At 44.9% G+C, this 72,089-nt stretch overlaps 3 protein-coding genes across 3 annotated transcripts; all 3 read left to right on the forward strand.

The window, feature by feature from the left end:
• Positions 1-7,575: 7,575 nt before the first annotated feature.
• LOC109753930 (uncharacterized) lies at positions 7,576-10,325 on the forward strand. Its single transcript, XM_040389843.2, has 3 exons — positions 7,576-7,770; positions 8,554-9,090; positions 9,201-10,325. The coding sequence occupies exons 1-3, from the start codon at positions 7,690-7,692 to the stop codon at positions 10,170-10,172; spliced, it is 1,590 nt and encodes a 529-aa protein (XP_040245777.2). The 5' UTR covers positions 7,576-7,689; the 3' UTR covers positions 10,173-10,325.
• Positions 10,326-11,371: 1,046 nt separating this feature from the next.
• Positions 11,372-16,591, forward strand: LOC123494064 (uncharacterized). Its single transcript, XM_045228673.2, has 7 exons — positions 11,372-11,621; positions 11,719-11,935; positions 12,341-12,690; positions 12,844-13,089; positions 14,072-15,272; positions 15,686-15,736; positions 16,490-16,591. Exons 1-7 carry the CDS (start codon positions 11,491-11,493, stop codon positions 16,589-16,591), a joined length of 2,298 nt encoding a protein of 765 aa, XP_045084608.2. The 5' UTR covers positions 11,372-11,490.
• On the forward strand, positions 15,986-20,293 carry LOC109753942 (uncharacterized). Its single transcript, XM_020312865.4, has 4 exons — positions 15,986-16,231; positions 16,490-19,060; positions 19,159-19,310; positions 19,677-20,293. The coding sequence occupies exons 2-4, from the start codon at positions 18,026-18,028 to the stop codon at positions 19,855-19,857; spliced, it is 1,368 nt and encodes a 455-aa protein (XP_020168454.1). The 5' UTR covers positions 15,986-16,231; positions 16,490-18,025; the 3' UTR covers positions 19,858-20,293.
• The last annotated feature ends 51,796 nt before the right edge of the window (positions 20,294-72,089 follow it).

Genomic DNA, 72,089 nt, shown 5'->3' on the forward strand with positions numbered 1-72,089 from the left:
TGTTTTCCGGCAAGTTCAAGGAGTTGACTGCGATGAGACTTTCTCACTCGTAGCGATGCTAAGAGTCTGTTAGAATTATATTAGCAGTTACTGCATTATTTATGAAATCTTGCAGATAGGATGTCAAAACATTGTTTCCTCGACGATTTTCTTGAGGAAAGGTTGTATGTGATACAACCAGAAGGTTTTGTCAATCCTGAAAGATGCTAACAAGTATGCAAAGCTCCAGCAATCCTTCTAAGGATTGGAGTAAGCATCTCGGAGTTGGAATGAACGCTTTGATGAGATGATCAAACATTTTGGGTTTATACAAGGTTCATGAGAAACTTGTATTTCCAAAGAAGTGAGTGGGAGCACTATAGAATTTTTGATGAGTATATGTTGTTAACATATTGTTGATCAGAAATGATGTAGAATTTCTGGAAAGCATCCAGGGTTATTTGAAAAGTGTTTTTAATGGAAAACCTGGATTAAGCTACTTGAACATTGAGCATCAAGATCTATAAGGATAGATCAAAAAACGCTTAATAGTACTTTCAAATGAATACATACCGTGACAAGATTTTGAAGGAGTTCAAAATTGATCAGCAAAGAAGGAGTTCTTGGCTGTGTTACAAGGTGTGAGTATTGAGTAAGACTCAAGACCTGACCACGGCAGAAGAGAGAGAAAGGACGAAGGTCGTCCCCTATGCTTTAGACGCAGACTCTACAGTATGCTATGCTGTGTACCGCACCTGAAGTGTGCCTTGCCATGAGTTAGTCAAGGGGTACAATAGTGATCCGGGAATGGATCACATGACAGCGGTCGAACTTATCCTTAGTATCTAGTGGACTAAGGAATTTTCTCGATTATGGAGGTGGTAAAAGAGTTCGTCGTAAAGGGTTACGTCGATGCAAACTTTGACACTAATCCGGATGACTCTGAGTAGTAAACCGGATTCGTATAGTAGAGCAGTTATTTGGAATAGCTCCAAGTAGCGCGTGGTAGCTACATCTACAATATGACATAGAGATTTGTAAAGCACACACAGATCTGAATGTTGCAGACCCGTTGACTAAAATCTCTCTCGTAAGCATAACATGATCAAACCCTAGAACTCATTGAGTGTTAATCACATGGTGATGTGGACTAGATTATTGACTCTAGTAAACTTTGAGTGTTAATCACATGGTGATGTGAACTAGATTATTGACTCTAGTGCAAGTGGGAGACTGTTGGAAATATGCCCTAGAGGCAATAATAAAATGGTTATTATTGCATTTCCTTGTTCATGATAAATGTCTATTGTTCATGCTATAATTGTATTAACTGGAAACCGTAATACATGTGTGAATACATAGACCACAACAGGTCCCTAGTAAGCCTCTAGTTGACTAGCTCGTTGATCAATAGATGGTTATGGTTTCCTGACCATGGACATTGGATGTCATTGATAACGGGATCACATCATTAGGAGAATGATGTGATGGACAAGACCCAATCCTAAGCATAGCACAAGATCGTGTAGTTCGTTTGCTAAGAGCTTTTCTAATGTCAAGTATCGTTTCCTTAGACCATGAGATTGTGCAACTCCCGGATACCGTAGGAATGCTTTGGGTGTACCAAACGTCACAACGTAACTGGGTGGCTATAAAGGTGCACTACAGGTATCTCCGAAAGTGTCTGTTGGGTTGGCATGAATCGAGATTGGGATTTGTCACTCCGTATGACGGAGAGGTATCTCTGGGCCCACTCGGTAATGCATCATCATAATGAGCTCAATGTGACCAAGTGTTTGGTCACGGGATCATGCATTACGGTACGAGTAAACTGACTTGCCGGTAACGAGATTGAACAAGGTATTGGGATACCGGCGATCGAATCTCGGGCAAGTAACGTACCGATTGACAAAGGGAATTGTATACGGGATTGATTGAATCCTCAACATCGTGGTTCATCCGATGAGATCATCGTGGAACATGTGGGAGCCAACATGGGTATCCAGATCCCGCTGTTGGTTATTGACTGGAGAGTCGTCTCGGTCATGTCTACATGTCTCCCGAACCCGTAGGGTCTACACACTTAAGGTTCGGTGACGCTAGAGTTGTAGAGATATTAGTATGCGGTTAACCGAAAGTTGTTCCGAGTCCCGGATGAGATGCCAGACGTCACGAGGAGTTCCGGAATGGTCCGGAGGTAAATATTTATATATGGGAAGTCCTATTTTGGCCACCGGAAAATGTTCGGGATTTTTCGGTATTGTACCGGGAAGGTTCTAGAAGGTTCCGAAGTGGGGCCCACCTGCATGGGGGGACCCACATGAACGTGGGTAGTGGGGGCAAGGCCCCACACCCCTGGTCAAGGCGCACCAAGATCCCACCTTAGAAGGAATAAGATCATATCCCGAAGGGATAAGATCAAGATCCCTAAAAAAGGGGGATAACAATCGGTGGGGAAGGGAAATGATGGGATTTCTTTCCCCCACCTTTGCCAACGCCCCAATGGACTTGGAGGGCAAGAAACCAGCCCCCTCCACCCCTATATATAGTGGGGAGGCGCATGGGAGCAGCACCCCAAGCCCTGGCGCCTCCTCCCTCCCGTGACACCTCTTCCTCCCCGCTTGCGCTTGGCGAAGCCCTGCCGGGATCCCGCTACTTCCACCACCACGCCATCGTGCTGCTGGATCTCCATCAACTTCTCCTCCCCCCTTGCTGGATCAAGAAGGAGGAGACGTCCCCGCTCCGTACGTGTGTTGAACGCGGAGGTGCCGTCCGTTCGGCGCTAGGATCATCGGTGATTTGGATCACGACGAGTACGACTCCATCAACCCCGTTCTCTTGAACGCTTCCGCTCGCGATCTACAAGGGTATGTAGATGCACTCCTCCCCTCTCGTTGCTAGCATCTCCTAGATTGATCTTGGTGACACGTAGGAAATTTTTTGAATTTCTGCTACGTTCCCCAACATGTAAACCTCTTCTTCAAGCAATCCATGAAGAAAAGCGTTCTGCACATCAAGCTGGCGGAGAGACCATCCGCGAGAAACTGCCAGAGACAGAAGAAGTCGAATAGTGGTAGGTTTGACAACTGGGCTGAATGTATCCTCATAGTCCAGGCCCTGACGCTGTTTAAAGCCCTTAGCCACGAGGCGCGCTTTGTAGCGCTCAATGGAACCATCTGCATGTTTCTTCACCTTGAACACCCACTTCGAATCAATGATGTTGACGCGAGACGGAGGAGGAACAAGTGTCCAGGTCTTATTCTTCATAAGAGCATGATATTCTTGTTCCATAGCAGCCCTCCAGTGTGGAATACTCATAGCGGCTTGATAACTGCGTGGTTCGGCGGTTGGATCATCCACAGCATGAGCCAGGCAAGCAGCAAGATAGGTGACCGTGCCATCGGTGCGCTCCTTGGGACAAACAATGCCACTGCGGCTGCGAGTGTGTGGACGCCGCCGAGGAGCAAACACCGGGGCCGGCGGGATGTCCGGAGCAGGTGAGGCCGGTCCAGGGGACTCCGGCGAAGAAGGACCGGGTGACGGCGGGCCGGGCGACGGCGGACCAGGCGACGTAGGCCCCGGCGGCGTGTGGGCCACTACAGACCCAGGCGAAGTAGGCACCAGGGACGCCCGCGCGGATGGCGAGGGTGACGATGGAGGGGAGTCCGGGCGAGGAGGCGGCAACGGAGACTGCTCAGAGGAGGCCGTCGCAGGCTCTGGCCCGATCGCAGTAGCCAGCATGGGCTCCGGCCCAGGCGCGGTTTGAGACGGAGCGCCCGGTGCGGAGTCGAGAGCGGGAGGTGGTGCATGCACCGGCCGATCGACGTGCACCACATGCGACGTAGCGGGTCCGTCGGGGAGGAGTTCCAGGCGAGCTCCACGTCCAGTTCCTGCACCATGATTAGGTAACAACACAGGCGAATATCCAACATCTTCAAATTGGCCAGGCATAAGAGGAAATGAATGCATAGATGGTGCTGTGCTGGATGACTGAGGCATGACAGAAAAGGGGAAGACAGTCTCATCAAAAACAACATCCCGAGATATGTAGACTCGATTGGTTGGGACATGGAGACACTTGTAGCCTTTATGGAGAGAACTATACCCTAAGAACACACACTTTTTGGAGCGAAACTCAAGTTTGCGATCATTATAAGGACGAAGATGAGGCCAGCAGGCACACCCGAACACCTTAAAAAAGGTATAGTCAGGAGTTTCACCTAAGAGAAGCTCAATAGGAGTTTTCATATTAAGAACACGCGTAGGTAATCTGTTAATGAGAAAACACGCGGTAGCAAAAGCATCACTCAAAAAACGAAAGGGTACAGAAGCATGAGCAAGAAGTGTGAGGCCGGTCTCAACTATATGACGATGTTTGCGCTCAACAGCGCCATTCTGCTGATGTGTATGCGGGCATGATAAACGATGAGAGATCCCAAGCTTATTAAAGAAAGTGTTGAGGTTGCGATATTCGCCCCCCCAATCTGATTGAACATGGATAATTTTATGCTTGAGTAGACGTTCAACATGCAATTGAAACTGTATGAATATATCAAACACATCAGATTTGCGCTTAAGAAGATAAAGCCAAGTGAAGCGACTATAGGCATCAACAAAACTGACATAATAGTTGTGACCACTAACAGATGTTTGTGCCGGACCCCACACATCAGAAAACACAATTTCAAGAGGGTCCTTTACTTCTCTAGTAGATGAAACAAAAGGTAGTTGATGACTCTTGCATTGCTGACAGGCATCACACACGGACATCTCTTTATTGCTAGACACTAATGGCAGCTCATGACGGTGGATTATGTGGCGAACGATGGGTGTGGCGGGGTGACCAAAGCGAGAGTGCCACTGGGAAGGCGACACACGAACACCGCTGAAGACGCACGGGGCGGATGGATCCTCCAAACGGTACAAGCCTTGGCTCAACCGGCCACTAAGCAGAACATCCCGGGTTGCTCGATCCTTAACAAAAAGATTAAAAGGGTCACAGAGGACATGATTATCAAGGGTAAGCTTAGGGACAGATAAAAGATTACGAGTCACCGAGGGAACCCGTAAAACATTACGAAGATGGAGCTGCCTAGAGGGATGACTAGTTAAAAGATATGCTTGGCCAATATGAGAGATGGGCATACCTACACCATTGGCGGTGTGAACCTGATCGTGCCCGTAGTAGGGCTGGTAGGTGGAGAGTTTGTTAAGCTCGTTCGTCATGTGATCCGTGGCGCCGGTGTCCATGTACCAGGCTGGATCAACAGGGTAGGATGGTGTGTTTCCCTGCTCGACGCGTGGGTCCTTGCCCTTGGCGGCGATGTGGGCAGCCGGGGCGGCAGCGGGAGGACCAAAGTCTGCCATGGCAAACTGGCGCTCGTTGCCCTTGCCGTCGTTGCCGATGCCAAGGAAGCTCCTCTGAAAGCGGCGTTGACACTTGGAGGCGACATGGCGTTCACGACCACATAGCTGGCACACCACCCTAGTGTTAGGGCCCCCACCCAGGGTCGATGCAGGGGGCGGGGCTGCCTTGCCAGGTGACGGGGCAGGGGGGCGCTGGCCGCGAGAGGCCCAGAAGGCCGCCGGCTGGGCGGTGATGGTGGCGGAGGAGCGACGAGCCTCGACGCGTTGCTCGGTGAAGAGGAGGCGTGAGTAGAGCTTGAGGAGGCATCGCTGGCTTGGCGTTGTGAACGGCCTCGGCGAGATTGTCGTAGTCGGCGTCGAGGCCTTTGATGACGAAGCCGGCGAACTCCTCGTCGCTAAGCGGCCGACCAATAGAGGTGAGCGTGTCCGCCAGCACCTTCATCTTGTTGAAGTAGGTCGTAGCGGAGGAGTCCAGCTTCTTGATGTCGGCGAGCTCGCTGCGAAGGGCCATCGAGCTGGAGGTAGAGACCTGGGCAAAGGCGTGCTCCAGGGTCGTCCAGGCGTCCATGGAGGTGGCAGCGAAGAGACAAAGGCCAACGACCCCGTCGCCGAGGGAACCCTGGATGGCAGAGAGGATCGCCTGGTCCTGCTGCACCCACATACGGTGTTCCGGGTTGATGGGCGGGCCGTGGACGGTAGGGATGACCTGCGGAGGACACGGTAGCGAACCATCAACAAACCCTAGGAGAGACCGGCTGCGTAGCAGCGGTAGGACCTTGGCGCGCCAGAACAAGTAGTTGTCCGGCGTGAGGCGGATGGCGATCAAGTTGTCGAAGTGGAACGGCCCGGTGGACGTGATAGCGCCAGCAGCAGGGACGATTGGCGGCGGAGCCGCGACAGGATCCACGGCCGCGACCGATGCCGCGGGTGGCGCCGCGGGCAGGGGCGGGATCATGGCCGCAGGCAGAGTCGCGAGCGTGGCCGCGGGTGGCACCGCGGGCGGAACCTCCCCCGAGGCCGCCGGGAGGACGGCAAGTGATGAGGAAGAGGTCGCGGGTAGGATCGCCGTCGTGCCGGCGGAGGTTGCAGGCGACGGCGGCGGGATTGGAGCTGAGAACATGGAGCCCACAGCAGTGGTGCCGAAGAACTGAGGCACCGACGGAGCCAGGGGGTGAGGTGGGAGGTTGAGGAGGGCGGCAAGCGACGCGGGGATGGACCCGGAGCTGGCGGCGCCCGAAGCGGAAGCAGTCATGGCGGCGGCGGCCCTAGGGTTTAGGGTTTTTGGCGCGGCGGCGGCGGCGACAGCGGGTGGGGTGGAGGACCTAGGTTAGACTCGATACCATGTAAAACGTAGGTTTTGGGAGAACTGGCTCGACCCTCAAAGGGGTGGCCTATCACATATATATAATGATGACATACAAGTCCAATACCAATAAGATATGGTTTACACAGTAGGCCTACAATACGAAGTCTAACACGTTGCAACTCCGTCGTGCAATGAAGCTTCGCCGGGCTGCCTTGGAGTTTTTGCCGCACCGCCGGCACTGCGTTGGAACTTCGTCGGGGTTGCAATGGAGCACCACCGGGGCTGTGGAAGGTGTGACCGTTATGCAATGGAGATTCACGGGGCTGCACTGGAGCTTCACGAGATGTCCACGGTGCTGCGTTTGAAGTATGTGGCGCTGCTGACTTGTTGTGATCGAACGGCCACTGGCGTGCAGATCAGACGGCTGGCTAGGCGGATGATTTCCTATAGAAATCATGCGGTTGATTTGTAGCAGCCTTCTTTAATTAATTAATATATGAATAGGTGTTTTAAAAAAAAGAACACGTGGGCAGCGAGAGAGACACAAGGACTGTCTGCGACCAAACACAAGAGAGGAGAGACGGTCTACCCTACTAGCAGTACTTTTTACCATCGCATTTTACTGTAGCCGTAGCACCTCGGCCGGAGCTCCCCGTGCTAGCTCTGGCACTGTTCACCGCGGCTGGCTGCCACCCTCCTCTTTTTACCCGCCCCGTGAAAAAGGGCCCGATTCCCAAGACACCACCCCAAAAAGCATCCTGCTAGCCTCCTCCCTCTCCCTCTCCCACAAGCAAAAGATTTCGCGCAGTACCATACTGATCGTCTGATCCCCCTCCCCTCCCCTGCCATCCCATTGATCGCTCATCTGCTCTGCTTTTCCGCATTGACTGACCACAAGCGACCCCTCCCTCCTCGAAGGCCACAAACCAACCCCCCTTGCTTCCATTCCTCCTCCCTCTCCTCCCAAATGCCGCCTGCCTGCTCCGGTGCTCGCGCGTGAGCGGCTAGGACGACGCGCGAGGCCGAGGGGGGAAGCCATGGGGGAGACGGATTTGGAGGACGTGGTGCTCTCCTGGTCGCTCCAGGAGATCAACGACGACGACCTCTACAGGGGGAAGGTACGTGCCTTGCACGTGGTGCTCTCCGTGCGCCATCCATTCATCCCTCCCTCGCTCCGCCTCCGGATGATGATGATTTGTGCGGGCTCGACCCTTTTGTCGCCCGAATCTGTGTGTGTCTGGCACGGACTCCGGACAAGCTGGGTTTAAATCTGGTGTTTTTTTTATTAATAGCGTTTAGTGCGCTGCCTTTTTGTGTGTAATCGAAGCTGGGCCAGCCGTTGGATGCTCCAGATTGTGGTGTGTGTGATCCGTGCGCTAGGGTTTAGAGGGGGTTTCTGTCCACGTGTCATGGAACTGGAACTGCAATTAATTAGCATGTGCTGAGTGCCATTTCTGGACTGTCGTCTGATGGCAACGTACGTAATTGTTGGATTTCAGGAAATTGCAGGTTGCTGTTGCCTGTTGCTGCTAGTATTTCTGACTGATTCGGGCTAACTACTGTACATCATTCTAAAAAATGTTATGCATTTTTTCTTATGTTACATTGTTGCTGAATGGAGGTGCCCATTGCTGTTGAAAACGATAACACACCAATTTGCTATGCCTATCATGTGACCACCATTTGTGAACTGTCTCTAATAAGTTTCAAGGAACTGTTGAGTCCCTGTGATATGAGCAGCTTAAGCCCTGTATTGATCACTGCTTGTTCTTGCAGTAGATGAAATTGACCATATAGCTCTTCTGTTTACATGCCATTTGTGTGCTCAAGGAACTGTTGGAGAACCATCTTTTGCTAGCTATAATCATATTTCTTTTGGAAATGGCCTCTTTTGTTTTTAGGTTGAGACTATTCCCTGCAACTTCAAGTCACTTGATCACTATCTCGCATCGTACCGTGTGCCTCTGATTGAAGAAACAAGGTCAGATCTGTGCTCATGCCTTGAACTCATCAGTCAAGCACCCTCGTCCAAAATACTTTCCATGGAGGTAGCAGGAAAGTCGGGATCATACTTCATGGATGTGGACTTTTGGGACAATGATGCTGGTTTCTCTACTGGGGCTTATTCTGCCAGGAATGGTGACATCTTTATTTTGTCTAGCATAAAACCTGAAGCTGCAGAGGACTTAAACCGCCATGGTGTCACATATTGCTTGGCAATGGTTACTGAGGTTTCAATGGATGATGAATACCAGAAGGGCTTCAGAGTCAAAGTTGAAAAGAATATTGATTTGGAAGAAGACTTGAACAAACTCAAACATGCAATATTTCTCAATAATATCACCACAAACATACGTATATGGAAAGCACCTACCTTCGATGCACACATGAATGGCAATTTCACAATAATCAAGTTGCTCTTAGCCCCCACAAATCTGGTAATATGACATGCATACTCGTGTTTTAGTTTTACTTGCCATTTTCATTACCAGTATAAATTAGTATGGGACCTAACCTTTTGAGCTCCTCTTTGCCTGCTCTGTTGCAGGGTGAGGATATTTGCGGTATGTGTGTTAAGCAGGATGGGGGCTCTTTGGCTTCTTTCACAGAGCAATTGCTGTCGGTTATGCTTAATCAATCACAAGTGGATGCTATTGAATCTGTCATCTCAGCTGTACAATGTGGGCATGTGAACCTCATGAAGCTTATATGGGGTCCACCAGGCACTGGAAAAACCAAGACGGTTAGCGCTTTACTGTGGGTCTTGGCGTGTTTGAAATGCAGAACTCTTGCTTGTGCTCCCACAAATGTTGCTGTTGTTGGAGTTTGCACTCGTTTCCTTCAAAACTTGAAGGATTTCAATCAGCACACTGACAACATTGGTCTACCTACTTCTCTTGGAGATATCTTGTTATTTGGAAGCAGGTCTAACATGGACATCACCAAGGATCTTCAGGAGGTTTTCTTGGATTTTCGTGTCGACGAACTTGTGGAATGCTTTTCATCGTTGTCTGGATGGAACAGCAGAATAGCTTCAATGATATCCTTTTTTGAAGACTCTGCTTCACGGTATGATATGCTTCTTGAGGATGATGGCAAAACTGATCCAGTGTGCTTTCTTGACTTCATAAAGAAGCAATTTGACGCTACAGCAATAGCTCTGAAAAGATGCATAATGAATTTGTGGGTTCACCTTCCTGGAAGGTGCTTTTCTTGTGATAGCATCATAAATATATCTACATTGCTTCATATGCTGGAAAATTTTGGCGCCCTTCTGTGCGACGTAGACTTGACTGACGAGGGCTTGAAAAGGGGCCTTGGTTGTCTGTCAGCTGAAAACTCTGTTTGTACACAGCCTATATCTTCTATTGAGAAGGAACTGGATGGAGCAAGGTCTACATGCCTCAAATTGCTTAAAGATCTGCTACACTCACTTAATTTACCCACTGGAGTAGACAAAAGCTGGGTTCAGAACTACTGCATATGCAATGCAACACTTCTTTTTCTGTACTACCTCTAGCTCTTATCAGTTGCATCACATGGAGATTGCACCCCTCGATGTATTGATTGTTGATGAGGCTGCTCAAGTGCGGGAGTGTGAATTGGTGATCCCGCTACGTCTGCATTGGTTAAAACATGTTGTTTTGGTAGGAGATAACTGTCAGCTGAGTGCAATGGTTAAAAGCAAAGTAAGGTTTTGCCTAACCCTCTTTATACCGTCTGAGTTCATTTCTTAGTCATTGGTGCATTTACTAACAAGATAAACTTTTGATACTGAAATGCTATTTTTTTTCTTCCAAAAAAATGTAACGGCCATATCTTTCTTTTATGCTGCATTGTTATTGATCTGTTTTTTATATTCTTAAATCTTACTTTTCATTGTTTATCTCTAGGTATGCAAAGAAGCTGGTTTTGCGACAAGTTTATTTGGGAGATTGGTTATGCTCAAATTTGACAAACATTTGCTGAATATACAGTATCGCATGAATCCTTGTACCAGCTTATTTCCAAATGCTCAGTTTTATGAGAGGAAGATTTTAGATGGTTTCGACGTCCTGTCTCCTAGTTATAATAAGGATTACACATGCCTCCCTTTTGGAAGCTACACGTTTATAAATCTCACCGATGGAAGGGAAGACAAAGAGGGCACGGGAAACAGTCGCAGAAACATGGTTGAAGTTGCTGTTGTTTTGCACCTAATCCATACCATCTTCAAATGTATGTCTAAGCTGAACTCTATCCTTTCTTTAACCTTAATATCCTTTCTAGTTATTTTTTATCACACTACTTGGCTAATATAACATGAGATCTTTAGAAGCTTATGTGGTCTGCCATTCTTGTATTGCATAGTGCATAACCTCCAATTGTAGAAAGGTATTTACTACAATAGTGTACATTCGAGAGTCCAGTTTTCTATGTGTATGTCATGATATGGTTAATTGCATCAATCCGGCTCTATGAAATTTCTATTCTACTGCCCCTGTTTGTAGACAGTGTTACATTTTTATTTAGAAAAAAGAGAACATTAGGTAGATGACATGAAAGATAAAACATTATACCCTATCTTGGGACTTTGTAATTGAAAAGCAATGATATGTCAATGATTTGGTGATACAGAATCAACTTAAATTTGCTGAAGAAAATTCTTTCAGTTGCCTTGTCCAAAAATGTGCCTAAAGATCAGTAAGCATACCACTTGAGTTTTCTCTGCAGCTTGGAAAAGGACAGACCAAGGGCTCAGCGTCGGCGTGGTCTCTCCATATAATGCTCAAGTTGATGCAATTAAAAGCTGACTTGGCAAAAAATATGATACATGTGATGGATTTCATGTGCGGGTGATGTCCATTGATGGTTTTCAAGGAGAAGAGGATGATATAATAATACTATCAACTGTTAGATCCAACGGGAGAGGAGTTGTTGGATTTCTTGCTGATAACCAAAGAACAAATGTTGCTCTTACTAGAGCAAGGTGTGCATCAATTTTTTTGCGGTCCCTTGTTTTGTTGCTGTTCAAAGTATGTCAGACTGGTGATATAAATTATCTGATGTATGCTTTATTCATACAGGCACTGTCTTTGGATTGTTGGGAATGCTCATACACTTTATAAAAGTGGGACCGAATGGACAGACCTTGTTGCTGATGCGGAGAGACGTAAATGTATTTTCAGTGCCACTAATGACGCAACCATCTGTAAGTTGGTTTTGCAAGTAAAACAAGAGCTTGATGAACTTGAGGATCTTCTTAGTGCTGATTCAGCGGTTTTCAGCAATACCAGAAGGAAGGTAAGTACCATGGTTTCAGCCAGTTTGGCTTTGAACTACTTTCTTGTTTTCTAATATATCGCTGCACTTAAATTACCCAGAATGCAAGCCACATGTATGTGCATTTGTCTTATGAGACTCATGCTTGTTGTCAGGTAGTTAGGGTTTACTGAATATACACTTCATTTATAGTGTGATTTTGTTTGTGTTCACAAATAGATCTGTTTTTACTTTTTGGAATCATGTATGTGGTTCACTTGTCTCTGCTAGGCTGTTTGCTCTGTAATTGGATCGTGAGAGGTTTGTAAATAAGGTTTTCAGGACATGTGCTACTTGAACCTCTAGTTTTCTTGGAAGTACACACTGTTCATTTTCTCGTATACACTCTTTCTCACGTTCCATTTTTTGTATTCATATATTCAACAGGTCATTCTTAGCGACGAGTTTAGAAAGTCTTTCACCAAACTAAAATCACCACAGCTCAGGAAGGAAGTACTCCAAAAGCTTATCAAACTTGGAGATGGTTGGAGGACAACAGTTAAGAACCTTGATATGCCTGGTGTTTCTCATCTTGTAAAAGTATACAAGGTCTGGGACTTGTATCTTGTTTGGAGTATTGACGTGGAGAAAACCGAAAGAATGTATTCCCAGATAATAAGAATTTGGGACCTACTGTCACAGAAAAATGTTGCAAGAACTGTTCAACGTCTCGAGAATTTGTTCTCCTTGTACACGGATGATTACCTGGATCTTTGCAGGAGAGTGCAGACACAGGGGTATGAGTTTTTTTATTGTTAATCTAGTTCCTTAGATATTTTATACCTCTGATACTTACAGAGATGAACTGTTTGTACATAGGTTATGCATACAAATGAACTGCCTGAAGACATTCTTCTAATTTTTGCCCTCCTTTTTGTTGTGGATAACAGGAAAATGGAGGTTCCTATGGTTTGGAATATTGTGCATGATGTTGTCCGCTATAACAAGGATTGCAAAGTTGATGCTCATGAAGAGCATGATCTCGTCGATACATCATATGCCTTGGAGAACTCAAAAGTCAGTGAAAGCTTCTTGCTGATGAAATTCTACTCTTTATCATCTGGAATGGCAAAGCATTTGCTGACAGCTACTGATGGGTCCGAAATCAACATCCCCTTTGAACTGACTGATGAAGAGTAGGTGATAATCCAATTCCCGCTCACTAGTTTTATACTTGGGAGGTCAGGCACTGGAAAAACCACTATATTGACAATGAAACTGATTCAAAAAGAGCAACAGTCATTGATTGCATCCCAAGGTCTAAATTTGGATGGAGCTGATTTATCTGGGGTAGATGACAGTAATATTATGCCACCAAAGAATGGAGGAGAAAGTTCTGTGAGACAAGTATTTATCACTGTAAGCCCAAAGCTATGTTCAGCCATAAAAGATCACATCTGCAGACTTAAAAGGCAAGTCTGTTGAATTGGACCCCTATTTAAAAGTATTACATATGTCTACACCATTTTGGAAATGATTTTCATATAACTATTTAAAGTGGACAGCAATGTGTGCACGGGTTGGCTCAGTTTTTTTTCACTGTACTTCTTTCTCTAACCTCATATTCTTTAGGCCCTTTGCATACCCTTATGAAGGGTTGATATTTCATCCATATGAGGTGCATTTTCTCTTTAAGATGTGATTTTTGGGAATTAGAAAAAGAAAGTACACATATGGGGACTGTGCCAGTAGCTTTTTATAAAAGGGTTAGACAAATCATGAGCACTACTTTGCAGGCCAGGACTTGAATGCGGCTGGGCTGGGCGTGCACTCAGCCACTCACATGACTAGCCAACTGAGCCACGCTTGGTTCTCTTTTGTGAAATTATACTCCCTCTGTAAAGAAATATAAGAGCGTTTAGATCACTAAATTAGTGACCTAAACACTGTTATACTCCCTCCGTTCCAAAATAGATGACTCGACTTTGTACTAACTTTAGTACAAAGTTAGTACAAAGTTGAGTCATCTATTTTGGAACGGAGGGAGTATTTCTTTACAGAGGGAGTACATCGCAAGCTGGTTCATTGATTTCTTAGAAGATACTCGCTTTGCTTCTTTTATGATTTGTACCAACAATAATTCTTGTATTAATTCCAATTTATTTCAACCCTTTATAGATTTGGCACCAGTGATGTCTCTGACCAGCCTAGCATTCTTCACATGCATGACATCATGGATGACCTGGAAGAGTTTACAGAAATTCCTGACAGTTTTTGTGATCTACCTCACGGGCACTATCCTCTTACTATAACATATCACAAGTTTTTGATGATGCTTGATGGAACATGCCAGACATCTTTTTTCGATGCGTTTTATGGTGAAATGAAGTCTAGCTTTGAGAGAGGCCATTCAAGATCTCGTGCAGTGCAAACTTTTATTGAATTGAAGGAAGTTACCTATGAAAAATTTGTTACCTTCTACTGGCCTCGTTTTAATGCAGACCTGACAAAGAAATTTGCTGCGTCTACTGTCTTCACTGAAATAATTTCTCATATAAAGGGCGCGTATCAAGCAAGCAGGCCTTATACTGGCAAACTGGGAAGACAAGGTTATGTGATGCTCGCAGACAAAAGATTTTCATCTTTGAACAATGAGAAGAGAGATATAATTTATGATATATTCCTTGAATATGAGAGTATGAAATGCACTGCCAGGGAGTTTGATTTGTCAGATTTCGTCAATAGTCTTCACAGCAGTCTTGTATCCGAGGGCTACAATGGAGATATGGTGGATTTTGTTTACATAGATGAGGTGCAGGATCTCACCATGACACAAATAGCACTTATTAAGTATGTCTGTGTGAACATCAAGGAAGGCTTCCTTTTTGCTGGTGACACTGCACAGACTATAGCAAGGGGTATTGATTTCAGGTTTGAAGATATCCGTTCACTTTTTTATACTGCATTCCTCCCAGAAACTGAAGCGTCTAATGAAGGACTTAAACATCGGAAAAGAGTACATCTCTCAGATATGTTCCAACTATCTCAGAATTTCCGCACACACTCTGGCATCCTCCGTATGGCACAAAGTATCATGAGCCTTCTTTACTTCTTTTTCCCGTCAAGTGTTGACAAGCTTAATCCAGAGACTGGACTTGTACATGGAGAAGCTCCTGTGCTGCTGGAGTCTGATAACGATGAGAATGCAATTATGACTATTTTTGGAGAAAGCAAAAGTAAACATGGTAACCTGCATGGGTTTGGTGCTGAGCAAGTCATATTAGTTCGTGATGATGCTACCAAAAAACAAATTATTGATATTGTTGGTAAACAAGCTCTTGTTTTGACTATTGTTGAATGTAAGGGCCTTGAGTTTCAGGTATGGGCCTATAAATTCAGTTTCATCTTTATTTATTTTGCAAAATATTTTAACTGTAAAACACGTTGTTTCAAAATGTCAAATATACTTACTTCAAAGATATTTTATAGGATGTGCTGTTGTACAACTTCTTTGGTTTGTCGCCTTTAAGAAACAAATGGAGAGTTCTCTATGGCTACATGGAGGATAAAGATATCATAGCACACTCTGAGGAGATTTCTCATCCGGGTTTTGACACAAGCAAGCATTATCTTCTCTGTTCAGAGCTGAAGCAATTATATGTTGCAATCACACGCACTAGGCAAAGACTGTGGATGTGTGAAAATACAGATGATTACTGTCGACCAATGTTTGACTACTGGAAAAAGTTGTGTCTTGTAGAAGTTAGATTACTTGATTCTTCCCTCATTCAGGCAATGCAGACAGGGAGCAGCAGTGATGATTGGAGGCTACGGGGAATCAAGGTTGGTGATCTTTACTTGTTTGGTCTGGAAAGCAATTTTAGTTTATCATGCTATGCATTATTTTGCCCTACTCAGTGGTTTTTTGTGTGTTTTTAATCCTGTGAAATTCATGTTTTTTTCTCACGATTGTTCTATGCACACAAATTCTTTGTTAGGTCTTAGGTGGGTCATGGCGCATACCTACTTACACTTCTTCTGTGCTTCTCTTTTACCATTGTTATTCCATGTCACAAGTTCTCTCTCTTTTCCTTCTGTAGTTGTTCAATGAGGGGCAATTCGAGATGGCTACTATGTGTTTCGAAAAGGCCGGTGATGCATACAGAGAGAAGTAGGCAAGAGCTTCCGGACTTGTAGCTACCGCTGACCGTGTCATTTCAACAAATTTGGAGTTGGGCAAGGCTTCATTGCAAACAGCATCAGAAATTTACGAGTCCATAGGCATGCATGAGAAAGCTGCTACTTGCTATATCAAATTAGGTGACTACAGAAAAGCAGGTCTGCCAACTCTCCATAATTCTCAAGCTATATCCGTACTTTGAGATTTCATCATTCCTTAACGTTTTACAAATGAATAGGTGCTGTTAAAGAGTTGCTATATAAGTAAATGTCATCAAATTTCAAATCATTTTTTTCGAAATGATATCCCTATATAAATTGCAGACATGCTATTTTTTAGCTTTCATATGGGTAATTTTACCTTACACTCCACGAAGCTCTGTCTGACTAAACATTGTGCTCCTTGCATTGACATAGGTATGGTCTATATGCAAAAGTGTGGTACTTCTAGACTTGAGGAAGCTGGTGACTGTTTTGCTAAGGCTGAATGCTGGTCGGAGGCGGCTGAAATGTTCTTGAAAGCTAAATGTTACACCAAGTGTTTCTCCATGTGCTCGAAAGGAAAACAATTATACAATCTGGGCTTGCAGTTTCTGCAACAGTTAGAGGAGGAACATTCACTTGAGAATTCAAAATCCTTGGAGGTTTCTGCAATTAGAACGAAGTATCTGGATAATTGCGCTCAACATTATTTTGAGCGTGCTGACATAAAGCATATGATGCCCTTTGTTAAAGCATTCAGCTCTATGGATCACGTACGGACGTTCCTAAATTCTAGAAATCTTGTTGATGAACTGTTGAGTTTAGAGATGGAAATGGGTAATTTCCTAGAAGCTGCAGGAATAGCAAAGCATAAGGGAGATGTATTACTGGAGGTAGACATCCTCGAGAAGGCAGATTTGTTTGAGGATGCAACACGCCTTCTACTCCTCCATATCATTGTGGAATCCTTGTGGTCTTCAAATAGTAGAGGGTGGCCTCCCAAAAGTTATGCAGAGAAGGCAAAGTTGCTTGCAAAAGCCAAAGAGATGGCAAAAAAGGTCTCTGAGTGCTTCTACTGCTTTGTTTGCGTCGAAGCTGATGCATTGTCAGATGTGAATAAGTCTCTTTCCAGTTTGAATTGCACTTTGCTTGAGGGCAGAAAATGTGCAAACTTACTAGTTGAACTTGTTGCTTCCCGTTCAATCCTTGATGTTCATCTTCAGTCTCGAGCCTCTGGATACAAGATAGAATTAGGGCCAGGATCTGAAGATGAAAATAGCTGCAATGATATACTGGCCTCTAACCAGATGTCACCCTAAACTCTGTTTTATGCCTGGAATCACTGGAAGTCGATCATAATCGAAGTACTATCTCATCTTTTCGCCACACTGATGGTCCAGAATTAAATGATTATGCTTTTGTGTATGAAGATCTTTGCGCCAAGTACTTTGGATCGAGAAAAGATGGTGAAGTTGACAGATATGTTGTGCTGAACATGAATGCAAGTTGGCTTTCCAATGCTGACAGGAATTCATTGCAGCAAGACGGCAACAGATGTTTATTGGGTGCCCCTCAGTGTCATTCATGTGCTCAGTGTTTCTGGATGAATGAACTGTCTTCTGTTGGTTTCAGTGTACTTAAGAAGTTGGAGTCGATTGTTCAAATTTCTCCAAAGCCGACATCTTCATATACCCTGTTGAGAACTATCCTTATCATGCATGAGATAGGAAAGCTTCTGGAAGAACCACAGTTCAGTATGCCAAAAGGTTCCATGAAGTTAAGAAGCTTTTTTGTTCTCTGTGAGCGTCGCTTCTTTGAGTTAGTTTTTCTTGTGTGGAGATATGGACAAAGGGGAGCCTCTTGCATCTACTTGACTCACCAGCTGCATATGGGTTGATTGCTGATTCTCTTAGTGCAAATCTTCGCCCAGCAAATAAAAATTTGACTCATGGGCATCTTGGGAGAACGACCATGCTTCTGCTTCATGCAGCACAATTGGATGAAGCGCTACTTTCAAGACTACTACAGTACCTGGGCAATAATTCTGAGTGGGCAGATTTTTTCCGATTTTTGAAGAGATTTCTTGACAGTGGTTGTGATAGATCCTCCTTGATCTTGAACTTTAAGCTTGCTCTTGAGTTTACCTTCAGTGTAAACTGGAAGGATGAATTAGACTACATATCCCCAATATGCTATGTGAGCCTTATGGAGTGCCTTGGTTTCTTGGCTTCATCATACTTGGTACAGAATGAATTTATATGCTGCACGAAATCTCTGTTGGTCAATATGCTGGAGTGCCGTACCAGCAAGGTTTACATTGAAAGCTGCCTGGTATCTAAGTCGAGCCCAGATTCTGATCTAGATCGTTGGACAAAGTCATCAGGCCGTTTCATATATGACACAATTATGACTATCTTGACGACCAAACATATGCTCCAGGAATGGGTGCACAAGACTTCATGTCCTTCTAGTACTTCATACACAACAGTTTTCCTGAGACTAGTTGTTACACTTTATCCTCTGATCATCACTCTTTCTCTAGGGAATTGCTATGAGGTCACACGTATCCTTGTGAGGAATGAAGTCTTCAAGGATTTACCTTTGGAGTTCTCTAAGAAGATTGAAGATGCTTTGAAAATGAGGCCTCGCACACGGAGCGACTTCACAAGAGTGCTTGCTGATGCACTTGCCACAATCGGGGATCATATGGTATTTATTAGTTCACCCAAAGGCCCAGCAATCTGTCAAAATTTGAATGCTTATATGATTAGCAAGGAGGATTTGCATGATGTTCCGAAGATAATGGCACTTCTGTGTCTTGAAGAACCAAATTCTGTAAAGCAAGAGACTCCATTGCCAGAAAAATCTGATGGTACCAAGTTTGGAAATCCTGTGCCTGTAGAGGTATTAACGATAGAGAGTTCGAGACAGACAGATTCATCAAATGATATGTTTGAGACTCTCTGGAAGAAGTTTGAGACTTTTCGACTCGACGAGGAAGGCCATGTGAGTTTCACATGTTATAAATATTGCTTGTATTGTTATTCTCCAGTTTGTCCCATTATCGGCAGCTGCCAACTAATTCTAAAAGCTAATTTCTGCAGAAAGACTCAAGGGTTGTTATTCAATTTCTTAGAGATGCCCTTCCATGGCTGGAGCAATCAGGCGTTCTAGCAGTGATTGATAAACAGATTGATGAACACAATCTGGAAGAGATCAAGCACATCTGCAGTGAGTTTGAAAAACTTTCTGACAGGTAAGAAAGGGTTAATTTAGGGCCAGCTCTATCTAAATTTCATAATATGCTGTATTGCAATTGCAGTTCTAGGATATTATTAACATTTTAAAGCTTGAGCAAGTCTGTAGAAAAATCCGCAAGGATCTACGATAGCGAATATGTACAATATGAAAATAGATTTCTTAATGAATCTAAAGAAGTAAATTTGGTTTTGTAGATGTTGATATATTTTTACATAGACATTGTCAAAGTTTATGAAGTTTGACTTAGGACAATCCTAGAACTTCAGTTATTTTGGAACAGAGGTAGTACAGTACCTTCTAGTCTAGTGTAAAACATGTCTTGTGAAAATTGACCTTAGCACTTGCACGTGAAAATTCACAGGACGGCGAAAAACGCCGTGGATGATCTATTCTCAAAGTGGCAAGGTTCTAAGAAGGCACTGGAGCAGGTCATCCGCCTTGTGTATGGTACAAGGCATGTCATGGATGATTGTTTCGCGAATCACAAAAGTAAGGATGGCTGTTGCAAGGGAAGGGGAAATTCCCGGGCTTCAGCATCATGAAGGTGCCCACAGCGAGTATATCGAACACTCGCCCAGATGATGAACGAGCTGACACGGGAGAAGCTGCCTCGACTTCAACAAAGGCGGCGCAGAAGCAGAAGGGCAAGAAGAAATCCAAGAGGACGAAGAAGCCCGACAAGGGGCGTGGCAAGAAGTGAGCTTCTGTAGTTAGTTTCCTGCCTGCAAGAAAATACTCCCTCCGTTCCAAATTACTTGACCCATATTTATCTAGACACGGATGTATCTGGACACTAAACAAGTATCGATACATCCGTATTTAGACAAATTCAAGTCAACTAATTTGGAACGGAGGGAGTACGTATTTGTGTGCATTGGAGAAGCTTGTATCGTAAAACCGTTGCTAGAGACGGCAGAATGTAACTTTGAAACCGGCACAAGACAGATGTCTGTGAAGTTGCAGCCAGGGGGGACGAGCAGGGGCCTGCCCCCCCCCCCCCCCCCCCCCCCAACAATCGACAGTTTTAGTATGAGCGACGAGTAATTACCAACGAGATTAGATCAATATACGTACTCGGCCCCCCTATACTCGAATCCTGGCTCCACCACTGGTTGTAGCTAAATTATTTATACTGAACGAACGTGCTTGCAAAAGTGTTATGACACTGCTTTTGAATGGCAACCCATTTTTTATGCCACATCAACCGGGTGACTAGTGTTTTTTGCAAAAAGTTAGTCTTGGAATTAGTGGTTTCTGACACAAAACCGAAGCGTGGTTCTGCAACCCTAGCCTTCAATGTTAATGCTTTTTGCAATTCACTCCTTCAGAAACCCACATATTGTATAGATCAGATAGCTACACTCGTACTGACAACCTCACAGCTACAAGTTCAAATCACCTTCAGTCCCAAAGCCCCTAGAACCATGATAGTGGACTTGGATGACGGGCGGTGAAGAAATAAAAAAGGGATAGGCTGCTCCAGCTGAGATCACATCTTAATTGTCCAGGTAGCCAGCAGGTCGACAGGATAGTCAGCAACACAAATTGGATACATATTATGCACAACTGCCCAAGCCACGGAAAACCTAATAGCTTACCTTGGTTTGAGATAAAAAAAAGGCTGTCACATAACAAATCGATGGTGAACGGTATTACATGCGTAAAACCAAGAATCGCCGCAACCCCTTCATATAAATGCGGTGACACACTCTGGAGTCTGGACACAAATCAATGGAGCCGGGAACCTTGGCACCATGAGGAAACATGCATTTCTTATCTAACACCAAAATGCGCAAACGCAAAAAGGAGCTCAGACATCAGCCGCTGCAAGAACCTGAAATCCAGGATCTGCTACAATCAATCGACACGCGGCAAACCCATTTGTGCACACACAATTACTCTAAATGATAGGGAAAAGTGATCCGACAGAACGAAAAAACAGAGCAAGTCGCTGTTACAGTATGACCACGGATAGCAAAGTTCCGGCTCAATGCGAAAAACATAGTCAGCAATGTATTTATTTCAACAAAGGGGAAAACAGAGCACTTACCTAAGCCAAGTTTGTAGTGGTAATTATAGTTCTCAGAACACCGTTACGGCAGACTTGGCACTAACTTCCTACACGGCACTCTTCTGGCAGAGTTCTCTGTTGGTAATGCCTCCCTGGCCCGTTGTTGTAGTTACCGCTGCCTTGGTACGATCCCTAGCTGCACCTACAGCTGGGCCTGCTGGGGTACCTGTCCACTTCCTTCAGTACAAGTTGTACATCAGTGATCAATGACAGTGCATCCACTATAGATCCCTGCAGCCATTGGGCAACTCTGGTAATATGGAGAAGATAACTCCGAGCGGTTTTATTGTAATTCTTACTTGTAGGAATTACTTTGTACTCCCTCCATTCACAAATATAAGATGTTTTGGACATTTCAATATGGATTACATAAATGAGTGAGCAAACACACTAAAATGTGTCTATATATATACATCCGAATCAGAATTTTTTTAAAAAACATCTTATAACAGTGAATGGAGGGAGTAGTTTCTTGGATCTTGGGTCCAAAGGATCGTACTTATAATGGTTACGAGTATGAATCTTACATGTGTTTCTCAAAAGAAAATAAAAACAGAAGCAGCAAAGCCTAGCACAGCTACGACTACACAAATGAATATTTGGTAATGTATGATAATTCGACCTCTAGATTTCACAAAGCATGACACCGGCTGCAAGGCCCCAGAACATGTAACCGAGTTGTAGATGGAACTACTCCTTCAATGTATGTCTTTATAGCCACAATCGATTCGCACGCCTCCTTGATATACGCCTTGTCCAGGGTAGAGCATTTCCTAGATATGTTTCCAAAGCACCGACGATTCACCCTAATAGTGTCTAATATAAGGCACTTAATTGACATTGAACTCTCTAGAATATGGCGTGTTAGCTCAACCAAGCTCCTTTGGGGGCAAAAACCAGTGATCCGGAAACTCTTGAGCTTGTCATGGTGGTGTTCTGGCATTTGCCTCAGGGTTGATGGATCTCCAACCAACAAGTCATACTTCGCCTCCACTGATAGCTGAAGATAAATGGCCAATTTTTTGGGTTAATGATGTTAGAGCTATAATATAGGTCATGTACCCCTTTGTATTTATCCCGTTGTATAAGGGGTTTCCTGCATATGTTCCACACCTGTACATGTATATATATCGGCCTATGGCCTCATGGGAATACAAGTTGCTTATTCCTAACATGGTATTAGAGCTTTAGGTTTTTTTTTCGCACGCGCAACTCGTGCTTCGATCCACTCCTGCCGTCGCCGCGTTCTCCCTTCGCTCGGCGTCGCTGCTACATCTCCTCCCGCCAGGCGCCTCTCCTCCTCGATCGCCGCAGGGAGGCCCCCGATCGATCTCCAGGCGCCCAGCTGGTCCCGCTCAGCGGTCGTCTGCCTCTCCCGCCAGGACTCCGGGTCGCTCCTGCCGCTCCCGCGCTCAGGCGCTCCCGCCGCTCCCGCGCTCAGGCGCCGCTCCCGCCCGCCAGCTCCCGCGCTCAGGCGCCGCTCCCGCCCGCCAGCTCCCGCCGCCCCCGCGCTCAGGCGCCGCTCCCGCCTGCCAGCTCCCGCCGCCCGCCAGGTGCCCGCTGCTCCCGCCGCTCCCGCGCTCAGGTGCCTGGACTCCGCCCCTCCCGCCTGGACTTCGCATCCCCTTCCCGCGGCCGCCGTTCGCTCGTGGTCTTCCGCCTGCCGTCCGGTGTTCTACTGCTTTCGGATCTCTTTCAAAAAAAATGTCTGCTGCATCGGGCTATGTTGCTGTCCCTCGCTGTCCGGTGATCTTCGATGGTACTAACTACACCGAGTTCGCTGGCTTCATGCGCATTCACATGCGTGGCATCCGTCTCTGGGGTGTTCTTTCTGGCGAGGTCTGCTGTCCGCCACGTCCGGTTCCTCCGGTGGCCCCTACTCCGCCGACTCCACTGGTTCTTCCTCCGGATGCTAATCAGGCCGCCAAGGATGCGGCTAAGGTTGCTGATGAGGCTGCTGATCGTGCCTATGATGAGAGGGCTTTGGCTTATGAGGAGGCTCTTCAGACGTATCATGGTGCTTTGTCTGTTTACACCCAGTGGCTTGATGATGATGCTCGTGCTGCAGCTGTTCTCACTGCTAGTGTTCTGCCTCAGTTTGCTTCTGAGTTTCTGGGTCTTCCTACTGTTTTCCAGATGTGGACCTGTCTTCGTCAGCGCTATGAGCCCTCTGGTGATGCCTTATACCTTTCTGTGGTTCGTCGGGAGCATGCTCTTCAGCAGGGTGACTCTACTGTTGATGACTTTTATGCACAGAGTTCTGCTATCTGGCGCCAGCTTGATTCTCTCCGCAGTGCTGGTTGTCGTGCTTGCCCCTGCTGCCAGGCTGTCCAGGCCGATTTGGAGTTTCATCGCGTCTACGAGTTCCTGTCTCGGCTCCGTAAGGAGTTTGAGCCCCGGCGTGCTCAGTTGCTTGCTCGTGGCCGTATTTCTCTCATGGAGGCGCTTTCAGAGATTCGTGCTGAGGAGACTCGCCTACGTGGTGCTGGTTTGCTGGAGGTTCCCTCTGTGCTCGCTACTCGGGTTTCTTCCACTCCACCTGCTGCACCGCCCCATTCTCGCTCGAGTGCTCCGCCGCTCTTGCCCACTCCTTCTGGAGGCTCAGGTCGCCCCTGTTCACATTGTGACTACTGCAACAATGATGGTCATATTGAGTCCCAGTGCTACACAAAGCGGAAACATCTGCGCAAGGCGCGTTCATCCTCCTCAGGGACTTCGTCATCTCCCTCGCCAGCTTCAGCCATTGCTTTGACTGAGCAGGATATTCTAAGACTTAAGCGTCTGCTCGCGGCTTCAGGTTCTTCCTCGACGGGTACTGCTGGTTCTGTGACTGATGCTTCCCGCACTGAGCACCCGCCCTCTACACAGTCAGGTACATTCCCATGGGTTCTGGACTCTGGAGCTTCTTTTCATATGTCTTCTCATTCTTCTGCTTTGTCCTCTCTTCGATCGCTGGCTTCTCCTGTTCATGTCTTAACTGCTGATGGTACTCCACTTTCTGTTGCTAGTCGAGGCCATCTTTCCACTCCTTCTTATTCTGTTCCTGATGTTGCTCATGTTCCTCGCCTTACCATGAATCTGTTTTCTGCTGGTCAACTTACTGATTCTGGTTGTCGTGTCATCCTTGATGTTGACTCTTGTTCTGTCCAGGATCGTCGCACGCACACTCTGGTTGGGGCTGGCCCTCGCCGTCGTGATTCTCAGGGTCTTTGGGAGTTGGACTGGCTTCATGTTCCTTCCGCTGCCACCACCACTGCCAGTCTCTCCGCTGCTGTCGCCTCTGTTACTGGTTCCTTCAAGCAGTGGCATCATCAACTTGGTCATCTGTGTGGTTCTCGGTTATCGTCTTTAGTTCGTCGAGGTCTTCTGGGGTCTGTCTCAGGAGATGTCTCTTTAGAGTGTCAGGGTTGTCGTCTTGGCAAGCAGATTCAGCTACCATATTCACATAGTGAGTCAGTATCTAAGCGTCCTTTCGATTTAGTCCATTCTGATGTATGGGGTCCGGCTCCTTTCGCTTCGAAAGGTGGTCATAAATACTATATTATTTTCATCGATGATTTTTCTCGTTACACATGGCTTTATTTCATGACTTCACGTAGTGAGGTGTTGCCTATTTATAAGCGTTTTGCTGCCATGGTTCATACTCAGTTCTCTTCACCCATTCGTGTTTTCCGTGCTGACTCCGCTGGTGAGTATATCTCTAAGATGTTGCGTGGTGTTCTTGCTGAGCAGGGTACTCTTGCCCAGTTCTCTTGTCCTGGTGCTCATGCTCAGAATGGCGTGTCTGAGTGCAAGCATCGTCACCTTCTTGAGACGGCTCATGCTATGATGATTGCTGCCTCTCTTCCGCCTCATTTTTGGGCCGAGGCTATCTCCACTTCCGCCTCTCTCATCAACCTTCAGCCGTCCGCTGCTTTGCAGGGTGGTGTTCCTTTTGAGCGTCTTTTTGATCGGTCTCCCGATTATTCGATGCTTCGCTTGTTTGGTTGTGTTTGCTATGTTCTTCTTGCCCCTCGCGAACGCACCAAGCTGACCGCTCAGTCTGTTGAGTGTGTCTTCTTAGGCTACAGTGATGAGCATAAGGGCTATCGTTGTTGGGATCCTATCGGTTGTCGGATGCGTATCTCTCGAGACGTGACTTTTGATGAGTCTCGTCCTTTCTACCCACGCCCATCTTCCTCGTCTTTTTCAGTGGAGGATATCCCTTTCCTCACTTTTCCTGACTCACCTATCACCCCTGTCGCGCCTGTGCCTTTTCGTTCCCCTCCCTCTGCTTCTCCACCTCTCGTCGAGTCGTCGCCGCCGTCTTCCCCGGTCTCCTCCCCTAGCATGTCACTGGATTCTACACCTTCATCTCCGATGACTTCTTCGTCGCCACCCCCCGATTCTACCTTGGCGATTCCTCCTTCTCTTATTCCGTCTTTGCCTCAGCATTACACTCGTCGTTCACGACCTGTGGATGCTTCCTTGGATGAGTCGTCCTCTTCCTCTCAGCCTACTTATGGCTTGCGTTCTCGTCCTCGTCCGCCTATTGATCGCTTTGGATTTCCCACCGCTGGTGCTGCTGTTCTTGAGCCGACTTCTTACCGTCAGGCTGTTGTTCATCCTGAATGGCAGTTTGCGATGGCAGAGGAGATTGCTGCTCTTGAACGCACTGGTACCTGGGATCTTGTTTCTCTTCCTCCCGGCGTCCGTCCCATCACTTGTAAGTGGGTCTACAAGGTTAAGACTCGCTCCGATGGTTCTCTTGAGCGTCACAAAGCTCGTCTCGTGGCTCGTGGTTTTCAGCAAGAGCATGGTCGTGATTATGACGAGACTTTTGCTCCTGTGGCCCATATGACCACTATTCGTACACTTCTTGCCGTGGCCTCTGCACGCCACTGGTCTATATCCCAACTTGATGTTAAGAATGCCTTTCTTAATGGTGAGCTGCGTGAGGAGGTGTACATGCAGCCACCACCTGGGTATTCTGTTCCTGATGGCATGGTGTGTCGTCTTCGTCGCTCTCTCTATGGCCTTAAGCAAGCCCCTCGCGCCTGGTTTGAGCGTTTTGCCTCTGTGGTCACTACTGCTGGTTTTTCAGCAAGTGCTCATGATCCAGCATTATTTATTCACCTTTCTCCTCGTGGCCGGACTCTTCTTCTTCTCTATGTTGATGATATGGTCATCACTGGGGATGACCCTGAGTATATTGCCTTTGTAAAGGCCCGTCTTAGTGAGCAGTTTCTTATGTCCGATCTTGGACCTCTTCGCTACTTTCTTGGGATTGAAGTCTCTTCTACCTCTGATGGCTTTTTTATATCCCAGGAAAAGTATATTCAGGATCTTCTTGCCCGTGCTGCTCTTACTGACGAGCGCATTGTTGAGACTCCTATGGAGCTCAATGTTCACCTCCGTGCTACTGATGGTGATCCTCTTCCTGACCCGACGCGCTATCGTCATCTCGTTGGCAGTCTTGTCTATCTAGCTGTCACTCGTCCGGACATCTCTTATCCGGTTCATATTCTGAGTCAGTTTGTTTCTGCTCCCACATCGGTTCATTATAGTCATCTCCTTCGTGTTCTCCGATATCTTCGGGGCACGATCTCTCACCGTCTCTTCTTTCCTAGCTCTAGTTCTTTACAGCTTCAGGCCTATGCGGATGCTACGTGGGCTAGTGATCCTTCTGATCGCCGTTCACTTTCTGCTTACTGTGTTTTTCTTGGCGGTTCTCTCATTGCCTGGAAGACGAAGAAACAGATTGCAGTTTCTCGTTCGAGTGCTGAGGCTGAGTTGCGAGCTATGGCTCTTTTGACGGCAGAGGTGACTTGGTTACGGTGGTTACTTCAGGATTTTGGTGTTTCTGTCACTACACCGACTATGCTCTTATCTGACAGTACAGGTGCTATTAGCATTGCGCGCGATCCTGTGAAGCATGAGCTCACCAAGCATATTGGTGTTGATGCTTTCTATGTGCGCGCTGCTGTGCAGGATCAGGTTATTGCTCTTCAGTATGTGCCTTCCGAGTTACAGTTGGCGGATTTCCTGACGAAGGCCCAGACTAGAGCGCACCATGGCTTTTATCTCTCCAAACTCAGTGTTGTTCCTCCACCATGAGTTTGAGGGGGGTGTTAGAGCTATAATATAGGTCATGTACCCCTTTGTATTTATCCCGTTGTATAAGGGGTTTCCTGCATATGTTCCACACCTGTACATGTATATATATCGGCCTATGGCCTCATGGGAATACAAGTTGCTTATTCCTAACAAATGATTCCACCATAGTTATCAAATACATTTGCATGATGAACAGTGACTTACAGACAAGCCAAAAGTCTCCAAGGAGAAGCATCGAGGAAAGAAACCAAAGATAAAAAATCATATTCCATATTGAGGCTCCACCACCTACGAATAGTAATACTCAAGGTCTTGAGGTGGAGAAATTTGCTAGGTATCATTGGTGCATTGACTATCTGCATAAAAATGTCTCAGATTAATTACAATCCAAGATATAGCTACTGTTGCGTGCATATTTATCACCTAAATATAAGAACGTGGTACCTCACGAGGAGAAATTATTATGAGAGTCTCAAGATTAGGCACACTGGATGGAAGCTTGTCGATAGCATGACTGATGGCACATCTATAATCCAACCTAAGGTACTTCACTTGCAATGATTCTCCAAGTGAGAGTTGTACTACTTCATTACCTGTATACTCAAAGCTGGAGATATTTGGAGCTTTGTTCTCTATAACTTGAAGTCTCGGGCATTCAAACACCTCGAGATGGCTTAGCCGCTGCAGCAGGCAAGGCACCTCGAGGCGAATCATATCATGACAATGTAGGAGTGTCAATTTTTCCAGAGAAAATGAATTAGAAAGAAGGCACGCTAACTCACCCCCTGTGATATGCACTTCATACAAATCCAATACTGCCAGGCATCTCAAATTAAGGTTAACTGTTGGATGCAAGATACAATTAGCAAGGTCGAGATGCCTTATCGTGTTTCCACTTCTGTCAGATAAAAGTGAACAAGGGAACTCATACTTTGCCTTCTCCGATGGAAGTGTAAGTGTAAGTTTTTCCATCACTGGTGTAACAGCAATCTGAAGCCAATTATTGAGACGATTATAAAATTTGGTATTGTAAGGACCATAGAATTCAAGCTCGAATGTCTTCACACCGACGTCTCTATGATTTGCCATAATACGGTCAATATTGTTGTTATACTCTCTTCTATTTCTTCTATAATTCGGGTCAGTTGTTCCCTTCAATGATGTTTCTTCTGAGCACATTGTTTCATTGGTGAAGGCGAGATTCTGATGGCATTTCCATGAGTTCAGAAAGGAACGAGACACACAGGCAGCCCTGGCCGCGTCCCGCATTGGCACTAGTGAATGTATATGATGCCAGATTTCCTGCATGCATAAGTGGAGAAATTCAACATTTGACTCGCGGAGTCAAAATTACAAAGGAACTACTATTCAGGGATAATAATGCACAAGAATTGCTCTTTAAATGTTGATTTTAAGCTGGACATGGGTAGCATAAGATAGAGGATGAGAGGCTAAGGACTAAAAAGCCTTCAAAGGCTTCTTCTAACCATACACCAAAGAGTGGATCTAAACTGCAGGAATCATGGTGAATGAAACAGAAGACACCACTTATGAGGGAAACATGATAACAGGGTATCTTTATTTTGCGAAACAATTTTCCGCTGGGGAACCGGTTGCAGCTGGAAGCAGAACAAAGCAAAGCTAGTACTAATGCACTGGGATCTTAGGAGATTGCGGTTGTGAAGACTATGTTCGTAATTTTTTGCCTTTAGCTATTCTACTGATATTTTCACTTGCAGTAGAAGTCTGAGTTATCGGAACATACCTCTGGAAGGTCTGGACCAATAAATCTTGCCTTTTTTCCACCATGAGAATTATCATCCTTTCTTTTTTCCGTGTGTGAATTATCATCCTGTTGGAAAGGTGATATGTCTCTTTTAGATAATGAAGCAGCCGATCCTTCTGCAGCACTTAAGTGTCATGAGTAGCCGCGGCGCACGCATTGTGTTAATATGAAAAATCAAACTACATATTGAGCATACGTATTTTCGCAAACGAACCAGACTAAGCACATCAAAGGGTTCTTTTTTGTACTCGTATATATGAACAAAAGTAAGCAAATCAGTAGCGGCTGAGCATCTGAATCTGAATATACAGACAGAAGAACAGAACATAGATGAGTATTGGCAGATCGGCTGATCGGGGCTTACTATTGGATTGGCTACGGCCATGGTTCCGCTTGAGCTCCCGCTTGAGCGCCAGCAGCCCCATGCTCCGATAATCCTGTCCTCTCTCTGTTTCTCTGCTCTCCTCTGTCTCCCCCTCTCTGCTACTACTTGAGTTCAAGTGGGACGCTCGGCTCGGGAAGGACATCCCGCCCTATTCTTCTCCTCAAACACCGATGTCGCTGAGGGACCGCCGGTCAGTGCCAACTGCTAGTCGGGGCCGCTATACGCCCCGAGGGAGACAGAATCAGAGAGGAGAGGAAATCGACCAAGCTGGCAGGTGTGGTCATCCTATTCCCCTCTTGAGGCGAAGGGAGAACTTACTTTAGGAACCTCCTGATTTCTTGTTAAATTATTTCTTGCAAACGATGCAACCTTACTCTTTTTTAGGCGTATATGTAACTTTATTCTCCTTTTTTTTTAAAACTCCTGATTTATTCATCTTCAATAATGTCAGTACAACGGACATTTTAGAAATAATAAAAATTACATTCAAATTTGTAGACCACCTAGCGACGACTACAAGCACTGAAGCGAGCCGAAGGCACGCCGCCGTCATCGCCCCTCTCTTTGCGAATCTTGTTAGAGCATCTCCAGCCGCGGCCCCAACAGGCCCCCAGAGCCACTTTTTTCACGCCGGCGCCGAAAAAACCCCCGGTCGCGCCCCCAAAACGCCAAAATCCGCCGGCTCGGCCCATTTTTGGGCTCGGCGATCCCAGGCCGAACCCAGCGCACTGGGGGGCGCTTGGGGGCTCCGGTGGAAGGGGAAAACCGTGCTTGGGCCACACGCGCGCACGTCTTGCCGATCCCGGCGCCGCCCACCCTCCACCCCCCACCACCGCTAGATAGGCCATTACCCGCCGGAAAAAAGAGAGGGTTTCGCCGCGACAACTTCCCCACCACCATCCTGGACGAGTTTTCCCAGTGCTCCGGCCTCGCAGGGCGGGATACCGGCGGCTGTGCGCCCAGCACGCCCGCCGGGTGTTCGGCGATTGTCTGCTCGGCGATGGACTCGGACGACGAGGACGCGCTCGCGGCGCTGCTGGAGGAGGAAGCCGATGCCGAAGTCCAGGATGAAGAGCATCTCATGGTCCTCGCTGCCCTGTCCGGCCTACGCGCGAGCAATGCAAAGCCGCGGCGAGTGTTGGAAATATGCCCTAGAGGCAATAATAAAATGGTTATTATTATATTTCCTTGTTCATGATAATTGTCTATTGTTCATGCTATAATTGTGTTATCCGGAAATCGTAATACATGTGTGAATACATAGACCACAACATGTCCCTAGTGAGCCTCTAGTTGACTAGCTCGTTGATCAATAGATGGTTACGGTTTCCTGACCATGGACATTGTATGTCATTGATAACGAGATCACATCATTAGGAGAATGATGTGATGGACAAGACCCAATCCTAAGCATAGCACTAGATCGTGTAGTTCGTTTGCTAAAGCTTTTCTAATGTCAAGTATCATTTCCTTAGACCATGAGATCGTGCAACTCCCGGATGCCGTAGGAATGCTTTGGGTGTACCAAACGTCACAACGTAACTGGGTGGCTATAAAGGTGCACTACAGGTATCTCCAAAAGTGTCTGTTGGGTTGGCACAGATCGAGACTGGGATTCACTCCGTATGACGGAGAGGTATCTTTGGGCCCACTCGGTAATGCATCATCATAATGAGCTCAATGTGACCAAGTAGTTGGTCACGGGATCATGCATTACGGAACGAGTAAAGTGACTTGCCGGTAACGAGATTGAACGAGGTATTGGGATACCGACGATCGAACCTCGGGCAAGTAACGTACCGATTGACAAAGGGAATTGTATACGGGATTGCTTGAATCCTTGATATCGTGGTTCATCCGATGAGATCATCGTGGAACGTGTGGGAGCCAACATGGGTATCCAGATCCCGCTGTTGGTCATTGGCTAGAGAGGTGTCTCGGTCATGCCTGCATGATTCCCGAACCCGTAGGGTCTACACACTTAAGGTTCGATGACGCTAGGGTTATAAGGAAGGTTTGTATGTGATTACCGAATGTTGTTCGGAGTCCCGGATGAGATCCCGGACGTCACGAGGAGTTCCGTATTGGTCCGGAGGTGAAGATTTATATATGGGAAGTCATCATACGGTCACCGGAAATATTCGGGGGTATACCGGTATTGTACCGGGACCACCGGAGGGGTTCCGGGGGTCCACCGGGAGGGTCTACTGCCCCGGAGGGCCTTATGGGCTGTAGGTGGAAGGGAACCAGCCCCTAAGTGGGCTGGGCGCCGTCCCCCCTAGGGCCCATGCGCCTAGGGTTGGGGGGAACCCTAAAGGGCCCCCTCCCCCTTGGCCGCCGCCCCCCTCTAGATCTCATCTAGAGGGGCCGGCCCCCTTCCCCCTTCTCCCTATAAATAGAGGAGTGGAGGGAGGGCTGCAGCACCACATCCAAGGCGCAACCCCTCCCCTCCCCAACACCTCTCCTCCTCCGCGTGAGCTTGGCGAAGTCCTGCCGGAGAACTGCCACTCCACCACCACCACGCCGTCGTGTTGCTGTTGGAGCCTTCTTCCTCAACCTCTCCCTCCTCCTTGCTGGATCAAGGCGCGGGAGACGTCACCAGGCTGCACGTGTGTTGAACGCGGAGGCACCGGTGTTCGGTGCTTGGATCGGATTCTGCCGCGATCTGAATCGCTACGTGTACGACTCCTCCAACCGCGTTCTTGCAACGCTTCCGCATCGCGATCTTCAAAGGTATGAAGATGCACTCCTCTCTCGTTGCTGGTAAACTCCATAGATTGATCTTGGTGATGCGTAGAAATTTTTTAATTTCTGCAACGATCCCCAACAGTGGCATCATGAGCTAGGTCTATGCGTAGTTTCTATGCACGAGTAGAACACAAGTTGTTGTGGGTGTCGATTTTGTCAATTTACTTGCCGTTACTAGTCTTATCTTGATTCGGCGGCATCGTGGGATGAAGCGGCCTGGACCGACCTTACACGTACGCTTATGTGAGAAAGGTTCCACCGACTGACATGCACTAGTTGCATAAGGTGGCTAGCGGGTGTCTGTCTCTCCACTTTAGTCGGATCGGATTCAATGAAAAGGGTCCTTATGAAGGGTAAATAGAAATTGGCATATCACGTTGTGGTTTTGGCGTAGGTAAGAAACGTTCTTTCTAGAAACCTATAGCAGCCACGTAAAAATTGCAACAACAATTAGAGGACGTCTAACTTGTTTTTGCAGCAAGTGTCATGTGATGTGATATGGCCAGAAGGATGTGATGAATGATATATGTGATATATGAGATTGATCATGTTCTTGTAATAGAAATCACGACTTGCATGTCGATGAGTATGACAACCGGCAGGAGCCATAGGAGTTGTCTTAATTTATTTATGACCTGCGTGTCAACTGGAACGTCATGTCATTACTTTACTTTATTGCTAACCGTTAGCCATAGTAGTAGAAGTAATAGTTGGCGAGACAACTTCATGAAGACACGATGATGGAGATCATGGTGTCATGCCGGTGACGATGATGATCATGGCGCCCCGAAGATGGAGATCAAAAGGAGCAAAATGATGTTGGCCATATCATGTCACTATTTGATTGCATGTGATGTTTATTATGTTTTACATCTTATTTGCTTAGAACGACGGTAGCATAAATAAGATGACCCCCTGCTAAAATTTCAAGAAAGTGTTCCCCCTAACTGTGCACCGTTGCGAAGGTTCGTTGTTCCGAAGCACCATGTGATGATCGGGTGTGATAGGTTCTAACGTTCGCATACAACGGGTGTAAGCCAGATTTACACACGCAATACACTTAGGTTGACTTGACGAGCCTAGCATGTACAGACATGGCCTCAGAACACAAGAGACCGAAAGGTCGAGCATGAGTCGTATAGCAGATACGATCAACATTAAGATGTTCACCGATGATGACTAGTCCGTCTCACATGATGATCGGACACGGCCTAGTTGATTCGGATCATGTATCACTTAGATGACTAGAGGGATGTCTGTCTGAGTGGGAGTTCATTAATAATTTGATTAGATGAACTTAATTATCATGAACTTAGTCTAAAACCTTTACAATATGTCTTGTAGATCAAATGGCCCACGCTAATGTCAACCTCAACTTCAACGCGTTCCTAGAGAAAACCAAGCTGAAAGACGATGGTAGCAACTATACGGACTGGGTCCGGAACTTGAGGATCATCCTCATAGCTGCCAAGAAAGCATATGTCCTGGAAGCACCGCTAGGTGAAGCACCCGTCCCAGCAAACCAAGACGTTATGAACGCCTGGCAAGCACGTGTTGATGATTACGCCCTGGTTCAGTGCGGCATGCTTTACAGCTTAGAACCGGGGCTCCAAAAGCGTTTTGAGCAGCACGGAGCATATGAGATGTTCCAAGAGCTGAAAATGGTTTTCCAAGCTCATGCCCGGGTCGAGAGATATGAAGTCTCCGACAAGTTCTATAGTTGTAAGATGGAGGAGAATAGTTCTGTCAGCGAGCACATACTCAAAATGTCTGGGTTACACAATCGCTTATCTCAGCTGGGAGTTAATCTCCCGGATGACGCGGTCGTTGACAGAATCCTTCAGTCGCTCCCACCTAGCTACAAGAGCTTTGTGATGAACTTCAATATGTAGGGGATGGAAAAGACCATTCCTGAGGTATATTCAATGCTGAAATCAGCGGAGGTGGAGATCAAAAAGGAACATCAAGTGTTGATGGTCAATAAAACCACTAGTTTCAAGAAAGGCAAGGGTAAGAAGAACTTCAAGAAGGACAACAAGGGGGTTGCTGCGCCCGGTAAGCCAGTTGCCGGGAAGAAGCCAAAGCATGGACCCAAGCCTGAGACTGAGTGCTTTTATTGCAAGGGGAACGGTCACTGGAAGCGGAACTGCCCCAAGTACTTAGCGGATAAGAAGGCCGGCAACACCAAAGGTATATGTGATATACATGTTATTGATGTGTACCTTACCAGTACTCGTAGTAGCTCCTGGGTATTTGATACCGGTGCGGTTGCTCATATTTGTAACTCAAAACATGAGCTGCGGAATAAGCGGAGACTGGCGAAGGACGAGGTGACGATGCGCGTCGGAAATGGTTCCAGGGTCGATGTGATCGCCGTCGGCACGCTGCCTCTACATTTACCTACGAGATTAGTTTTAAACCTCAATAATTGTTATTTAGTGCCAGCTTTGAGCATGAACATTGTATCTGGATCTCGTTTAATGCGAGATGGCGACTCATTTAAATCCGAGAATAATGGTTGTTCTATTTATATGAGAGATATATTTTATGGTCATGCCCCGCTGGTCAATGGTTTATTCTTAATGAATCTCGAACGTGATGTTACACATATTCATAGTGTGAATGCCAAGAAATGTAAGGTTGATAATGACAGTCCCACATACTTGTGGCACTGCCGCCTTGGTCACATTGGTGTCAAACGCATGAAGAAACTCCATGCAGATTGACTTTTGGAGTCTCTTGATTATGAATCATTTGACACGTGCGAACCATGCCTCATGGGCAAAATGACCAAGACTCCGTTCTCCGGAACAATGGAGCGAGCAACCAACTTATTGGAAATCATACATACTCATGTGTGCGGTCCAATGAGCGTTGAGGCTCGCGGTGGCTATCGTTATGTTCTCACCCTCACTGATGACTTAAGTAGATATGGGTATGTCTACTTGATGAAACACAAGTCTGAGACCTTTGAAAAGTTCAAGGAATTTCAGAGTGAGGTTGAGAATCAACATGACAGGAAAATAAAGTTCTTACGATCAGATCGTGGGGGAGAATATTTGAGTCATGAATTTGGCACGCACTTAAGGAAATGTGGAATTGTTTCACAACTCACGCCGCCTGGAACACCTCAGCGTAATGGTGTGTCCGAACATCGTAATCGCACTCTGTTGGACATGGTGCGATCTATGATGTCTCTTACCGACCTACCGCTATCATTTTGGGGATATGCTTTAGAGACTGCCGCATTCACTTTAAATAGGGCTCCATCGAAATCCGTTGAGACGACACTGTATGAATTATGGTTTGGGAAGAAACCTAAGCTGTCATTTCTAAAAGTTTTGGGGATGCGATGCTTATGTCAAGAAACTTCAACCTAAAAAGCTCGAACCCAAGTCTGAAAAATGCGTCTTCATAGGATACCCGAAGGAAACCATTGGGTATACCTTCTACCTCAGATCCGAAGGCAAGATCTTCGTTGCCAAGAACGGGTCCTTTCTGGAGAAAGAGTTTCTCTCGAAAGAAGTAAGTGGGAGGAAAGTGGAACTTGATGAGATGACTCTTCTCGAACCAGAGAGTAGCGCAACACAAGAAAATGTTTCTGTGGTGCCTACGCCGACTAGAGAGGAGGTTAATGATGACGATCACGATCAAGTTACCACTGAACTTCGTAGGTCCACAAGGACACGTTCCGCACCAGAGTGGTACGGCAACCCTGTCCTGGAAATCATGTTGTTAGACAACGGTGAACCTTCGAACTATGAAGAAGCGATGGCGGGCCCGGATTCCGACAAATGGCTTGAAGCCATGAAATCCGAGATAGGATCCATGTATGAAAATGAAGTATGGACTTTGACTGACTTGCCCGCTGATCGGCGAGCCATAGAAAATAAATGGATCTTTAAGAAGAAGACAGACGCGGATGGTAATGTGACCATCTATAAGGCTCGGCTTGTCGCTAAGGGTTATCGACAAGTTCAAGGGGTTGACTACGATGAGACTTTCTCACCCGTAGCGAAGCTGAAGTCCGTCTGAATCATGTTAGCAATTGCCGCGTTCTATGATTATGAGATATGGCAAATGGACGTCAAAATGGCATTCCTTAATGGTTTCCTTAAGGAAGAACTGTATATGATGCAGCCAGAAGGTTTTGTCGATCCTAAGAATGCTGACAAGGTGTGCAAGCTCCAACGCTCAATCTATGGGCTGGTGCAAGCATCTCGGAGTTGGAACATTCGCTTTGATGAGATGATCAAAGCGTTTGGGTTTACGCAGACTTATGGAGAAGCCTGTGTTTATAAGAAAGTGAGTGGGAGCTCTGTAGCGTTTCTCATATTATATGTGGATGACATACTATTGATGGGAAATGATATAGAATTCTTGGAAAGCATAAAGGCCTACTTGAATAAGTGTTTTTCAATGAAGGACCTTGGAGAAGCTGCTTATATATTAGGCATCAAGATCTATAGAGATAGATCGAGACGCCTCATTGGTCTTTCGCAAAGCACGTACCTTGACAAGATATTGAAGAAGTTCAATATGGATCAGTCCAAGAAGGGGTTCTTGCCTGTATTGCAAGGTGTGAGATTGAGCACGGCTCAATGCCCGACCACGGCAGAAGATAGAGAAAAGATGAGTGTCATCCCCTATGCCTCGACCATAGGGTCTATTATGTATGCCATGCTGTGTACCAGACCTGATGTAAACCTTGCCGTAAGTTTGGTAGGAACGTACCAAAGTAATCCCGGCATGGAACACTGGACAGCGGTCAAGAATATCCTGAAGTACCTGAAGAGGACTAAGGATATGTTTCTCGTTTATGGAGGTGACGAAGAGCTCGTCGTAAAGGGTTACGTCGACGCTAGCTTCGACACAGATCTGGATGACTCTAAGTCACAAACCGGATACGTGTATATTTTGAATGGTGGGGCAGTCAGCTGGTGCAGTTGCAAGCAAAGCGTCGTGGCGGGATCTACATGTGAAGCGGAGTACATGGCAGCCTCGGAGGCAGCGCATGAAGCAATCTGGATGAAGGAGTTCATTACCGACCTAGGAGTTATTCCCAATGCGTCGGGCCCGATGACTCTCTTCTGTGACAACACTGGAGCTATTGCCTTGGCCAAGGAGCCCAGGTTTCACAAGAAGACCAGGCATATCAAGCGTCGCTTCAACTCCATTCGTGAAAATGTTCAAGATGGAGACATAGATATTTGGAAAGTGCATACGGACCTGAATGTCGCAGATCCGTTGACTAAACCTCTTCCACGAGCAAAACATGAACAACACCAGAACTCTATGGGTGTTCGATTCATCACAATGTAACTAGATTATTGACTCTAGTGCAAGTGGGAGATTGTTGGAAATATGCCCTAGAGGCAATAATAAAATGGTTATTATTATATTTCCTTGTTCATGATAATTGTCTATTGTTCATGCTATAATTGTGTTATCCGGAAATCGTAATACATGTGTGAATACATAGACCACAACATGTCCCTAGTGAGCCTCTAGTTGACTAGCTCGTTGATCAATAGATGGTTACGGTTTCCTGACCATGGACATTGGATGTCATTGATAACAGGATCACATCATTAGGAGAATGATGTGATGGACAAGACCCAATCCTAAGCATAGTACTAGATCGTGTAGTTCGTTTGCTAAAGCTTTTCTAATGTCAAGTATCATTTCCTTAGACCATGAGATCGTGCAACTCCCGGATGCCGTAGGAATGCTTTGGGTGTACCAAACGTCACAACGTAACTGGGTGGCTATAAAGGTGCACTACAGGTATCTCCGAAAGTGTCTGTTGGGTTGGCACGGATCGAGACTGGGGTTTGTCACTCCATATGACGGAGAGGTATCTCTGGGCCCACTCGGTAATGCACCATCATAATGAGCTCAATGTGACCAAGTAGTTGGTCACGGGATCATGCATTACAGAACGAGTAAAGTGACTTGCCGGTAACGAGATTGAACGAGGTATTGGGATACCGACGATCGAATCTCGGGCAAGTAACGTACCGATTGACAAAGGGAATTGTATACGGGATTGCTTGAATCCTCGACATCGTGGTTCATCCGATGAGATCATCATGGAACGTGTGGGAGCCAACATGGGTATCCAGATCCCGCTGTTGGTTATTGGCTAGAGAGGTGTCTCGGTCATGTCTGCATGATTCCCGAACCCGTAGGGTCTACACACTTAAGGTTCGATGACGCTTGGGTTATAAGGAAGGTTTGTATGTGATTACTGAATGTTGTTCGGAGTCCCGGATGAGATGCCGGACATCATGAGGAGTTCCGGATTGGTTCGGAGGTGAAGATTTATATATGGGAAGTCATCATACGGTCACCGGAAATATTCGGGGGTATACCGGTATTGTACCGGGACCACCGGAGGGGTTCCGGGGGTCCACCAGTAGGGTCCACCTGCCCCGGAGGGCCTTATGGGCTGTAGGTGGAAGGGAACCAGCCCCTAAGTGGGTTGGGCTCCATCCCCCCTAGGGCCCATGCGCCTAGGATTGGGGAGAACCCTAAAGGGGGGCGCCCCCCTTGCTTGGGGGGCAAGCCCCGTCCCCCTTGGCCGCCCCCCCTCTAGATCTCATCTAGAGGGGCCGGCCCCCTTGCCCCTTCTCCCTATAAATAGAGGGGTGGAGGGAGGGCTGCAGCACCACATCCAAGGCGCAGCCCCTCCCCTCCCCAACACCTCTCCTCCTCCGCGTGAGCTTGGCGAAGCCCTGCCGGAGAACTGCCACTCCACCACCACCACGCCGTTGTGCTGCTGTTGGAGCCTTCTTCCTCAACCTCTCCCTCCTCCTTGCTGGATCAAGGCGCGGGAGACATCACCGGGCTGCACGTGTGTTGAACGCGGAGGCACCGTTGTTCGGTGCTTGGATCGGATTCTGCCACGATCTGAATCGCTATGTGTACGACTCCTCCAACCGCGTTCTTGCAACGCTTCCGCATCGCGATCTTCAAAGGTATGAAGATGCACTCCCCTCTCGTTGCTGGTAAACTCCATAGATTGATCTTGGTGATGCGTAGAAATTTTTTAATTTCTGCAACGATCCCCAACAACAAGGTGGCTCGGCGCTGGGGCGGCTGAAAGCAAAGAACCGGCATCGGTTGGAAGGCTATTGCATGCTCTACTTCGACTACTTCGCCGACGCTCCACTGCACGGCGACTGATACGTCCATTTTGCATCATGCTTTTATATTGATATTTATTGCATTATGGGTTGTTATTATCTATTTTGGTACAATACTTATGCCTTTTCTCTCTTATTTTACAAGGTTTACCTGAAGAGGTAGAATGCTGGCAGTTGGAATTCTGGACTAGGAAAGGAGCAAATCTGAGAGACATATTCTACACAACTCCAAAAGTCCTGAAAATTTACAGAGAATTATTTTGGAATATATAAAAAATATTGGGCGAAGAAAGTACCAGAGGGAACCCACCAGGTAGCCATAAGGGTGGGGGGCGCCCCCTAGCTTGTGGTCCCCCTGGCAGGCCCCCGGTGCCCATCTTCTGTTATATGATGTGTTATGACCTGGAAAAAATCAAAAGAGAGCTTTCGGGATGAAGCACCACCGTCTCGACGCGGAACCTGGGCAGAAGCAATCCAGGGCTCTGGCGGAGCCGTTCTGCTGGGGAAACTTCCCTCCCCCCCCCCGGGGGGGGGGGGGGGGATCGAAGCCATCGTCATCACCAACGATCCTCTCATCGAGAGGGGGCCAATCTCCATCAACATCTTCACCAGCACCATCTCCTCTCAAACCCTAGTTCATCTCTTGTATCCATCTTTGTCTCAAAACCTCAGATTGGTACCTGTGGGTTGCTAGCAATGTTGATTACTCCTTGTAGTTGATGCTAGTTGGTTTATTCGATGGAAGATCATATGCTCAGATCCTTAATGATAATTATTACTCCTCTGATTATGAACATGAATATGCTTTGTGAGTAGTTATGTTTGTTCCCGAGGACATGGGAAAAGTCTTGTTATAAGTAATCATGTGAATTTGGTACTCATTTGATATTTTGATGAGATGTATGTTGTCTTTCCTCTAGTGGTGTTATGTGAACGTCGACTACATGACACTTCACCATTGTTTGGGCCTAGGGGAAGACATTTGGAAGTAATAAGTAGATGATGGGTTGCTAGAGTGACAGACGCTTAAACCCTAGTTTATGCGTTGCTTCATAAGGGGCTTATTTGGATCCATATGTTTCATGCTATGGTTAGATTTATCTTAATTCTTCTTTCGTAGTTGTGGATGCTTGCGAGAGGGGTTAATCACAAGTGGGAGGCTTGTCCAAGTAAGGACAGCACCCAAGCACCGGTCCACCCACATATCAAATTATCAAAGTAACGAACGCGAATCATATGAGCATGATGAAAACTAGCTTGACAATAATTCCCATGTGTCCTCGGGAGCGCTTTGCTTTATATAAGAGTTCGTCTAGGCTTGTCCTTTGCTATAAAAAGGATTGAGCCACCTTGCTGCACCTTCGTTACACTTGTTACTTGTTACCTGTTACGAATTATCTTATCACAAAACTATCTGTTACCGATAATTTCAGTGCTTGCAGAGAATACCTTGCTGAAAACCGCTTGTCATTTCCTTCTGCTCCTTGTTGGGTTCGACACTCTTACTTATCGAAAGGACTATGATAGATCCCCTATACTTGTGGGTCATCAAGACTCTTTTCTGGTGCCGTTGCCGGGGAGTGAAGCGCCTTTGGTAAGTGGAATTGGTAAGGAAACATTTATATAGTGTGCTGAAATTTACTGTCACTTGTTGCTATGGAAAATAATCCTTTGAGGGGTTTGTTCGGGGTATCTTCACCCCGACAGGAAGAGCAAAGAGTTTCCCCTCAACCTACTGAACCTATTGAAAATATTTATTATGAAATTCCTTCGGGTATGATAGAGAAACTGCTAGCTAATCCTTATGCAGGAGATGGAACATTGCATCCTGATATGCATCTAATCTATGTGGATGAAGTTTGTGGATTATTGAAGTTTGCAGGTTTGCCCGAGGATGAAGTCAAGAATAAGGTCTTCCCTTTATGTTTGAAGGAGAAGGCATTCACATGGTATAGGCTATGCGATGATATTGGGACTTGGAACTACAACCGATTGAAATTGGAATTTCATCAGAAGTTTTATCCTATGCATCTGGTTCATCGTGATCGGAATTATATTTATAATTTTTGGCCTCGTGAAGGAGAAAGTATCGCTCAAGCTTGGAGGAGGCTTAATTCAATGTTATATTCATGCCCCAATCATGAGCTCTCAAGAGAAATTATTATTCAGAATTTTTATGCTCGGCTTTCTCGTAATGATCAATCCATGCTCGATACTTCTTGTACTGGTTCTTTTATGAAGAAGACTATTGAATTCAAATGGGATTTATTGGAAAGAATTAAACGCAACTCTGAAGATTGGGAACTCGACAAACATAAGGAGTCAGGTATAAACTTTAAGTTTGATTGTGTTAAATATTTTATGGATACTGATGCTTTTCATGAATTTAGCACTAAATATGGACCTGACTCTGAGATAGTAGCTTCTTTCTGTGAATCGTTTGCTACTCATGTTGATCTCCCTAAGGAGAAGTGGTTTAAATATCATGCTCCCATTGAAGTGAAAGTAGCAGAACCTATTATAGTTGAAGAAGAAACTATTACTTACAATGTTGATCCTGTTGTTCCTACTGCTTATATTGAAAAACCACCTTTCCCTGTTAGCATAAAGGAACAAGCTAAAGCTTCAGCTGTGGTTCGTAAGAGTTATACTAGAACACCTACACCCCCTGAACAAATTAAAGTTGAACCTAGTATTGCTATGGTTAAAGATCTCTTGGTCTATAATATTGATGGGCATGTTATTTACTTCTGTGATGAAGCTGCTAGAATTGCTAGACCCGATGAAAAGGATAAACATAGACATGTTGCTGGCATGTTTGTTGTTTCCGTTAAAATAGGAGATCATTGTTATCATGGCTTATGTGATTTGGGTGCTAGTGTGAGTGCAATTCCCTTTACTTTATATCAAGAAATTATGAATGATATTGCACCTGCTGAGATAGAAGATATTGATGTTACTATCAAGCTTGCCAATAGAGATACTATATCACCAATTGGGATTGTTAGAGATGTTGAAGTCTTGTGTGGGGAAATAAAATACCCTACTGATTTTCTTGTTCTTGGTTCCCCACAAGATGATTTTTGTCCCATTACATTTGGTAGACCTTTCTTGAACACTGTTAATGCTAAGATAGATTGTGAAAAAGAAACTGTTACTGTAAGTTTTGGGGATGTGTCTCATGAGTTTAATTTCTCTAAATTTCGTAGACAACCCCATGACAAAGAATTTCCTAGTAAATATGAAACTATTGGTCTTGCTTCTATTGCTGTGCCGCCTACTGATCCTTTAGAACAATATCTGCTAGACCATGAAAATGATATGTTTATGAATGAAAGGAAGGAGTTAGATGAAATGTTCTTTAACCAAATGCCTATTTTGAAACATAACTTGCCTGTTGAGATTCTTGGGGATCCTCCTCCACCCAAGGGTGATCCCATGAGCTTAAATAATTACTTAATACTCTGAAATATGTTTATCTTGATGAAAAGAAGATATATCCTGTTAATATTAGTGATAAACTTTCAGAGCATGAAGAAAAGAGATTATTGAAAACTCTGAGGAAGCACCGTGAAACTATTGGATATAGTCTTGATGATCTTAAGGACATTAGTCCCACTCTATGTCAGCATAAAATTAATATGGAGCCTGATGTTAAACCAGTTGTTGATCACCAACGACGGTTAAATCCCAAGATGAAAGAAGTGGTAAGAAATGAAATACTAAAGCTTCTGGAGGCATGTATAATTTATCATATTGTTGATAGTAGATGGGTAAGTCATGTTCATTGTGTCCCTAAGAAGGGAGGTATTACTGTTGTCCCTAATGATAAAAATGAATTGATCCCACAAAGAATTGTTACATGTTACAAAATGGTAATTGATTTTTGCAAATTAAACAAAGCGACTAGGAAGGATCATTACCCTCTACCTTTTATTGATCAAATGTTGGAAAGACTATCCAAACATACACACTTCTTCTTTCTAGATGGTTATTCTAGTTTCTCTCAAATACCTGTGTCAAAATAGGATCAAGAAAAGACCACTTTACTTGCCCTTTCGGTACCTTTGCTTATAGGCGTATGCCTTTTGGTTTATGCAATGCACCTGCTACCTTTCAAAGATGTATGACTGCTATTTTCTCTGACTTTTGTGAAAAGATTGTTGAGGTTTTCATGGATGATTTCTACGTTTACGGAACTTCTTTTGATGATTGCTTAGGAAACCTTGATCGAGTTTTGCAGAGATGTGAAGAAACTAATCTTGTCTTGAATTGGGAGAAGTGCCACTTTATGGTTAATGAAGGTATTGTCTTGGGGCATGAAATCTCTAAAAGAGGTATTGAAGTTGATAAAGCTAAAGTTGATGCTATTGAAAAAATGCCGTGTCCCACGGATATCAAAGGTATAAGAAGTTTCCTTGGTCTTGTTGGTTTCTATAGGAGGTTTATTATAGACTTCTCTAAAATTTCTTGGCCTCTCACTAATCTCTTGCAAAAAGATGTCCCATTTGTTTTTGATGATGATTGTGTAGAAGTATTTGAAATACTTAAGAAAGCCTTGATTTCTGCACCTATTGTTCAACCACCTGATTGGAATCTACCCTTTGAAATTATGTGTGATGCTAGTGATTATGCTGTTGGTGCTGTTCTAGGACAAAGAGTTGATAAGAAATTGAATGCTATTCATTATGCTAGTAAAACTCTAGACAGTGCCCATAGAAATTATGCTACTACTGAAACAGATTTTTTAGCAGTTGTTTTTGCTTGTGACAAGTTTAGATCTTACATTGTTGATTCCAAAGTAACTGTTCACACCGATCATGCTGCTATTAAATACCTTATGGAAAAGAAAGACGCTAAACCTAGACTTATTAGATGGGTTCTCTTGCTTCAAGAATTTGATTTGCATATTATTGACATAAAGGGTGCTGAGAACGGCCCGTAGCAGACAACTTGTCTAGGTTACAAAATGTTCTTGATGACCCACTACCTATTGATGATAGCTTTCCCGATGAACAATTAGCTGTCATAAATGCTTCTCGTAATGCTCCATGGTATGCTGATTATGCTAATTACATTGTTGCTAAATTTATACCACCTAGTTTCACATACTAGCAAAAGAAAAAGTTTTATATGATTTAAGACATTACTTTTGGGATGACCCAAACATTTATAAAGAAGGAGTAGATGGTGTTATTAGACTTTGTGTACCTAAGCATGAACAGGAACAGATCCTACGCAAGTGTCACTCCAAAGCTTATGGAGGACACCATGCTGGAGATAGAACTGCACACAAGGTATTACAATCTGGTTTTTATTGGCCTACTCTCTTCAAGGATGCTCGTAAGCTTGTCTTGTCTTGTGATGAATGCCATAGAATTGGTAATATTAGTAGACGTCGGGAAATGCCTATGAACTATTCACTTGTTATTGACGCATTTGATGTTTGGGGCTTGGATTATATGGGACCTTTTCCTTCCTTCAATGGATATACACATATTTTGGTTGCTGTTGATTATGTTACTAAGTGGGTAGAAGCTATTCCAACTAGTAGTGCTGATCATAACACTTCCATTAAAATGCTTAAAAAGTTATTTTTCCGAGGTTTGGAGGCCCTAGATATTTAATGACCGGTAGTGGTTCACACTTTATTCATGGTGCTTTCCGTAAATTGCTTGCTAAGTATGATGTTAACCATAGGATTGCATCTCCTTATCATCCTCAGTCTAGTGGTCAAGTAGAATTGAGCAATAGAGAAATTAAATTGATCTTACAAAAGAATGTTAATAGATCCAGAAAGAATTGGTCTAAGAAACTTGATGATGCATTATGAGCTTATAGAACTGCTTATAAAAACCCTATGGGTATGTCTCCATATAAAATGGTTTATGGGGAAAACATGTCACTTACCTCTTGAACTAGAACATAAAGCTTATTGGGCAATTAAAGAGCTCAAGTATGATTTCAATCTTGCTGGTGAAACGAGGTTATTTGACATTAGCTCACTTGATGAATGGAGAACCCAAGCCTATGAGAATGCCAAATTGTTTAAATAAAAAGTTAAAAGATGGCATGACAAAAGGATACAAAAGCGTGAATTTAATGTCGGTGATCTTGTCTTTCTATACAACTCTCGTTTAAGATTTTTTGCAGGAAAGATTCTCTCTAAATGGGAAGGTACTTATATTATCGAGGAGGTCTACCGTTCCGGTGCCATCAAGATCAACAACGCCGAAGGTGGTAAACAGGCAAAGAATCAAACGTTATATCTCAGGTACTCCCATAAATGTTGAAACCAATATAATTAATATGATAACCCCAGAGGAGTACATAAGGGAGACTTTCCAGAACGTTTTAGACTCCGAAAAGGAATAGGTATGTGGTACGGTAAGTAAACCGACTAAAAAACTTTTCAATTGGCAATTTTACTCCGTCTTGGAATATTTAAAAAATTAGGAAAATTAAAAGTAGTCCAAAAAGTGCACGAGGAGGCGACAAACCTGGGGGCGCGCCCTACCCCCTGGGCGCGCCCCTGTGGCTTGTGGCCGCCTCGTATGCCCTCTGGACTCCGTTTTCTTGTGGAATACTCATTTTGATCGGTAAAAATTCATTACATCATCTCCCGAAGGTTTTGACCACCGTACCATGACAAAATCCTCTATTCTTGTTTCGGGTTGTTTTTCTGACAGATCTAGATCGCCATGACATCTCCAAGCGCCCCCAAGGACAAGTCTTTCGAGAAGGTCATCGACCCTTATCTCGTTGAGGTGCTGCAACACCCTCAAACCATTGAGATGCGTGAGGGGGTGCTGCACATCCGTGATGTTGAAGGGCCAAAGAAGACAGGAAGCGTGGAGGCAAGGCTCGAAGCAATGGAGCAGCAAGTCTTCAAGTGCCAAGGGATGGTGGAACATGGACTCAATGCCAATCACTTGATGATCATGGAGTTTACCCGTGACCACGAGCTGGACGCCAAGAACATCGGAGAGGCTATCTTCAAGCTTCATGAGAGAATCGAGCATCTCCAAGCCCAGATCTATGACCTGCAAAACCAAAACGGTGAGTATGAATACAGATTTAAGAGGATGAGTTTGGTTGCAGATTTCAGGATCCTGGAGACTCATTCATCTTTTTATGATGGTGAACCTATGCGTTGGAAGATGGAGGATAAGATTCTTTCATCATCAACAACTCCATCATCACCACCTCCGAAGAAAGAGACATAAATACATGGGTATGGGCACTCCCCTTGGCTTGTGCCAAGCTTGGGGGAGGTGCCCCGGTATCATATCACCATCACACCTTTACCTTTATCGTTTTTCTTAGTTCGATCCTTTTGGTTATATCTTTTTAGTATGATCTAGCCTTGAGTTTTGCTTTATGTTCCCCCTATGTAATCGAGTCCGAGAGATATATAATAAAGATTAGTTTTGAGTTGAGGGCTTTGTTTTCTTGCTATGATCATGAGAAAAAGAAAAAGAATAAAAGAAATAAAAATATTATATAATGATCTTATGGGAAGTGACGACTTCACATATAAGAAGTATGTCGTATGAAACTTGTTGGTAGTTTACAAACATAGTTTTGGTCATGGTTGCAATTAATAGGAAGTAATAAAGAAAGAGAGGTCTCACATATAAATATACTATCTTGGACATCTTTTGTGATAGTGAGCACTCATTAAAATATTATATGCTAAAAGGTTGATGTTGGACAAGGAAGACAACACAATGGGTTATGTTTCTTTATATCTGAATAGAAGTTATATTATTATGGATCCTCGAACATGTTGAGCTTGATTCTCACCGCTTGCTAGCCAAATCCTTTGCACCAAGTAGAGATACTACGTGTGCATACAAACATCCTTTAACCCAGTTTTGCCATGAGAGTCCACCATACCTACCTATGGATTGAGTAAGATCCTTCAAATAAGTTGTCATCTGTGCAAGCAATAAAAATTGCTCTCTAAATATGTATGATCTATTAGTGCGAAGAAAATAAGCTTTATACGAACTTGTGATATGGAAGAAATAAAAGCGACAGACTGCATAATAAAGTTCTTTATCACAAGCGGTAATGTAAAGTGACGTTCTTTTGCATTAAGATTTTGTGCATCCAACCATAAAAGCGCATGACAACCTCTACTTCCCTCTACGAAGGGCCTATATTTTACCTTTTACTTTCTACCTTTAGACAAGAGTCATGGTGATCTTCACCTATTCCTTTTTACACTTTTTCTTTTTGGCAAGCACTTTATGTTGGCAGAAGATCCAAATATATATATATATATATATATATATCCACTCGGATGTAGAAATTCATAAGCTATTATTGTTGACATTACCCTTGAGGTAAAAGGTTGGGAGGTGAAACCATAAGCCCCTATCTTTCTCTGTGTCCGATTGAAACTTTGATCTCATAAGTATCGCGTGAGTGCTAGCAATTATGAAAGGTTAAATGATAGTTGAGTATGTGAACTTGCTGAAAAGCTCTTATATTGACTCTTACTTATGTTACGATAAATTGCAATTGCTTCAATGACTGAGATCACAGTTTGTTAGTTTCCAATAAAGTTCTTGTTTCATACTTTACCTTCTGAACGAATTGTTACTTTAGCATGATTGTTAGTTTCCAATAAAGTTCTTGTTTCATACTTTACCTTCTGAACGAATTGTTACTTTAGCATGAGAAATTATATAACAATATGTTGTTGTTCTAAAGATGATCATGATGCCTTCATGTCCATATTTTATTTTATCGACACCTCTATCTCTAAACATGTGGACATGATTACCGATTTTGGCTTTCACTTCAGGACAAGCGAGGTCTAAGCTTGGGGGAGTTGATACGTCCATTTTGCATCATGCTTTTATATTGTTATTTATTGCATTATGGGCTGTTATTACCTATTTTGGTACAATACTTATGCCTTTTCTCTCTTATTTTACAAAGTTTACCTGAAGAGGGAGAATGACGACAGCTGGAATTCTAGACTGGAAAAGGAGAAAATCTGGCAGACCTATTCTGCACAACTCCAAAAGTCCTGAAAATTTACGGAGAATTATTTTGGAATATATAAAAAATATTGGGCGAAGAAAGTACCAGAGGGGACCCACCAGGTAGCCACAAGGGTGGGGGCGCGCCCTACCCCCTTAGGCGCGCCCCAGGCTTGTGGGCCCCCTGGCAGGCCCCTGGTGCCCATCTTCCGCTATGTGATGTGTTTTGACGTGGAAAAAAAATCAGATTTGAGCTTCCGGGATGAAGCGCCGCCGTCTCGAGGCGGAACCTGGGCAGTAGCAATCTAGGGCTTCGGTGAAGCTGTTCTGCCGGGGAAACTTCCCTCCCGGAGGGGGAAATCAAAGCTATCGTCATCACCAACGACCCTCTCATCGAGAGGGGGTCAATATCCATCAACATCTTCACCAGCACCATCTCCTCTCAAACCCTAGTTCATATCTTGTATCCGATCTTTGTCTCAAAGCCGCAAATTGGTACCTGTGGGTTGCTAGCAGTGTTCATTACTCCTTGTAGTTGATGCTAGTTGGTTTATTCAGTGGAAGATCATATGTTCAGATCCTTAATGATAATTATTACTCCTCTGATTATGAACATGAATATGCTTTGTGAGTAGTTATGTTTTTTCCTGAGGACATGGGAAAAGTCTTGTTATAAGTAATCATGTGAATTTGGTATTCGTTCGATATCTTGATGAGATGTATGTTGTCTTTCCTCTAGTGGTGTTATGTGAACGTCGACTACATGACACTTCACCATTGTTTGGGCCTAGGGGAAGGCATTTGGAAGTAATAAGTAGATGATGGGTTGCTAGAGTGATAGAAGCTTAAACCCTAGTTTATGCGTTGCTTCGTAAGGGGCTGATTTGGATCCATATGTATCATGCTATGGTTAGATTTATCTTAATTCTTCTTTTGTAGTTGCGGATGCTTGCGAGAGGGGTTAATCATAAGTGGGAGGCTTGTCCAAGTAAGGACAACACCCAAGCACCGGCCCACCCACAAATCAAATTATCAAAGTAACGAACGCGAATCATATGAGCATGATGAAAACTAGCTTGACTATAATTCCCATGTGTCCTCGGGAGTGCTTTGCTTTATATAAGAGTTCATCCAGGCTTGTGCTTTGCTATAAAAAAGATTGGGCCATGATACGTCTCCAACGTATCTATAATTTATGAAGTATCCATGCTATTATTTTATCATTCTTGGATGTTTTATAATCATTTTATAGCAACTTTATATCATTTTTTGGGACTAACCTATTGACCCAGTGCCCAGTGCCAGTTGCTGTTTTTTGCTTGTCCTTTACATCGCAGGAAATCAATATCAAACAAAGTCCAAACAACGCGAAACTTTTTGGAGATTTTTTTGGGGCCAGAAGACATCCATTGGGCGAGAGCTGCACCTGGGGGGTGCCCCGAGGGGGGCACAACCCACCAGGGCGCGCCAGGCCCCCTGGCGTGCCCAGGTGGGCTGTGCCCACCTCGGTGGCCTCCGGTACCCCTTCTTTGCACTATAAATTCCAAAATATTCTGAAACCCATCGGGGTTACCCTAGATCAGAAGTTCCGCCGCTGCAGGGCTCCGTAGCCCCCGAAAACCAATCTAGACCCATTCCGGCACCCTGCCGGAGGGGTGAATCATCACAGGTGGCCATCTTCATCATCCCAGCGGCCACCACAATGAGGAGGGAGTAGTGCACCCTTGGGGCTGAGGGTTTGTACCAGTAGCTATGTGTTTAATCTCTCTATCTCTCGTGATCTATATCATGGGCTTTGTTAATATAGTTGGATCATATGATGTTTCTCCCCTCTATACTCTTGTTATGATGAATTGAATCTTTACCCTTCAAAGTTTTGTCTTGTCGGATTGAATATTCAGAGATGAGAACATATGATATATGTCTTGCAATATGAATACTTGAGGTGACAATGAGGTATCCCATTGATTCACTTGATATGTGTTATGGCATTCAACTCGCGGATTCCCGTGGTGACATTGGGGTAATCTATGCATAGGGGTTGATGCACGTTTTTCTCCGACGGAAATTTTGGGGTCTCCTTGTAGTTCTTTGTGTGGACTGAATATTATGAATATGAATTTGCTTTGGTGTTATTCTAGTACGAACTCTTGATTAGATCGATCGGGAAGAATAGCTTGCGTTATTCTAGTACGAACTCTTGGATAGATTGATCAGAAAGAATAGCTTTGAGGTGGTCTCTTACCCTAGAAACAATTTCTATCTTTTGTTCTCTGCTAATAGGAACTCAGGAGTGATTCTTTGCTGCACTTTGAGGGATAATCATATGATCCAACTATGTTAGCATTGTTGAGAGATTGCACTAGCGAAAGTATGGACCCTAGGCCTTGTTTCCAAGCATTGCAATACCATTTTTGTGCCTGTTTACTAATTGTTACCTTGCTGTTTTTATTTATTTAGATTATAAAAATATATTTCTACCATCCATATTACACTTTTATCACTTCGCCAAACTAGTGCACCTATACAATTTGCCATTGTATTGGGTGTGTTGGGGACACAAGAGATTTCTTGTATTTGGTTGCAGGGTCGTTTGAGAGAGACCATCTTCATCCTACACCTCTCATGGATTGATAAACCTTAGGTCATCCACTTGAGGGAAAATTGCTACAGTCCTACAAAACTCTGTGCTTGGAGGCCCAACACGTGTCTACAAGAATAAAGTTGCGTAGTAGACATCAGGCCACCTTGCTGCACCTTTTTTACACTTGTTACTTGTTACCCGTTATGAATTATCTTATCACGAAACTATTTGTTACCGATAATTTCAGTGCTTGCAGAGAATGCCTTGCTGAAAACCGCTTGTCATTCCCTACTGCTCCTCATTGAGTTCGACACTCTTACTTATCAAAAGGACTACAATAGATCCCCTATACTTGTGGGTCATCAGCGACAAAGTATTTCGGTGCCATTATCAAATGAGGCGAAAGCTTTTCCTCAGGATTCTGAATTCCATCGGGGAGTTCGACGGCTACTTCAAGTGCAAGAAGGATTGCACTGGCACACTTGGATTCACCTCAATCCAGAAGTGCACGACAGCTATGAGGATGCTTGCACACGGAGCTCCCGGTTATTCACTCGACGACTATGGGCGCATGGCTGAGTCCACGACCATTGATTTTTTCTACAAGTTCTCCAGGGCAGTGCTGGTAGTGTTTGGACTGCAGTACTTGTGATCACCCAATGCTGAAGACACTGCTCGGATCCTAGCAATGCAGCAAGAGGATTTCCTGGGATGCTTGAAAGCATCGAATGCATGCATTGGAAATGGAAAAACTGTCCATTTGCTTGGCAGGGGATGTACAAAGGCGCCAAAGGCGGTTGCAGTGTGGTACTTTAGGTAGTGGCCATACAGGACCTCTGGATTTGGCACTCCTTCTTTGGTATGCAGGAACTCACAATGACATCAACGTACTGCAGTGCTCCCCTATCTTTGCCAAGCTTGTTGAAGGTCATTCTCCTCCAGTGAACTTCAAGGTCAATGGGCGACACTACAACAAGGGATACTACCTAGCAGATGGCATCTATCCGAGATGGTCCACATTTGTGAAGACTATCTCAAACCCTGTGCCAGGAGGCAAGAACTCCCACTTTGCAAAGGTTAAGGAGGCTTGCAGGAAGGATGTCGAGCGGGCAATTGGTGTGCTCCAATCTCGATTTGCTGTTGTCCGGTACCCCACTCAGACCTGGTCGAAAGATCAAATGTGGGAGATCATGACTTGCTGTGTCATCTTGCACAACATGATCATTAAGAGCGAGCAGGAAGAGCCAGTGTTTGACACTGAACCATATTATAGGCAGGGTCCTCTTGCCCAAGTTGATCACCAGCCACCAGCAACCTGGACTGCCTTCCTCAATATGTGTTAGGAGATCCGAGACCCACAGGTGCACCAACAACTGCAGCAGGATCTGGTGGAGCACCTATGGAGGCTCAAGGGCAACGCCTAGCTCGACGTGTGATGAAATATGAGTTTTTATTTGTTGAACTATATAATTTGTATTGAACTGTTTTATTTCTATTGATTTTCTGTGATGAACTATGTGATAAAAAATAGTTTCTATTGAATTTATGTCGAAGCACGCCGAATCACGCCGAATAAGGGCCGAAATTGGTCAATTTGCGCTGATAGTGGGCCATTTTGCGCTGAAAATGGGCTGGAAAGTGGGCCAATTTGCGCCGGAAATGGGCCGAAATCGGCGCCCGGGGGCGGCGGCTGGGAACCCGATCGCCCCCAAGCCGAAATTTCAGTCGGGGCGCCCCTAGAGCGGCGCTATTTCTAGCCCTTGGGGGCCGAACGAGTGGAGATGCTCTTACTCTTGGGTGGGCATCCTAGATGGAAAATGTCACCTTAGAGCCACAATCCATTGTGGTAAAGCTCCATGATGGTGTTGGGAGTCTTCAATCAAGTTGTGGAAAGAGCCCAACCTTGTTTGTAAATGTTCGGTCGCCACCTTCAAGGGCACCACTAGTGGAATCACGACATCTTGCATTGAGCGAGGGCGTGAAGAGAATATGATGGCCCTAGTGGTTTCTTGGGAGCATTGTGCCTCCACACTGCTCCACAGAGACGTACCCCCTCTAAAGGGAGGGAACTTCGGTAACATATTCTCGTCTTCATCGACTTCACTTGTGGTTACTTCTTACCTTTACTTTGTGCAAGCTTATATTGTGTTTGTATCTTGTGCTTGCTTGTGAGCTTGTTGTTGTTCTTGTCATATAGGTTGTTCACCTAGTTGAATATCTAGACAACATATTTTGTTGTTAAACCTAATTTGATTAAAAGAGCTAAAAATTGGTAGTTGCCTATTAACCCCCCTCTAGTTAACCATATCGATCCTTTCACACATGTATATCTATAGTATAGACAATGGATACTAGACAACATGCAAGTGCAAGAAAGTAAAGGGGTAGAGTTAGGAAGATGAAACGCAACGAAGACACGCTGGTTTTTGGCATGGTTCCGATAGGTGGTGCTATCGTATATCCACGTTGATGGAGACTTCAAACCACAGATGGTAACGAGTGGGCAAGTCCATGGAGGGCCCCACCCACGAAGGGTCCATGAAGAAGCAACCTTGTCTATGCCATCATGATGTAGGTGATCTCCTTTCCCTTACAAACTCCTTGGTTCAACTCCACAAGATTTGGAGGCTCCCAAGTTATACCTAACCAATCAATAAGACACCACTCTTCAAAAGGTAATAGATGTTGTTGATGATGAACTCCTTGCTCTTGTTCTTCAAAAGATAGTCTCCTCAACACTCAGTCAGTCTCTCACAGATTTGGCATGGTGGTAGGAGAAGGGTTGGAGTGGAAAGCAACTTGAGGGGGAGGGGGGGTAGAAATCAAGGATCAAAGGTTGGAGTGGAATCCCCTTGATTTCAACACGAGATAGGTGGTTCTCTCTCAGAAAAATGATGTGGGAAGTGGTAGGTTCGTCCTGGTTGCTCTCTCTGATAGTAGGTGGAATGGGTGGGGTATATATATATCCATCAACAAAAATCTAACTATTACACACCTTTATGCACAACTTGGTGGGACTGGGTGAAACCACTCGGTGAGACCGACTAGTGCAAAAGGTTTGAACTTCAGGCTTTTCGGTGAGACCGGGTGAAACTACTCGGAGGGACTGATGGGTGATGACCTAAGCACTTTGCACACTTCGGTGACACCGATCGAAACCACTCGAAAATTCCGAAGTGAAAATCGATAGGTTACAAATGGTTGGCACACGCACTTCAGTAGGACCGAATGTCATCTCGGTGAGACCAAGTTCCTAGGGTTTAGGTAGTGGCTCTATTAAGTATAACTTGATGAGCCGGCTAGGAATGGTTCGGTGGGCCCAAGTTTGACTTTGACGTTCTGGACAGATAGGAATATGAGGGTGTAGCTGAGGGTTTTGGAGCAATATCTCTAAGCACTTTGAGCAAATAGTCCATGATCAAAATCTCATCCCCTTTTAATAGTATTGACTTTCCTAAGGACTCGATGTGATTTTGGATCACTTAACCAAAATGTAGAATCTTGAGGCTTTGCCAACATTGTTCCTTAGTAGCTTAGGGGTCCACATCTCCATCCATCTTCTTGCCTCAGTTGAACTTTTCCTGAAATATACTTGAGGGAAACATTAGTCCAACAATATGTATGTTGAGATGAATTACAAAAACCACCAAGGGAGGAAATGTGATTTTAGACCCCCTATTTCCTCATTAAACATCCACAACGTTCGCCTGATTAGTGCCCGGTCAAAAAAGTTGACCCAACCGGACCCCTCACTTAGTCCCTAAATGCCCGGACTAACCCGCAACCCTCAAATTGGGACCAAATGTAGGGACGATATGGCGGCGACCGAACGAGACCGCGCACCCCGCTCCAGGTCATAAAAGTCCCACCTGCAGCCACCCGAAGTTGATGGGAAACGTAGTAGAAAAAAATTCACCCTACGACCAAACTAGGAACACTATGAAGATGCATTAACGGTTTTTATAGGATCATTACCAACTCTGAGTTGCAGCGGAAGAAGAGTCGTTGTAGATCATACTTGAAGCCCCTCAAACATTTCACGAATGATCCCTCGAATCGAAGACCGAAAGCACGACCTCTCCATAGTTTGCAAGCTACGGTCTTCACGATCTGGCAGCACTTCACCGTCCAGAGCTAATCGATGCTGGAGAATTAGAGGGAGAATATTAGAACCACACTGGGCTTCTAATTATGAGGACTAGAGAGGATTAGATCTAGCTCTATTTGGATCAACTAGAATTAGAACTAGAGAACTATATGTGGCTCTTAAACTTGTGTATCCAAGGGGAGGGGGCGCCACAAAGGGGGAGGAATCCTCCCCTTTGCATTGGCCCTACGATGGGGAACCCCCCCTCCTAGGAAAAGGGCTCCAGGATCGGTGGGTTTAGCTAGGATTGGGATTGAAAGAGGATGGAAAAGGGTGCATTTGGGGGAAAGGGACCAGGTCCCACACAGGGGCACTCTACTGGCCAGAGGCACTTTCAAGCCGTCACACTCGGGACAGTACTAGAGGCTTTTCCATAAGAAACTCTAAGTCCAACTCCAACGGATGACCCCAAACGGACGCTCGTTTTGTCAGGATTTCATCCATTTGGGGCAGAAAAACGGACACGCCTGTCCGCTTGTGGTCATGGGGCTGTCGGTGCGTCCAACCGGCCCGCCGCACCCCAAACCGTCCTTTTATTTGGACTTGAGATTTTAACCAAATAAACATTGCAAATAATATAAAAAGATTAATATAAACATTAAAACGTCCACAGTAGCCAAGTTCAACACATTAATATAAACAAAACATTAGAAAACATTAAAAAAACTAGATAAGGCTCGTCGCCGCTACGGCCGCCATCGTCTTCCATAGCCGCCGTCCTACTCGTCGTCATCGTCGCCAGTGAAGTCGACGTATGGAGGTGGCTGCTAGAGGTGGGCTGGCGGCCCCTGCCAGGCCGGAAGCGGCTGCTGTGGCAGTTGCGGTTGTGCCTGCACAACCTCTTCCCATGGCAGGGAGGCTGACCATGGGCCGGCGTCCACTTTAGGCATGCATGGCATGGTCTTCGTCCATGACCAAGACTGCCCGACCAAAGCAGGGTTCCATCCCATCGGCTCCTCCTCCCTCAGCGACTCTGAACGAACGTCCACCATGGCCTCCTCCTTGATGTAGGCATCTAGCTCCGGGAAGGTGACAGCGCCGGCCGCTGTCAGGGCCATCATCTCCTCAAGGCCCTGCCATTGTCGCTCATCATGGGTGTGGACGGAGTCCTCCATCACCTGCCTCATGAGCTCCTCCTCCACCTCGGTCGTCATTGGTGTGGGTGGTGGCGGTGACGGGGACGGCGATGGCGTAGGAGTCAGGCCGAGAAGCAGCCTACGCCCGTGTGGCTAGGGCGGGTTGGGAGCACGTGCCCGGTTGTCAGAGTGGACCTGCGACGGGCTCGGAGAACGACCGACAAAGAAAGATCGCCGGCATATGTCGTGCTCGTCACGGAGCTACGTATCCCACAGTGGGGAATCGATGGCATACCTCCAGTCGTCGATGAGGTCCGGCGGCAGGCGGGCGCAGCATCGGTTGATCTCGTCGCGACGGGCGCGGCCGCTCACCGGGATCGGGGCAATGGGCACCTGATCCACGCTGAGATGCCAGTTATTGGGGAGGTGCATGTCTCTCAATATCTCTTATAGATCTCTGCCTTGACGTACGGCTACATCCAAGGTGCGGCCCCGTCGGCGAGATGTGGAATGCAGGCGGTGGAGGTGGAGGTGGAGTGGTAGAGCGGTGATGATGGCCGGACAACGACGAGGCCGTGTGGTCGTGCCTCATCTTGCAGCCGGGGAACCAGCGTCCAACCATGGTCGCCGATAGGGAGGTGGAGGAGCGGCGGGCTAGTGTTTGCTTGTCGGGGCTCGAGGAGGCATGCGTTGATGGAAGTGGGAGCCTGTGGACTGGCCGGTCCACGGCTTCCACATTAAAAAGGACGAGGACCAGGTTCATGGGTGGCTGGCAGGTGGGTCCGACCGCCCGTGTGCAATTAATTTGTGTGGTGGGAGGCGGCCGACAGGCGGACCCGAGGCGGACGAGGAGCGGGCGCGTGGTTATTTGTTCTTGTCCGTCTGGAGGCAAACCGAGCGCTTGTTTGCACCGAAAATGGGTCAAGCTAGACGTCGAATAGACATTTTTGCGGATGGGGTCGCTCGTTGGGTCGTCTCCTATGTCCATTTTGGCCGAAGCGGATAGGGCCGGACATGATGGGGTCGTGCATTGGAGTTGGCATTGGGCCCACGCACAACCCCAAATGGTCCGACCGCGTCTGTTTGGGGGTAAACGGACACAAAACACAGCCCAATGCGCGGGTGCAAATGGACAAAAATCCATTTTTCGGCCGCTTTTGACCCATTCCCGGCCCAACTTTGGGTCACGTTTGCGTCGAAACGGACACGCGCGGACGGGCAGGATGCGTGCCCTTGTCCACCGCTGGCCCGCCCGTCGGGGACACAAACGCCCCTTTTTCTATCCCCCACTCCAGCAGCCGCCCCACCCCACTTTTCGCCGCCCTATCCGCCACTTCCACCATTTTTCTCAGTCACATCGCTGTCCAGCACGGCTACGCCGCGCCCCCTACCATTGCCAAAGCCCCCCTTTTTCGCGGCCCCCGAGTTGTCCAACCCCGGCTGCCTGATTTCAGCACATCCACCCGCCGGATTTGCAGCGGATCCGGCCGGATTTGAGCACACCCGGCCGCCAGAGGCTGCGCCTTGCCATGGATTGGCCTGGTACCGGACCGCACAGCCCCGCCAACGCCCCCATGCCGCATAAAAGTATTGACTTCGCCTTTAGCCGCTCGGATCTATCCCGTCGGCGGTTCGCCGGCAAAGACACGCCCGGCCATCGTCCGGGCTCGGTGCTGGCCTAAAGGCTCGTCGGTGCATCATTTCCACTCAGAAAGTGCGATGGCTGCCCACGGATGGTCGTGCACCGCGTGTCTACAACATCAGAACATCCCGAATGGGTGCTCGTCAAGTGCAAAAATGATGGGGTATGGGCTTGTTTTGCTTCGGTTGTGCTCCTAGATTCGGCACATTTTCTATAGCTAGCTCTTTACTTATATACTCAAAAAAATTGTGTAGGAAGGATGCAAGTTTGGGTATTGGAAAGAAGAATACATCGATCTATTGATAGAACAAAATTTGATAGATGTTCGTGCACTCGTTGCTAGAATAAAGGCTAGATATGAGACTAGATGCGAAGCAATGTCTACTTCTTTAGAATCGAAGAAGAAAGAAGTATGCAAGATCGAGAATCGACTGATCAACAACGAAGGCACCGAGAAGATACTAATCCAACTTGTGGGAGCAGTTACGGAACTTGGATATCTTTTAAAATGTCTACTTGTGGTTCTTACTTTTTTTTGTCTTGCTATTTGATACGTCCATTTTGCATCATGTTTACCTACTGTTATTTATGATTTTTTATGCATAATAATGCTTTTTGGACTAATTCTTATGCCTTTTCTCTCATAATATGCAAGGTACACACAAAAGAGGGAGAATTCCGGCAGCTGGAAATCTGGACCTCGACAAGCTATGTCAGGCCACCTAATCTGCACAACTCCAAATAAGCTGAAACTTCACGAGGAATTTTTATGGAATAAATGAGGAATGTTGGAGACAATAAGTACCAGAGGGGGCCCACCAGGTGGGCACAACCCACCTGGGCGCGCCAGGGAGCCCAGGCGCGCCATGGTAGCTTGTGCTCCCCTCGGCCCACCTCCGGTGCCCATCTTCTGGTATATAAGTCATTTTGACCTAGAAAAAATAAGGTGAGGACTTTCGGGACGGAGCGCCGCCGTCTCGAGGCGGAGCTTGGGCAGGAGCACTTTTGCCCTCCGGCGGACCGATTCCGCCGGGGGAACTTCCCTCCCGGAGCATCATCATCACCAACAACTCTCCCATCTTGGGGAGGGCAATCTCCATCAACATCTTCAACAGCACCATCTCCTTTCAAACCCTAGTTCATCTCTTGTGTTCAGTCTTTGTACTGGAACTATATATTGGTGCTTGTGGGTGACTAGTAGTGTTGATTACATCTTGTAGTTGATTACTATATGGTTTATTTGGTGGAAGATTATATGTTCAGATCTAATATGCTATTTAATACCCCTCTGATCTTGAGCATGATTATAATTTGTGAGTAGTTACTTTTGTTCTTGAGGTCACGGGAGAAATCATGTTGCAAGTAATCATGTGAACTTGATATGTGTTCGATATTTTGATAGTATGTATGTTGTTATTCCCTTAGTGGTGTCATGTGAATGTCGACTACATGACACTTCACCATATTTGGGCCTAAGGAATGCATTGTGGAGTAGTTATTAGATGATGGGTTGCGATAGTGACAGAAGCTTAAACCCTAGTTTATGCACTATTCCGTAAGGGACCGATTGGATTCAAAAGTTTAATGCTATGGTTAGAATTTATTATTAATACTTTTCTCGTAGTTGCGGATGCTTGCGAGGGGGTTAATCATAAGTAGGAGGCTTGTTCAAGTAAGAACATCACCTAAGCAGCCATACACCCACATATCAAATTATCAAAGTAGCGAACACAAATCGAACCAATATGATGAAAGTGACTAGACGAAATTCCCGTGTACCCTCAAGAACGCTTTGCTTATTATAAAAGACCGTTTTGGCCTGTCCTTTGCCTCAAAAGGATTGGACTACCTTGGTGCACTTTTGTTACTACTATCATTACTTGCTCGTTACAAATTATCTTGCTATCAAACTACTTTGTTACTTATAATTTCAGCGCTTGCAGACATTACCTTGCTGAAAACCACTTGTCATTTCCTTCTGCTCCTCGTTGGGTTCAAAACTCTTACTTATCGAAAATGCTACAATTGATCCCATATACTTGTGGGTCATCAAGGCTATTTTCTGGCGCCGTTGCCAGGGAGTGAAGCGCTCTTGGTATGTGGAAATAGGTAAGGAAAGAATTATTACTACGTGCTGAAATTTATTGTCACTTGTTACTATGGAAAACAATCCTTTGAGGGGTTTGTTCGGGGTATCTTCACCTCGACCGGAACCACAATTAGTTACCCCTCAACCTACAACACCTACTAAAAATATTGAATATGAAATTCCTTCGGGTATGATAGAACAACGGCTAGCTAATCCTTATGCAGGAGATGGAACCGAACATCCTGATATGCACTTGATATATGTGGAAGAAATTTGTGGATTGTTTAAGCTTGCAGGTTGATACGTCCATTTTGCATCATGCTTTCATATCGATATTTATTGCATTATGGGCTGTTATTACACGTTATGTCACAACACTTATGCCTATTCTCTCTTATTTTACAAGGTTTACATGAAGAGGGAGAATGCCGGCAGCTGGAATTCTGGGCTGGAAAAGGAGCAAATATTGGAGACCTATTCCGCACAACTCCAAAAGTCCTGAAACTTCGCGGAAGTCATTTTTGGAATTAATAAAAAATACTGAGCGAAGAAAATACCAGAGGTGGCCCACACCCTGGCCACGAGGGTGGGGGGCGCGCCCTACCCCCTGGGCGCGCCCCTGCCTTGTGGGCCCCCCATCAGGCCTCCGGTGCCCATCTTCTGCTATATGAAGTCTTTCATCCGAGAAAAAATCATAAGCAAGCTTTCGGGAAGAAACTCCGCCGCCACGAGGCGGAACCTTGGCGGAACCAATCTAGGGCTCCGGCAGAGCTGTTCTGCTAGAGAAACTTCCCTCCGGGAGGGGGAAATCATCTCCATCGTCATCACCAACGATCCTCTCATTAGGAGGGGGTCAATATCCATCAACATCTTCACTAGCACCATCTCCTCTCAAACCCTAGTTCATCTCTTGTATCCAATCTTTGTCCCGAAGCCTCAGATTGGTACCTGTGGGTTGCTAGTAGTGTTGATTACTCCTTGTAGTTGATGCTAGTTGGTTTATTTGGTGGAAGATCATATGTTCAGATCCATTGTGCATATTAATACCCCTCTGATTATGAACATGAATATGATTTGTGATTAGTTACGTTTGTTCCTGAGGACATGGGAGAAGTCTTGCTATTAGTAGTCATGTGAATTTGGTATTCGTTCGATATTTTGATGAGATGTATGTTGTCTTTCCTCTAGTGGTGTTATGTGAACGTCGACTACATGACACTTCACAATTATTTGGGCCTAGAGGAAGGCATTGGGAAGTAATAAGTAGATGATGGGTTGCTAGAGTGACAGAAGCATAAACCCTAGTTTATGAGTTGCTTCGTAAGGGGCTGATTTGGATCCATATGTTTCATGCTATGGTTAGGTTTACCTTAATACTTCTTTTGTAGTTGCGGATGCTTGCAATAGGGGTTAATCATAAGTGGGATGCTTGTCCATGAAAGTACAGCACCCAAGCACCGGTCCACCCACATACCAAATTATCAAAGTAACGAACGCGAATCATATGAGCGTGATGAAAACTAGCTTGACGATAATTCCCATGTGTCCTCGGGAGCGCCTTTCTCTATATAAGAGTTTGTCCAGGCTTGTCCTTTGCTACAAAAAGGATTGGGACATCTTGCTGCACTTTATTTACACTTGTTACCCGTTACCTGTTACAAATTACCTTATCACAAAACTATCTGTTACCGATAATTTCAGTGCTTGCAGAGAATACCTTGCTGAAAACCGCTTATCATTTCCTTCTGCTCCTCGTTGGGTTCGACACTCTTACTTATCGAAAGGACTATGATAGATCCCCTATACTTGTGGGTCATCAAGACTCTTTTCTGGCGCCATTGCCGGGGAGTGAAGCGCCTTTGGTAGGTGGAATTTGGTAAGGAAAAATTTATATAGTGTGCTGAAATTTACTGTCACTTGTTACTATGGAAAGTAATCCTCTGAGGGGCTTGTTCGGGATATCTTCACCCCGACCAGTAGAGCAAAGAGTTGCTCCTCAACCTACTGAACCTACTGAAAATGTTTACTTTGAAATTCCTTCAGGTATGATAGAGAAACTGCTAGCTAATCCTTTTGCAGGAGATGGAACATTGCATCTCGATTTACACTTAATCTATGTGGATGAAGTTTGTGGATTATTTAAGCTTGCAGGTATGCCCGATGATGTTATCAAGAAGAAAGTCTTCCCTTTATCTTTGAAGGGAGAGGCATTGACATGGTATAGGCCATGTGATGATATGGGATCATGGAACTACAAACGATTGAAATTGGAATTTCATCAGAAGTTTTATCCTATGCATCTTGTTCATCGTGATCGTAATTATATATATAATTTTTGGCCTCGTGAAGGAGAAAGCATCGCTCAAGCTTGGGGGAGGCTTAAGTCAATGTTATATTCATGCCCCAATCATGATCTCTCAAGAGAAATGATTATTCAAAATTTTTATGCTCGGCTTTCTCTCAATAATCGCTCCATGCTCGATACTTCTTGTACTGGCTCTTTTATGATGAAGACTATTGAATTCAAATAGGATTTATTGGAAACAATTAAACGCAAATCTGAAGATTGAGACCTCGACGAAGGTAAAGAGTCAGGTATAACACCTAAGTTTGATTGTGTTAAATCTTTTATGGATACCGATGTTTTCCGTGAATTTAGCACTAAATATGGACTTGACTCTGAGATAGTAGATTCTTTCTATGAATCATTTGCTACTCATGTTGATCTCCCTAAGGATAAGTGGTTTAAATATAATCCTCCCATTGAAGTAAAAATAGTTGCACCTATTAAAGTTGAAGAAAAGACTATCACTTATAATGATCCTGTCGTTCCTACTGCTTATGTTGAGAAGCCACCTTTCCCTGTTAGAATAAAGGATCATGCTAAAGCTTCAACTGTAGTCAACAAAAGTAATATTAGGACACACAAACCCCCTGAGCAAGTTAAACTTGAACCTAAAATTGCTATGGTTAAAGATCTCTTGGACGATAATATTGATGGGCATGCTATTTACTTCTGCAATGAAGCTGCTAGAATTGCTAAACCTGGTACTAAAGATAAACATAGACCTGTGGTAGGCATGCCTGTTATTTCTGTTAAAATAGGAGATCATTGTTATCATGGCTTGTGTGATATGGGTGCTAGTGCTAGTGCAATACCTCATTCTTTATACAAAGAAATTATGCATGATATTGCACCTGCTGAGATAGAAGAAATTGATGTTACAATTAAGCTTGCCAATAGAGATACTATTTCACCGATTGGGATTGTTAGAGATGTTGAAGTCTTCTGTGGGAAGGTTAAATATCCTGCTGATTTTCTTGTTCTTGATTCCCCACAAGATAGCTTTTGTCCCATTATATTTGGTAGACCCTTCTTGAACACTGTTAATGCTAGGATAGACTGCGAAAAGGATGTTGTTACTATTGGTTTGAGTGATATGTCTCATGAGTTTAATTTTGCTAAATTTAGTAGACAACCCCGTGAGGAAGAATTGCCTAGTAAAGATGAAATTATTGGTCTTGCTTCTATTGCGGTGCCTCCTAATGATCCTTTAGAACAATATTTGCTCGACCATGAAAATGATATGTTTATGAATGAAAGAAGGGAAATAGATGAAGTACTCTTTAAACAGGGACCTATTCTGAAACACAATTTGCCTGTTGAAATCCTAGGGGATCCTCCTCCACCCAAGGGTGATCCCGTGTTCGAGCTTAAACCATTACCCGATACTCTTAAATATGCTTATCTTGATGAAAAGAAGATATATCCTGTTATTATTAGTGCTAACCTTTCAGAGCATGAAGAAGAGAAATTATTGAAAACTCTGAAGAAGCACCGTGCCGCTATTGGATATACTCTTGATGATCTTAAGGGCATTAGTCCCACTCTATGTCAACACAAAATAAATTTGGAGAAAGACGCCAAACCAGTTATTGATCACCGACGACGGCTAAATCCTAAGATGAAAGAAGTGGTAAGAAAGGAAATATTAAAGCTCCCTGAAGGAGGTATAATTTATCCAGTTGCTGATAGTCAGTGGGTAAGTCATATTCATTGTGTCCCTAAGAAGGGAGGTATTATTGTCGTTCCTAATGATAAAGATGAATGGATTCCGCAAAGAATTATTACATGTTATAGGATGGTATTTGATTTCCGCAAATTAAATAAAGCTACTAAAAAGATCATTACCCTTTGCCTTTCATTGATCAAATGCTAGGAAGATTATCCAAACATACACATTTTTGCTTTCTAGATGGTTACTCTGGTTTCTCTCAAATACCTGTGTCAGCTGAGGATCAAAAAAAGACCACTTTTACTTGCCCTTTCGGTACTTTTGCTTATAGACGTATGCCTTTTGGTTTATGTAACACACCTGCTACCTTTCAAAGATGCATGATGGCTATATTCTCTGACTTTTGTGAAAAGATTTGTGAGGTTTTCATGGATGATTTCTCCATTTATGGAACCTCTTTTGATGATTGCTTGAGCAACCTTGATCGAGTTTTGCAGAGATGTGAAGAAACTAACCTTGTCTTGAACTGGGAGAAATGCCACTTTATGGTTAATGAAGGCATTGTCTTGGGGCATAAAATTTCTGAAAGAGGTATTGAAGTTGACAAAGCTAAAGTTGATGCTATTGAAAAGATACCGTGTCCCAAGGACACTAAAAGTATCAGAAGTTTGCTTGGTCATGCTGGTTTTTATAGGAGGTTCATTAAGGACTTCTCAAAATTTTCTCGGCCTCTGACTAATCTATTACAAAAAGATATCCCTTTTGTCTTTGATGATGATTTTGTAGAAGCATTTGAAATACTTAAGAAAGCATTAATTTTTGCACCTATTGTTCAGCCACCTGATTGGAATTTACCTTTTGAAATTATGTGTGATGCTAGTGATTATGCTGTAGGTGCTGTTCTAGGCAAAGAGTTGATAAGAAATTAAATGTTATTCAATATGCTAGTAAAACTCTAGACAATGCCCAAAGAAATTATGCCACTACTGAAAAAGAAATTATAGGAGTTGTATTTGCTTGTGATAAGTTCAGACCTTATATTGTTGAATCTAAAGTAACTATTCACACTGATCATGCTGCTATTAAATACCTTATGGAAAAGAAAGATGCTAAGCCTAGACTTATTAGATGGGATCTCTTGCTACAAGAATTTGGCTTGCATATTATTGATAGAAAGGCAGCTGAGAACCCCGTTGTAGACAACTTGTCTAGGTTAGAGAATGTTCTTGATGACCCACTACCTATTGATGATAGCTTTCCTGATGAACAATTAGCTGTCATAAATGCTTCTCGTACTGCTCCATGGTATGCTGATTATGCTAATTACATTGTTGCTAAATTTATACCACCTAGTTTCACATACCAGCAAAAGAAAAAGTTTTTCTATGATTTGAGACATTACTTCTAGGATGACCCACACCTTTATAACGAAGGAGTAGATGGTGTTATTAGACGTTGTATACCTGAGCATGAACAGGAACAGATCCTGCGACAGTGTCACTCCGAAGCTTATGGAGGACACCACGCTGGAGATAGAACTGCGCATAAGGTATTGCAATCTGGTTTTTATTGGCCTACTCTCTTCAAGGATGCCCGTAAGTTTGTCTTATCTTGTGATGAATGTCAAAGAATTGGTAACATTAGTAGACATCAAGAAATGCCTATGAATTATTCACTTGTTATTGAACCATTTGATTTTTGGGGCTTTGATTATATGGGACCGTTTCCTTCCTCTAATGGGTATACACATATTTTAGTTGCTGTTGATTATGTTACTAAGTGGGTAGAAGCTATTCCAACTAGTAGTGTTGATCATAACACCTCTATTAAGATGCTTAAAGAAGTTATTTTTCCGAGGTTTGGAGTCCCTAGATATTTAATGACTGATGGTGGTTCTCATGTTATTCATGGTGCCTTCCGTAAAATGCTTGCTAAGTATGATGTTAATCATAGAATTGCATCCCCTTATCACCCACAGTCTAGTGGTCAAGTAGAATTGAGTAATAGAGAGCTCAAGTTAATTTTGCAAAAGACTGTTAATAGATCTAGAAAGAATTGGTCCAAGAAACTTGATGATGCATTATGGGCCTATAGAACTGCATATAAAAATCCTATGGGTATGTCTCCGTATAAAATGGTTTATGGAAAAGCATGCGACTTACCTCTTGAATTAGAACATAAGGCATATTGGGCCATTAAAGAGCTCAACTTTGATTTCAAACTTGCCGGTGAGAAGAGGTTATTCGACATTAGCTCACTTGATGAATGGAGAACCTAGGCCTACGAGAATGCCAAACTGTTTAAAGAAAAAGTTAAAAGGTGGCATGACAAAAGGATACAAAAGCGTGAGTTTAATGTAGGTGATTATGTGTTGCTATACAACTCTTGTTTAAGATTTTTTGCAGGAAAAATTCTCTCTAAATGGGTATGTCCTTACGTTATGGAGGAGGTCTATCGTTCCGGTGCCAAAAAAATCAACAACTTCGAAGGCACAAATCCGAAGGTGGTGAACGGTCAAAGAATCAAACATTATATCTCAGGTAATCCTATGAATGTTGAAACTAATGTTATTGAAACCTTAACCCCGGAGGAATACATAAGGGACACTTTCCAGAATGTTTCAGACTCTGAAAAGGAATAGATATGTGGTACGGTAAGTAAACCGACTCGAAAACAGTTCTAATGCAAATTTTCTCCGTTTTGGTATATTTAAGAAAATAGGAAAATAAGAAGTAGTCTGGGAAGGACACGAGGCTTCCACGAGGGTGGAGGGCACGCCCTACCCCCTGGGCGCGCCCCTGCCTCGTGGGCACCTCGTGTGCTCTCTGGACTCTGTTTTCTCACACGGTACTTCTTTTGGTCGATAAAAATTCATTATATAATCTCCCGAAGGCTTTGACCACCGTATCACGCAAATATCCTCTGTTTTCGTTTGAGTTGTTTTTCTGACAGATCTAGGTCACCATGGCGTCTCCAAGCGCCCCCAAGGACAAGTTCTTCAAGAAGGTCATCAACCCCTACCTCGCAGAGGTGTTGCAACACCCTCAAACCATTGAGATGCGTGATGGGTTGATGCACATCCGCGATGTTGAGGGACCGAGAAGGACCGGAAGCGTGGAGATGAGGCTCGAAGCAATGGAGCAACAAGTTTTCAAGTGTCAGGGGATGATGGAACGCAGACTCAACGCCAACCACATGATGATCGCGGAGTTCACCAACAACCACAAGCTGGATGCTAAGAACATTGGGGAGACCATCTTCAAGCTTCACGAGAAGATCGAGCATCTCCAAGCCCAAATCTATGACCTGCAAAACCAAAACTGTGAGTATGAATATAGATTCAAGAGGATGAGTTTGGCTGCAGATTTAAGGATCCCAGAGACTCGATCATCCTTCTATGATGGGGAGCCTATGCCTTGGAAGAGGGACGATGAGCCTACATCATCAACAACTCCTTCACCAGCAAAAGAGATATAATCACATGGGTATGGGCACTCCCCTTGGCAACTGCCAAGCTTGGGAGAGGTGCCCCGGTATCGTATCACCATCACACTCCTATCTTTTCCGTTTTTCTTAGTTCGATCCTTTTGGTAATATCTTCATCTAGTAGAATAAAGTTTTAGTATGATTTAGTTTTGAGTTTTGCCTTATGATCCTTCTATGTAATCGAGTTCGTGAGCTATATATAATAAAGATTAGTGTTGAGTCAAGGGCTTGATTATCTTGCTATGATCTTGAGGGAATTAAAAGAAAAGAGAAAGAATAAAAAGAAATAAAGAGATCATGTTGATCTTATGGAGAGTAATGGCTTCACATATAAAGAGTATGATGATTAAAAGTTGTTGGGAGTTGACAAATTTAGTTTTGGTCATCGTTGCAATTAATAGGAAATAATAAAGAAAGAGAGGTCCCACATATAAATAACTATCTTGGACATCTTTTATGATTGTGAGCACTCGTTAAAGTATGACATGCTAAAGAGTTGTTGTTGGACAAGGAAGACAACGTAATGGGTTATGTTTTCTTATATCTGAAATAAAGTATATTGTCATGGATCATCCAACATGTTGAGCTTGCCTTTCTCCCTCATGCTAGCCAATTCTTTGCACTAAGTAGAGATACTACTTGTGCTTCCAAATATCCTTAAACCCAGTTTTGCCATGAGAGTCCATCATATCTACCTATGGATTGAGTAAGATCCTTCAAGTAAGTTGTCATCGGTGCATGCAATAAAAATTGCTCTCTAAATATGCATGATTTATTAGTGTGGATAAAATAAGCTTTATACGATCTTGTGATGTGGAAGAAATAAAAGCGATGGAATGCATAATAAAGGTCCATATCACAAGTGGCAATATAAAGTGACGTTCTTTTGCATTAAGATTTCGTGCATCCAACCATGAAACGCATGACAACCTCTGCTTCCCTCTGCGAAGGGCCTATCTTTTACTTTTACCTTATGCAAGAGTCACGGTGGTCTTCACCTTTCCTTTTTACATTTTATCCTTTGGTAAGCACATTGTGTTGGAAAGATACTGATATATATATATGTATATATATATATATATATATATATATCCAGTTGTATGTAAGTTAGCATGAACTATTATTGTTGACATTACCCTTGAGGTAAAAGGTTGGGAGGCAAGACTATAAGCCCCTATCTTTCTCACTGTCCGATTAAAACTCCATACCCATAAGTATTGCGTGAGTGTTAGCAATTGTGAAAGACTAAATGATAGTTGAGTATGTGGACTTGCTGAAAAGCTCTTATATTGACTCTTTACGATGTTATGATAAATTGCAATTGCTTCAATGACTGAGATTATAGGTTGTTGGTTCTCAATGAAGTTTCTGATTCATACTTTACATTGTGAATAGATTATTACTTGAGCATAAGAAATCATATGACAATATCTATATATGTTGCTTTTATAAGAATGATCATGATGCCCTCATTTCCGTATTTTATTTTATCAACACCTCTACCCCACTGGGTGCGCCCCCTGCCTCGTGGGCCCCCCGTCAGGCCTCCGGTGCCCATCTTCTGCTATATGATGTCTTTCGTCCGAGAAAAAAAATCATCAGCAAGCTTTCGGGAAGAAACTCCGCCGCCACGAGGCGGAACCTTGGCGGAACCAATCTAGGGCTCCGGCAGAGCTGTTCTGCCGGGGAAACTTCCCTCCTGGAGGGGGAAATCATCACCATCGTCATCACCAACAATCCTCTCATCGGGAGGGGGTCAATCTCCATCAACATATTCACCAGCACCATCTCTTCTCAAACCCTAGTTCATCTCTTGTATCCAATCTTTGTCCCAAAGCCTCAGATTGGTACATGTGGGTTGCTAGTGGTGTTGATTACTCCTTGTAGTTGATGCTAGTTGGTTTATTTGGTGGAAGATCATATGTTCAGATCCATTATGCATATTAATACCCCTCTGATTATGAACATGAATATGATTTTTGAGTAGTTACGTTTGTTCCTGAGGACATGGGAGAAGTCTTGCTATTAGTAGTCATGTGAATTTGGTATTCGTTCGATATTTTGATGAGATGTGTGTTGTCTTTCCTCTAGTGGTGTTATGTGAACGTCGACTACATGACACTTCAACATTATTTGGGCCTAGAGGAAGGCATTGGGAAGTAATAAGTAGATGATGGGTTGCTAGAGTGACAGAAGCTTAAACCCTAATTTATGAGTTGCTTCGTAAGGGGCTGATTTGGATCCATATGTTTCATGCTATGGTTAGGTTTACCTTAATACTTCTTTTGTAGTTGTGGATGCTTGCAATAGGGGTTAATCATAAGTTGGATGCTTCTCCAAGAAAGGACAGCACCCAAGCACCGGTCCACCCACATACCAAATTATCAAAGTAACGAACGCGAATCATATGAGCGTGATGAAAACTAGCTTGACGATAATTCCCATGTGTCCTCGGGAGCGCCTTTCTCTGACACCCCTGATTTGACCGTACACTAATCATGCTCGCAAATGTGTACGATCAAGATCAGGGACTCACGGGAAGATATCACAACACAACTCTACAACATAAATAAGTCATACAAGCATCATAATACAAGCCAGGGCCTCGAGGGCTCGAGTACAAGTGCTCGATCATAGACGAGTCAGCGGAAGCAATAATATCTGAGTACAGACATAAGTTAAACAAATTTGCCTTAAGAAGGCTAGCACAAACTGGGATACAGATCAAACGAGGCGCATGCCTCCTGCTTGGGATCCTCCTAACTACTCCTAGTCGTCGTCAGCGGGCTGCACGTAGTAGTAGGCACCTCCAGTGTCGTAGGAGTCGTCGTCGACGGTGGCGTCTGGCTCCTGGACTCTAGTATCTGGTTGCGACAACCAGGTAGAAAGGAAAGTGGGAAAAGAGGGAGAGAGGCAACCGTGAGTACTCATCCAAAGTACTCGCAAGCAAGGAGCTACACTACATATGCATGGGTACATGTGTAAAGGGCCATATTAGTGGACTGAACTACAGAATGCCAGAATTAGAGGGGGATAGCTAATCCTGTCGAAGACTACGCTTCTGGCAGCCTCCATCTTACAGCATGTAGAAGAGAGTAGATTGAAGTCCTCCAAGTAGCATCGCATAGCATAATCCTACCCGGCGATCCCCTCCTCGTCGCCCTGTTAGAGAGCGATCACCGGGTTGTATCTGGCACTTGGAAGGGTGTGTTTTATTAAGTATCCGATTCTAGTTGTCATAAGGTCAAGGTACAACTCCGGGTCGTCCTTTTAACGAGGGACACGGCTATTCGAATAGATAAACTTCCCTGCAGGGGTGCACCACATAACCCAACATGCTCGATCCCATTTGGCCGGACACACTTTTCTGGGTCATGCCCGGCCTCGTAAGATCAACACGTCGCAGCCCCACCTAGGCTCAACAGAGAGGTCAGCACGCCTGTATAAACCCTATGCGCGCAGGGGTCTGGCCCATCGCCCATTACACACCTGCACGTTGCGTACGCGGCTGGAAGCAGACCTAGCCCCCTTAATACAAGCGCGAGCTTACGGTCCAATGCGGTGCGCGCCACTCAGTCGTTGACGTCAAAAAGAGCTTCGGCTGATACCACGACGTCGAGTGCCCATAACTGTTCCCGCGTAGCTGGTTAGTGCGTATAGACCAAATGGCCAGACTCAGATCAAATACCAAGAACTCGTTAAGCGTGTTATGTTGAAGTAACCGCGGACGCCGTCCAAGGCCAGGCCCACCTCCGCCTAGGTGGTCTCAACCTGCCCTGTCGCTCCGCCACAAAGATCCACTTGCGGGTACTCCTACGAGCCGACCCGGCTTTAGTCACCACATGTGTCATGTATATAGTATATAAGTATATACCCGTGATCACCGCCCAAGTGATCACGGCCCGATAGTATAGCATAGCAGACGGACAAGAATGTAGGGCCACTGATGGAAAACTAGCATCCTATACTAAGCATGTAGGATTGCAGGTAAAGGTAACAACAGTAGAAGCAAGGACAGGCTATGCATCAGGATAGGATAAACGGAAAGCAGTAACATGCTACACTACTCTAATGCAAGCAGTATAGAGAAGAATAGGCGATATCTGGTGATCAAGGGGGGGGGGCTTGCCTGGTTGCTCTGGCAAGTAGGAGGGGTCGTCAACTCCGTAGTCGAACTGGACAGCAGCAGCGTCGGTCTCGTAGTCTACCGGAGAGAAGAGGGGGAAGAAACAGTAAATACAATGCAAACATAAGCATGACGATGCGTGACATGACAATGAGCGGTACTAGGTGTGCCCTAACGCGGCAGTAGGTGGTACCGGCGAAGGGGGGGAACATTCGGGAAAGTATTCCCGATGTTTCGCATTTTCGGACAGATGAAATGGAGGGGGAAAGTTGCGAGTTCGATATGTTAGGGATGTGTGGCGGACGAACGGACTACGTATTTGGATTCGTCTCGTCGTTTTGAGCAACTTTCATGTACAAAGTTTTTCCATCCGAGCTA

The sequence above is a fragment of the Aegilops tauschii genome, chromosome 5 (genome assembly GCF_002575655.3).
Source record: "Aegilops tauschii subsp. strangulata cultivar AL8/78 chromosome 5, Aet v6.0, whole genome shotgun sequence".
NCBI classification, from domain to species: domain Eukaryota; kingdom Viridiplantae; phylum Streptophyta; class Magnoliopsida; order Poales; family Poaceae; genus Aegilops; species Aegilops tauschii.

Coding starts and splice junctions, on each gene's coding strand:
- LOC123494064 (XM_045228673.2), top strand. CDS start 11,491: ATGTCCATTGATGGTTTTCAAGGAGAAGAGGATGATATAATAATACTA. Junction 15,273..15,685: donor GTAAGGGCCTTGAGTTTCAG/GTATGGGCCTAT, acceptor TCCCTCATTCAG/GCAATGCAGACAGGGAGCAG. Junction 15,737..16,489: donor GGAGGCTACGGGGAATCAAG/GTTGGTGATCTT, acceptor GCATTGACATAG/GTATGGTCTATATGCAAAAG.
- LOC109753930 (XM_040389843.2), top strand. CDS start 7,690: ATGGGGGAGACGGATTTGGAGGACGTGGTGCTCTCCTGGTCGCTCCAG. Junction 7,771..8,553: donor ACGACCTCTACAGGGGGAAG/GTACGTGCCTTG, acceptor TTTTGTTTTTAG/GTTGAGACTATTCCCTGCAA. Junction 9,091..9,200: donor TCTTAGCCCCCACAAATCTG/GTAATATGACAT, acceptor GCTCTGTTGCAG/GGTGAGGATATTTGCGGTAT.
- LOC109753942 (XM_020312865.4), top strand. CDS start 18,026: ATGCTTCTGCTTCATGCAGCACAATTGGATGAAGCGCTACTTTCAAGA. Junction 19,061..19,158: donor GACTCGACGAGGAAGGCCAT/GTGAGTTTCACA, acceptor TAATTTCTGCAG/AAAGACTCAAGGGTTGTTAT. Junction 19,311..19,676: donor TTTGAAAAACTTTCTGACAG/GTAAGAAAGGGT, acceptor GAAAATTCACAG/GACGGCGAAAAACGCCGTGG.